Source organism: Protopterus annectens, chromosome 5.part0, assembly GCF_019279795.1.
Source record: "Protopterus annectens isolate FY-2018-M chromosome 5.part0, PAN1.0, whole genome shotgun sequence".
Lineage (NCBI taxonomy): Eukaryota > Metazoa > Chordata > Ceratodontiformes > Protopteridae > Protopterus > Protopterus annectens.
In genome coordinates, this window is record NC_056735.1 from 851,802,722 (window position 1) to 851,874,810 (window position 72,089).

Below are 72,089 nucleotides of genomic sequence, written 5' to 3' on the forward strand. Positions count from 1 at the left end.
GCGAAGCCAAGCAGCATGAAAACTAGCAAAATCTTGGTTTTAGCGAGGCTTAGCATCACGTATACATTGGTAGCCATTAGCATGTTTATGCACTGCTTAACATGATTCAGCAGTGCTTAACAGAGTGCAGCAGTGTCAAAATTCACAACACTGTAATGAAATTAAAGAAAAATAGTACATTCATTTACAGCCATATTCTGCCTGTTATGGACTCTAACCCAGGACCTAGAACACATAAGACCATAACTCTGGCCACGTAGCTAGTTGGATGTTATAAAAACTAGTATACCTTCACATATACTGCTAGACTACCTGTTAGCACTGTTGAGCACCACACAGCGCAAACATGCTTAAACACACCTATAAATAAATAAATAATTATATCTGGTTTCTATTTTTAGATGTCCGGCAGGTGTCTGCCATGCATGTATGAGCTCCACTTGGATCTGCTGTGCACCACGCTACACAAACATCAATGAAAAAATATATTTAATTATGATAATTAATTACATCCCATTGCTGTTTTTAGATGTCTGCCAGGTGTCAGCTGTCTATATGCAAGCACAGCTTGGCATTGCTTTACTCTGTGCCATGCAAACATGCAGTTAAACAAAAAAATATATAAAAACAGTAAAAAAAATAAAAAAATAACACATCATACACTTATTAGACAGTTGACACACTTCACAACATTACAACAGTGGCAGGGAGCATTACAGGGAGCCTCACACTCATCTACAGCCACAAGTAGCAGCTACACCTCTCCCTACACTGATTCAATATCCATGTTCTTTGGCTCTCCCTCAGCAGTGCACCATCGCTAATATGCATGACGAGCTGCCGAGGGGGAACCGTGGCAGTGTACATGGATACATTCCATGTAGACTCTACACTGTGCCTACACAGAGTTTATTAAATCCTGGGGAATGCTTTTAATTTGATACAGTGCCATCTCTGTCAGATCAGGCCAGGCATGTCTGTATGCTTATAGAAGATCAGAAGGGGTCTGAATGTTGAGATGAAAAGTCAGCAAGCAAAGGAGAGTAGTAGTGCTGAAATTGAATTCATTCTTAAGTCTTGGTGAGTACCTTCATGAGGTGGACCCTGTTTTTCACAAAATCTCACCAAGGCAACACTGACATATAGACTATATTTTTATAGCATATATCATGGACAGAAGTAAGTCAAAAACAAAAAAAAGATAGCTGGGTGCACAAGATCCAGGATAAATAAGTGCCCAATCTTGGTAGGTGTACTGGTGCCAGGAATGGAAAAAATTACAGTGTAGAATCCCAATATATGTAAACATTCCTAAAATGGTCCAGGCCAGGTCCTGGCGGGGGTGGCCCCCTGTTGTAGAAGGAAGTAACATACCACAAAAATCACAGCTGATAGGCCAAAGAAGAGCCATAAAGATGATAGAGTGGACTATTGAGGATAAGATAGAAATTATTTATTCTTACTATTATGCAAAAAGTCCAGAATTCCCCAGGCAGAGGCTATACAAAAAGATTAACAGATAAATTAGAGGAAAGAAAAATAATTCCACAGGAAAAACTGTCTGAAGCTTCAAATGAGAATTTGCATTCATTAATGCAACAGACTTTTAAAAACCAGTATATAGAGCAAGAGACTTTGATGTGCTTGGAAAAAGAAGCATCTGAGGAAGTAAGAAAATGTAAACAACAAAACCTAGATATTTTTGAAAAGTATACAAAATAAATATGGACATGGGAAAGAAAGAGAGATTTCATATGGTGCAATATTTATGCAAAGGAGCAAACCAAATTATTCAATATAAAGAAGGCAGCCCCAAAGATATTTGAAGAGAAATACAGGCAAAGGCATCCAGATATGGAAAATTTCAAAATAAAAAAAATAATATCACAAAGATAGAATGTAGAAAAGAAGACTAGTAAAGTAGAAGTTAAAAAAAAAGGTTGAAGTTATGGAATGCCTGCAAAGTGAAGGATTTAATGTAGAAGGTCTAACACAGATTACATCACAGCATGATGGAGTGAGTCCCCAAAGTAAGGAGAAATAGGAAGATCAGGAGACATCTGAAGAAGAAATACAGACATGGGAAAGAAAAAGAGATTTAATATGGTGTAATATTTATGCAAAGGAAAAAGCAAAACTAATCAATACAAAAAGAGCAGCACCATAGATATTTGAAGAGAAATACAGGCAAAGGAATTCGGATATGGTAAACTTTACAATACAAAAGATAAGAAGACAAAGAGGAAAAGTGGAAAAGAAGATTAGTAATGGAGAAGTTAAAGAAATAGAAATTGAGGTTATGAAGCACCTGCAAAGTGAAGGATTCAGTGTAGAAAATCTGATGCCGAAAGTGCCACAATAGGATAGAGCAATGTTTATCCAAATTAAGGGGAAACCAGTGGATCAGGAAGCAATTGGTCAGGTACTATATCAAGATATTTTGGAGCCTTCCACAGGAAACCAGAATAAACATCCACTTGAAGCTAGACAGCAAGTGAAGGAACAGGAAACTGTGGAAACTCTGTTGCAGTCAATGTTGAGAAGTGATAGGCCAGAGAATTCCCATATGGCATAGCAATGGATGGCACAGTGTGAAACTGAAGAGAAGGTGCCACAGGAGGATGCTATAGAACTTTCTATAGAATGCTCACAGGAAATTGAAAACAAGGGGTGTGCCCTCAGTTTGGAAGAAAACGAGCTAAGAGAAGAGTTGCTTGCTTTAATAGGCATAGATAGATATATTAAGATCAACAAAAGAAATAGACTGCAGAAGGTCAATAAAACCCCAAAAATCAGAAGTCTGATAAAATAAATGAACACAGTAGTTAGGAGTGTCCATAGAGTTCCATGCAATATAACAGAAGAAAACAGGATATATTACTGTGCAGCTAAATTAATAACTGATAATGTTTTACCACAAGATCACAGGGTAGTGAGGGAAAGGAAGGGGATAAATCAAACTCCGTCATAGAAGTATCAGATTGAGAAAACTATAAAGCAATTAAGACAAGAAGTGTCACTGTTGGAAGACTATAGAAGAGGGACTAGATAAACAAAAATACTAAGATAGATGTGATAAAAGCGATGTGCAGTATTAGAACAGACCAGGATCTATCATGCACTATAGCAAAAAAACAAACTAAAAATTTCAGCACAGGCAGAGGAACTTAGAAGATACACAGATAAATATAAAGGAAAAGTACAAAATAAGCAATTTATTGATGACCCAAAACATTTTTAGAGAGAATTGGGAAGTAAGGTAAAAGGCATTGAAAGACCACCAAAAAAAGAAGAAATAGATGCATTTTGGAGAAGTATCTATGAAGCTCCTGTGGAACACAACAAAGATGCTAAATGGATAAAAGAAGTAACAGAAAGAATAAAAAGTTTAAGGGTACAGGATATGAAATGGGATGAAGTAACAGCCAGAGTGATTGAAACAAAGTTAAGAAAAGCCTCTAACTGGAAAACCCAAGGCCCAGATACAGTACCTAAATTTTGGTTAAAAGTATTAACATCTTTGCACAAAGATTTAGCCATGAGTAAGAACTATTTATATGCACACCCCAAACAGACACCAACCTGTCTAACAACAGGTAAAACAATACTCCTACTTAAGAATGAACTTGCAAGCTACTCCAAAAATTATAGACCAATAACTTGCCTTCTGACAATGTATAAACTATACATGGGAATTGATGCCGACAGAGTTTATAGTTATTTAGATGAATACTCAATTATGGCAGTAGAACAAAAGGGCAATAAAAGAAAGTCATATGGAACAAAGATCATTTGTTGTTAAATAAAGTGATAGTGGAGAACTGTAAAAAGGGAAAGAATCTAAGTATGGCATGGCTTGACTACAAAATAGCATTTGATAGTATCCCACATTCATGGATAAAAGAGTGCTTAAAAATGTATAAGATATGCCCTGCACTGATTGACTACAGTACAGTGACCATGAAACAGTGACAGACCCGTTTGCAATTAAGCCATGATAAAGGACAAATTATTATCCCAGGGATAAAAATTCAAAGGGGATATTCCAGGGTGACTCTCTGTCACCATTGCCATTCTCCCTTGCCCTCAACCCATTAACCCATTAACAGCTTAGGCCATGGGTATAATATGGCTCCTAGAAAACAGGAAAGTATAAAGACTTCTCATCTTCTCTTTGTTGATGATTTAAAACTGTATAGCCTATCAGACGAGGAACTGAAAGCACAGCTGCAGGTTGTCAAAACTTTTTCAGATGATATTAGAATGTCATTTGGTCTTGATAAATGTGTAAAAGCAACCTTTAAAGCACGAAAACTGCAGTACCAGGAAAAAATCAGTTTGGGACAAAGAATGTGATATAAAAGAACTTGAGCAAGAGGGAGTGTATAAACACTTGGGAACTGATGAAGGATCAGCAATAAAGCATGAACAAATGCAAATAAAACTTAGTAAGGAATACTTTAGAAGACTTAAATCAGTCCTGAAAACAACGTTGACATCTAGAAACAAAATTCAAGCTATAATCCAATTTGCTCTTTTGTCCTAACTTACAGTTCTGGAGTGACTGATTGTCTCCAAAACATGTTGGATGGATTAGATATTAAAACAAGAAGGATGCTTCATGCTCACCAAATGATCTATAAAAATAAGTGCATACCAAGATTATATATTCCCCATTCTGAAGGAGGAATGGGCCTCCTTGAAAGTGATTGCATGTATAGATCTGCAATCATGAGACTCCACACTAACTGCTGACCTCAAGACCCAAACATAGTGAAAGTGCTGAAACATCAGAAGAATAAATTTAAGATGACTTCTCTGCTTAAACTAGCAGAAGCATACCAGTGTCAAGCAGGAATGGAAATCAAACCAGAAGTAGATAAAAATCAAGCAGCAACTGAATGTGCCAAAAACAAAAGAAAGAATATAAGGTGAAGGACCAGAAGAAAGGCAAGAAATGTGGAAAATGCATAAATATAGTTGCAAGTATAGAAAACTTCTGGAAGAACCTCATGTTGATCAGGAATGAATGCAGGAATGGTTAAGGGGAGAAACAGACAAATGTAGGTCTGTGAAACCAAAATGCTTTTTGTAACATACTAATGGCAGAAAGACTGTATACTGAAAGGCGTAATAATGTGGCAAGACTGTTGTCCCTGGAGATTGTGTAAACATTATGATACTGAGGTGGCTGAAAAACACTGGAAACGTGAGTCACAAAGCATCATAGAAAATGATGAAGTCTACATCACATGGAATCATCCATTATCAACAGTTCAAAAGATAGGTGCTAGAAAAAGGGATATAGTGGTCTAAGAAAAGAAGACAAAAATAGCATTGATCATTGAAATCACCACACCCAGTAACTACAGTGTCCTGCTTACAGAGAGACACAAAGTTATAACACATCAGGATTTGCAAGCAGAAATGACAGCAATGTGGAAGAAGGATACCTAGATAGTTACAATAGTAGTAGGAGCAACAGGTCTTATAAAAAAGAGTCTACAATCATATTTAGAATTGTTACCAATACATGAAACTCCATACGAACTTCAGAAGGAGTCATTACTGGGCAAGTTCTGGGTGCTGGGAAGAGCACTTTTGGCTGACATCAAAGAGTGAAACAATACTAATTTCATTAACTTTAATTGTACTTTGACTTAGGAATGGCGTCCATTCCCATCATGGTATTAGAAACCCAAAAGATTTGGAGAAATTAAAAAGGAAGATCACATACAATTTTTCACATCAACTATCCATCTATAGCTTAGCAGATTCAAGACTGATTTTTTTTGTATCTCTCTATCTATATCTGTAGCTATCTTCTGTCTATAGACAGAAAAATAGATACATAAGTAGTTTGATAAATAGATAGATATATAGATAGATAGATAGGTCGATAGATAGATAGATAGATAGATAGATAGATAGATAGATAGATAGATAGATAGAACCAAACAATCAAATCACCAAAACTTCCTTACTCTAAGAAAATCCACATATTTTTATGTACTAATTCAGTTAAAACCAACTACTGTAGAAAAATCAGAAATGCACAGCCTAAAACAAATTTGGAGCACAGTTAAACAATTATTTGTCACCAGTATGTTTAATGTCAAAAATATTCCTTACACCACTTCCTTTCAAGCCAGATAGGGTATAAAACATAATATAAGATGCCCAGTGCAGCACATCCTGTTATCATTCTACCAGATTACTATGATCACAACTATGGAATCACTGTATAGATACCATAGACGTCCCTTCTAATTTAACATCACACTTTTAAAATATTCACCATCTACTACTTCAGTTAGGAAGGCAGCATTTGGCAAGGACCACTAACTCATATACTTAACCCCTCTCTTTGCAACAGGATGGTTTCTGCCTATTCAAAAAATTAATCATAACAATATTGGCAAAACCGGTTACCACAAAAACAGCACATGATTATAGGCAATAGCCAACACAGATCCTTTAGCTAAACTCTTTGAAAAGATATTATACATTCAAATTCTGTACTACATTTCCCAGTATGACATTCTTACTGGCAAGCAATATGGTTATGGCATTACACCTGCTTACCAACACTATTTAACAACATTGAACAAGGTCACTGGAGCAATGTTCATAGAACTCAAAGGAACATTTTATTTTTTTGATCATAGAGTTCCGTCTCAATGTATTTTGACACTAGTGATATCAAGTCTTTGCCTTCTTCTGCTAGTATTCCTCAGTGATCAGTTCTTGCACTACTCCTGTTGTTATCATTCATTAACAATCTCCAGTGGGATATAACAGATCTAAATATCATCCATCACAGGTGATACTTTCACTTCTAGGGCATCACTTTGTCAAACTGAAATTAACCCTGAAACTGGATGTGCTCTAATAAGATAACCTTAAATACAAAAAAAAATCAATGTACATGATATTTCTAACCAGCAGGCACCTCATCATAGTAAGCTACTTCACATTTATGACCGTTACACAAGTACTTTGGCTACCTATTAGACCAATCACTTTCCTTTCTCCTTCATGTACATACTCAATCACAAAATCTAATCACACAGTTCTCATAGACTAGAAAATCTCCAACTTGCTGACAAAATAAGTTAGGCATGTCGTTGCCATTAACATTAATGTGTTACTCCCTGGGCTGAAATATTTCCTACCTCTTATACTATTACACTCCCCTTAGAACACACAGTTCTCCAGAAGACTGGAAATAAGATATTAGAATTTATTCACCTAAGCTCCCCACATGTATTATCCTCAACAAATCTGGCTCCTATTATTAGACAAAGCCTCCTTCCTACTTAATATGGTAACCATTAAACTATTGTATGAAGGTTACAGTCCTCCACTTAGACAGTGGCTCCAATTCATGAGCAGCTCCTACTCCCTCAGAAAAACTGATGCCAGTCTTCCCATTAGGTCACCCTATACTTTGGTATCCACTGAAAGGTCATGCTCAAAACGTAGACCTAAATATTGGAAGAGAATACCTCAGGACATCAGATGCATATTGTCACAATTAGACTTCATAAAATACTTTAAAAAACATTAAAAATCAGCCTAATGCCACTGCTTTGAGAATGTCAGTTAATTTCCCATTGTATAACATTGCCTCCACCGTCTCGGTAAAAAACACACTTCTATCCCAACCAACAGAAAATCCAGCAAAATAATCCAAAAATGACAACAGATTCAGTTCCACAATAAAATTTATTACTTGTCTTGTCTTAGTGCCTTGGCCACTACAGCCTTCAAAAAGTACAAAATTACAAAAAACACATTCCCCTATTTATACACCACCAACAGTCATTTGATTAATTAATCAATCAATTAAATAAACATTTTAAAATTTTAAAGCAAACTTCTCCAGTTAACTTCTCTATTCAAACCTCTTGGTGTTAGTGTATCAAACTTCAATATAAATTCAGTTTCTTTATACAATAAAACATTTTTAATTAATCTTTCATCCCCTTTTCTAATAAATACTTTTCCAGAATTGTCCCCAAAACGAGATGCTATAGGGCTATATATATATATATATATATATATATATATATGTGTGTGTGTGTGTGTGTGTGTGTGTGTGTGTGTGTGTGTGTGTGTGTGTGTGTGTGCATGTGTGTTTTATCTGACAGTATGTGAATATAACTTTGTTTATTTATATTTGTTTATTTACTTCAGCAGTGTCTGTTGAGGAGTATATGGTAATAACAATGTCCCACATGCTGGTGTAAAGGGATCTCTGTAATGTCAAGAAAAAGCACAAACACACATGTACATATTTGACTGCAATGAGAATAGGGTTTATAGTATAAGTTCAAAGTTTGAAAACTTTGAATCTCATATGATCAACATCGAACGTTTCAAAGGAAATTGCCATAGGGAATATTTCCCTTCACTTCACTGTAGTGCGATCTCGGAGTTGGTATATTTAAGTAGTGGGGGGTGTAGGGAGTGCAGGGGTGCTTCCCTCCCTGCATAGGGCATTCAGGTAGGTTTTTTTTTGTTTTTAGTTTGTTTATATTTTAAGTTCATTGTTTGAAAACTTTGCTCATATGGAGGCAATCATATGAGATTCGAAGTTTTCAGACTTTGACCTGATAATATAGACCCTGAGAATAGAACCCCTACCTATCAAAGTACACAGATTACAGAACTCAGTACTTTACGCAAGCACCATGGCATAAATCTGACTTTTACATGACTACAGGTCAACTTATAGTAGATAACATCAGCAGGACCTGTTGGAGATAAGATGATGGGAGGCCTGAATAGGTTCATAGCTTCGTAGTTTCATAGGAGGTTACTAGCCTAATGGCCTTAGTGCATTTACAAGCCTAGCCATGTAAACACAGAAGTACTCTTATTGAGCATAGTTAGCTGGTCATTGTTAGCATAGTAATTTTGTGATCAGCACTGACTGGCCCTGTCCATGAGGCACATAGGTGCCACCCCAGAGGTAAATTTACAATCGCCCATTCAGTTGTCAAGGTTGCACTTGAAATGGGTCATTGAGGAGCACTGCTTCATATGCAGTGGGAGCCTATTATAGAGGAGTGATAATCACTGGGAGATATATATGTCTCCCCAGCATGTTCTGTTTATGTCACAGGCTAGGTTGAGATCCCTGGATCAAGTTATTCTTATCCCATTTAATTTGTAGATGTCCAGCATTTCCAGTAGGGCAGGGTCTGAGACTGCTCTATAGGCCAGGCATAGTTCACTTCGCAGCAGCCTGCATGATACTGACTACAGTGACAGGTCTTTCACTCTTTCCATGTATATCATGTTTTGGAGGCACTGAATTTTCCCTATTGCAAACCTCTGTGTTTTCTCCAGTTGCTGCAGGTGCCTGGTGAGGTACAGACAGAATGGAGCATTGTACTCAATTACTGATCTGATAAGGGTAGAGTACACCAGAGCTATGACCTCCCTGGTCTTGGATGTGATGGCCTAATTTATGAAGTGTGCAATGTAGAATGTGGCTCCGCCAAGTCTGCTCTTCAATTTTTCCCTTAGAAGCTCTACTCGGTCTATTTAGCTGTATATATTAGCACTTGTTTTCGGAACTTCTATCCTTAGCAAGCACTCATAATAAAACAAGCACTCTTACCCTAAAGTAAGCACTACAGGCATCCACTACCCCCTGTGAATACCCACTTCCCTTAAAGGCACAACACTCCTTATAATATTCTAGTATGTCGAGTGGTGGACCACTAGCATCCTCTCTTGTTCAGCTGGTTAATCTGGGAATCTTAAGACAATGTTACAATTGTCTCATGTACACAGACAACCCTCTCCTCCTTCCTACTAACACATATACTTGTGAGAGATGCAACTATATAGCCAGACTGGAGGCTGAACTCTCTCAACTCAGGACTGGCAAGACCAGACAGGAGGAGATGGTACCCACACCCAAAGCAAAACCAGTCACACATAAAACCACCACTACTGCAAACCAAACACATAAGAACTCAAAGACATACTCGGAGGCTCTTATAAAAAACTTACCAAAACAACAGAGGCCTCCAAAGCAGACACCCAGAAATACACCCCACAAAGCAACACCTACAACACATACCTCAAGCAACAGGTGTGTCACACAATCACAGCCCCTAAGGCAAAACACTATGCCAGAGACATTAGTAATAGGTGACTCTATAGTCAGACACACCGACGTTCCACTTACCAGGCTGAATAAGGAGAGGGTAACGATGAGCTGCCTATCGGGAGCTAGGATCCGCCACATTACACACGCACTCAGGTCACTCCAAAGCAAGTACAAGTATGATTCAGTCATTGTCCATGCGGGTGTGAATGACCTAAGACGTACCTCCCTGGACTACATGAAAAGAGACATTGAGGAGCTCTCCGATTATGTAGCCCAGACTGGTATGACCCTGACCCTGAGCAGCATCCTGCCCTCACCAAGAATGATGCCACAGTACAAAGACAAAATGATCAGTTTTAACAATTGGCTTAATCACTGGTGTCATTCTAGGGGGATCCAATGTCTGTCAGCCTGGGATGACATGCTGGACAAGCCACGTTGCTTCATAAGGGATGGCTTGCACCTGTCACCACTGGGCTTCCGGATACTGGCCAAGGCTCTTGCCACCCCCATAGTGCCTTTTTTAGGCAATGCTCAAAGGACAAATCAACCTCCATAAAAAACAAAAATGGAAAAAAATTAAGGGTAATGCTGCTCAACGCCAGAAGTCTAAATCTCAAGATGCAGGCACTCGAAGCACTTCTCAGTATGGAGAACATCGATGTCTGTGCAGTAACTGAAACCTGGTTCAAGGCTCCTAAGAGCACTCCAGCGCTACCAGGCTATACCTCATATCATGCGTTTCGGCCTCAAGTTTCAGGCCGAACCACAAAGGGAGGAGGAGTGTCCATTTTCATAAAGGACACCTACACCTCTCGATTGGTGGCTACCCATGAAGCATCAGAAACCATACAAGTTTTACTCACCATAGGCAAAACTGCCATACAACTGGTCGCATGTTATAGAACACCCTCCCAATCCCAGGAATCCCATCAAGCATTCCTGAAAACACTGGAGGATATGAATGTCACACCAAACACCATCATATTGGGTGACTTCAACTACCCCAACATAGACTGGGCCCACTGTTCTAGCCCTAACACCCTAGCCCAAAGATTCCTGGAATTCATAAACTCAAATGCTATGGAGCAACTGGTCACTTCTCCTACGAGGAGAGATAATATACTTGACCTGATTATCACAAACATGGGGTCCAAATGCTCCGCACCGGATATAAACCCCTCACTAGTAAGATCTGATCATAAACTGATCACGTTGGATGTACATATCCCACCCCTACCCCCAGAACAAAAGACTACAGTGAAAAACTTTTCAAAAGCTGACTTTGCGCTCCTAAAGTCAGAAATGATATCCTTTAAGCCTACTGGGTTAATGGAAACCACATCCCAAAATGCTGAATCCCTCACAAAAGCCTTCTACGGACATCTCCAAGAATGCATGGATCAAGCAATCCCAACTAAAACCAAGACCCTCTCCACCAAGGGAAAACGCCCGGTTTGGTGGAACCCGGCTATAAACAAACTGTACAACAAAAGAAGGAAGCTACTGCAGGACAAAGCCAAATCCCACAAGGGAAAGGCTTCCCTGATCAGCACAAGTAAAAAACTACGTTCTCTCATAAAAACATCTAAAGCAAACTTTGAGAAAAAGATTGCCAAGGATACCAAAGACAATCACAAGGCCTTCTTCAATTATGTCAGAACCTTGGGAGGAAATTCTCAGATATGCTCTGAGTTAGTACACAATGACAAAAAATTCACTGACCCTACCGACATTGCCAATATTCTGGCAGATAGGTTCAGTGCAAATTTCTCCCCTCCCTCACCCCCTAAAGATGAAGTAATTATCCCTGCTGAATGTAACCTACCTGTCATCACAGACATACAGGTGAAATCAGCACTCAACAAGGCAAACAACACAGCATCTATGGGACCCGATGGTATCCCCGGTTGCGTGTTACGTGAACTTCAAGATGAACTAAACCCGCCCCTAAGAACGCTATTCAATCTTAGCCTCACTACAGGATATGTACCTGAACACTGGCGCACAGCAACAGTGGTCCCACTCCACAAAGGGGGAAATTCTACTGACCCTGGTAACTACCGCCCCATAAGTTTGACCAGCCTGGTCTGTAAGGCTATGGAAAGAATCATCATGAAACTCATAAATGGCGACATTGGGGATCTGCAGACCCTTGATCCCACCCAGTTCGGTTTTGTAAAAGGCAGATCCTGCCTCTTAAACCTGGTTGACTTCTTCGAGACAGTCACTAGTGCTATCGACGAGGGCAAGTCTGTCCACACTGCCTACTTGGACTTGGCTAAGGCCTTTGACATGATACCACACTCTGGCATCATTGACAAGCTCAGCAGCCTAAATGTAAATCCATATGTCACAAGATGGGTAGCAAACTGGCTAAAAAACAGAACCCATAAGGTTAAAATTGCTGGAGCCATGTCAGACTCAAAACCAGTCACGAGTGGTGTCCCACAGGGCTCAGTCTTGGGTCCACTCTTATTCGGCATTTACTTCTCAGATGTGAAAGCAAATATGGGAGGATTATGGCTGACAAAGTTTGCAGATGACTGCAAACTGGGTGCCATAGTTGATTCACCTGCTGACACACACATCCTACAGAAAGGTCTCACTGAAACGGACAACTGGTGCGGAATCATGGTCTCAAACTTAACGCCAAAAATGTATAGTCATCCCCTTTGGGAAAAACAAAGTACCCACAAATTATCACGTAGACAATAACCCACTGAATACGGAAGAAGTAATCAGAGACCTGGGGACTCAAGTCGATAGTGACCTCTCCTTTGACAACCATGTTGCCAAAGTGGTCAGAAAGACATTCTACCTTGCCCATCTCATCATGAAGGGATTCTCATCCAGATCAAAGGAGGTCATTGTACCTCTATATTCCTCCCTTGTCAGGCCCATGATTGAATATAATGCTCCATTTGGGATGTATCTCACCCGGCACATGCAACAACTGGAAAGACCCCAGAAGTACCTCACCAAGAGGATCATAGGTCTCAAACATGTGCCTTATCCAGCTAGATTAAAGAAACTCCAGCTCTATTCAGTAGCATACCGCCTGCTCAGAGGTGATTTGTGCCTAACATATAGGGCCATGTCCAACCAGGAATTGATGGACATGCTCCATCTCAAAAAATCCAAATCCACCAGAACCACGCGAGCTAAAGATTTCAACCTCTGCACAAATATGAATAGGACATGCTGGAGGGATAGATTCATAACACAGAGGTTACCCATACTCTGGAACAAAATCCCAGTTCATGTGAGACAGAGCCCTTCATTGGCACTGTTCAAGAAAAATCTCAATGCATGGATGGGAGATCGTAAGTTTACCCCAGGAGTCACCTCAGTGTCACTACTAGACAGAGGTATAGTTTACTAAATAATGGGGTCCCACATGTGTCACTACTAGAGAGGCGCAACTATATAGTATGGGGTGGCGTAAGCCACATCACTGTTGGCTAGGCTTATAAATGCCCCCGGGCAGATAGCCTAGTACACTACTATGAAACTATGAAAGTGTAGATTGCTATCAACATGGGTTTCCAACTCTCACAACACTATGTTTGAGCTAGAGGGATGCTATGTATAGCATAATTAGTAGGAATACTTAATTTTCAAAGGGGTCAGTGAGGCATCTTTTTGCCTTAAGGTTCAGTCCGTGATTTTGGCACCAGTCATTTGTCTTTGTAAGCCCCTTCTCTAATGTAACACTGCTGGGGGACTGTATATGACCACATCCAGTTGATAGTCATCTGCAAATTTTATAAGCCACAGGCATCTACCTAGGCATGAACTTCAGAGTAATAGTTTCCAATCAGTTAAGGGCCCAAGTGGTGTAGTGGTGGAGGTGCCATCCCTTACTTTGACAGTGTTTGTTCTGTCTGTGAACCAGTTGGCTATCCATCTAGTAATGTATGAGTTAACTCACAGATGGGAGATATTCTATATGATACCTGAGTGGGAGACAGTGCCAAAGGTCTTGGATAACTTATCATAGGCAGTATGTCCTGTTATCCCTCATCTAGATCTTTCGGGTATCAAAGAAGTCCACTATGACTAAGCAAGACCTACCCTTGACAAAACCAAAATAGGTTGGGTTAATTGTTAATTGGGTTAACCCATATCTCTCTGGATAAGGTCCATGCTGATTCCTTCCCTAGCCTTGCAAAGAAGTCTTTTTAGGCTTATGGGTCAATAGTTCTAGTTCTGCATATTACCATATTGATATGCATAGTACATCACACAATATTTGATATTACTTTCTGTAGTGTAGCTGATATATGTGTGGAAAAAGTACTGAGACACCAGAGTTGCAGTGCTTGGGGGATGGCTGTATTTTAAATATGTGACATATTGTTAGATCAGGCCTTCAGTTTGTTATTTTTCCACATGTAATGTCATGTCATAGACAGGAAATAGACAGTAAACAGCAGTAATACATAATAATAATAATTACTTTTCCATAGCATAGTGAGTAGTGTGTTTGCATAATGGTTGACAAAGTGTTTGCACATGCGAGATACAAATTTTCAATACTTTCCATGTTTGTGTGTAGTTAAGCAGTGCATAAATGTGAGCTACATTGCAAAAAGTCTAAGAGTTAGAATTGAATCTATAGAATACACCTGCTGCTTAACTGACTCTGTCACACCAGGTGTAAGTGCATTGACACATTCCTTTTTGAGCCCAGAGGATACTGAGTTCATATCCAGGTGTAGCCAGTACTTTTAAAGACTTTTCCATAAAGATTGATAATGCAATGACATGAATTCTTTATAGTACATGTGTTGCTATGTGTTGACATAGTACAGCGGGGTTAAGCAGCATTGCACTGAGGCAATTGCAGCATTGTGTCACCTCTCACCGTCACTGCACATTAGTGCATGATGCACATCTCCAAGCAAACACAGGGCCCAAATAGAGAAGGGATCAACTGCGTTTTCTGATATTTCTGTGTTGTGTGTGATTCTATTTTTTGATCAGATTAACAGTGTTAAAATGGAGAAGATAAGAAAGTGGTGAAATGGGGATCAATCATGGGAAGAACAAAGGGAAAACAGTACAGGAATGGGCAGGAGAGGGGTAAGAAAGAACCATAGCTATCCATTTCTTTAACAGTCTTTGCAACAGAAGAAGTGCTTCTCAGACATAGTCAGGAATCATGCATAAATACAGCTGACAGTATGAGCTATTACACATGTATGTGTGTGACCTGACAAGGCTATTGGATGTAGATCTTGTTGTCCACGTGTCTTACAAAATTGTGAAGGCCATACAAATCCAGATAGAATTAAACTTACAGAACTATAGTACACAGTATACCCTCAGTCATACATCTGAAAACACAATAATGGTGTCTCATTCCTCATACATATGATTCATATCAGCTCCACTATCTAAAATATCATAGGTGAGAGTGAATATAATGGGAAGTGGAGCAACAGTGAAAGTGTATGGAATATCCTGTATTAGAACCCAGGACCATGTGTACGACTGTGCTACACTTACACCTGTTGCCACAAGAATGTTTAAATAATACTTTTCTATTTTTCAGTTCATTACTGTAAACTGCACTGACACAACAGTAACACAAAAGGTTTCACACCCTGTTCTAGTGCCGAGGACCATCTGTACTCCAGCCCTACACTTACACCTGCTGCCACAGTACTAGTTGCATGACATTCCCTAATTTACTAATCATTCTTAAGGTCTCTGTGTTAACAGCTGAGCAATACTGGTTAGTGGTTTTGTGCAGTGCCCAACAAAATTAATTGAATGTATCTGGTTTCAGTTATTGGCTGGCTGAGCCCTATCTGCAGGTGCTCTGTCTGCTTCCTGAGTGGGCCAGTTGTCCAGTTTGCGCACTTTCACACTTCGAGATAAGCACAGTCAGACATGACATTCATTTTCCTTTGTTTCCTGAGATTGCACAAAGCAGCGCATCACACAAACACTGCCCCCCCAAAAAGGGACAAGTAGTTGAAATGAGGAAAAGCATCTATGACATACACACTACAAAATGTCGGTTCAGATGAGATATTTCTACATAGGTCTGGATTTGAACTCTCACGCCAATGAACTTTCAGAACACAGGAAGGGTGCCTTATCCCTCTTTGCCACACAAACAGCTTTGCAAATAGGAACTGAAATTATTCTGCATACAACCAACTGCAACATCGTCTACTGTAATATGATTCCATACAACTGTTATTTATACATTTATTATTTTTGGATGTAGTGCACTAAATTATTATACAAGCAGTTATGACTATTGCTTGCAAATAAACAGCTTTGTCTTACCTCTCTGTATTGTTGGTCATTCTTCTCTTATCTGACTAGTAATCTGAGACATGCAGTCTGTAAGCCATTGCATATCATTGGCTTTAAAATGTGTGAGGATATTAAATGGCAATAATATCATATGCAGTTGCCAACAAATAAAGGAAGGAGGCTGGATGTTAATGAACAGAACCTGTGAATTGTGTGCTTACTTATGTTTCCAACCTTACATCCAATACTTTGTAAATCTAACCAGACACACCCACTGGATATAGGGCAGCCTGCATTGTTGTTGTGTTTTCCTTCTTCCAATAAGTAATAATTTGCAGTTGCAATGCATTAAAAACAAACACTGAGGGAGTGCCTGCGCTATGTTTACATCTGTTCTACAGAGCCAGATATTTGGGATTCAACAATTCTAATGAGTTCACACTTGATTTGCATCTTCACTGTGCTAACAACCTTGAATTTACAAAATAAAAATGTGATCGTGTAGCTAGGAAAACTGAAGGTAAGGAGACTTGTTTATGTGGAGAACGCAGAAAAGAGAGGCTATTACTTTGGGAAATATCTGCACAATTACTGAACTTGATAAGGTATGCTTACATTTTATCAGCTACATACTGCATATGCTGGAATGAAATTAAGAAAAATCTGAAGGAAATGCTTTTACACTTTTATATTTATGCATTAGTTGGAAGTGTACTGACGCCATGGGCATGTTTGTCAAGGCATTTCACAGGTATACATGACTGGCAATACCGTATAATGGAAAGTTCTGTTTTAAATTTGTAGTCATGTTTCAGTGACAGTTCATTTGATAGCACTTTTAGCATTTCAAAGATGGTTTGTTAGCAAAATGTGGCATCTGCCTATTCTTTTGTGGGGGACCAAGGCTGCATTTCTGTTATGGCACAAACAAAGATATGTTGTTATTGTTATTCTCCTTTTTTGCATCCAGCCTGTTGTTCATATTTCAGATCTCTAGACTGTTTTATGTTTCTCCAGTGGGTAATACTAAAATGCTACCTTTTCTGTTTTATCTGGGAACAGTTATTTTGCAGTTATGTGATACTTACGTGTATTATCCTTCTGTTGTCTTTTAAGACACCTAGGACTATGGCAACCAGGCATCTCAATCCCGGAAGACTACCCTCCACTGACACTGAAAATCAGGTTATCTGTGATGCTTTTAAGCAACATGGTGCCTTCCTGCTTGACAGGAGATGGGGAGATATGTCATATATGGCTGCAGATTGTCAAAGATGTTAATGCCATGGGTGGCCACAGCAGGACTTATGAGCAGGTGCTTCATGGGGTCACTGACATGACCTCTTCTGCATGGAGAAGAGCAGCTGCAGTGGGCCATGATTGGATGGGTACTGGGGGGGGTCTGCTACAAAGACACCACTAACACCAAATGAAGAGATCCTGTCCACTGTCATGGATCCAGACAGCTCCCAGGAAAGTGCAGGACAGCATATCCTTGACATTAGTGCTACTGTCTCAGGGACAGCAAGCATGTCCCAGGAAGAGCTTCCAGGTAGGCTTTTGTATCTCAGTTGTTGAATGCTGCTGTATATGATCAGTTTAGGTTGGAGTTGTCATCCAAGTTCTTGTTGAAAGTATCATTAATTAAGATATAAAGGGGGAAAAGTATTACTCACTGTGTTACTGTTAATTGTGATGATGTTGTCTGTACATTTTTTCTTAACTTCTTCCAGGACCATTTGTCATGCAAAGGATACCTTTATCTGCAGATGGTAAGCCAAACATTTTTATGTCAGTACTGATGAGCAATTCAAATAAATATTTTAGCGTGTGATGTTAAAGTCAAGACTGTTGTGTGTATTGCTATGCTGTCTAATAGTAGCAGCACTGTTACTTTGTTAGCATATATTGGAGTATAGTAGTTTAGGTATTAAACTTTCCTGTGTTTTTTTGCTTATTATCACAGATGATCCTGATCTTCTACCACCTGATGTCAGAATATCAGCAGACTCTGATGATGATGGTCTGCAAACAGAGGCACAGTCAGGGGGTGCAGAAGTTGAATCTGACACTAAGGTTGACATACAGCCATCCCATATAATTCCAGCAGACATAGCCAGTAGGCCTACGCCTACCCATTACAGTGACCCCACAGATATTGGACAGGTGGAGAGTGAGACAATTGATCAGGGAAGTGTGGTTACTGCAGCTCAGTGCCTGTTCACTCTTTCTATATCCAAAAGGTGGGTGAGGTGTCACACAGGAGAGCTGTTAGGGGTGGTCAGCAGGAGGCCTGTTGTCTAACCTCCATCTGATCCAGGTGCTCTTCCCATGCCACTCAATATATGTTTAGTGCCATCATGGAGACACAGGCACATTCCCATAGGTTCTCCAGAGAAATGCTTAGGGTTCTAGATGTGGCACAGGCTGACATGCATGACTGCCTCCACCATGTTGCTGATTCAATGGATCAGATGAATGACCTGTTGGAAAGAGTGGTGTTTGTGATGGAACATGTGCTGGGGGGGTGGCATCTTTGTGGTTGTAGGTCAGTCACATCATCTTCTGTTAGCCAATGTGGCCATGCCTGATCATGTTCCCATAGTGGCAGTACTTCCACTGCTCTGTCTATGGGTGAGCTGTCCACACCCAGACATGGCAGGCCAGTGGATCATGGTCCTGGGTATCCACATGAGGGGTGCTCATCCAGCAGACATCAGTCTTGCTCAGGTAGCAGCAGTGTATTTGACAGTGGTCATGGACGTGCCAGTGCAACTCTTGGCAGAGTCAGTTCTCGAGGTTGACGACTACCATGCATGACTCACACATGTCCAACATACCAAGACGTAGAGCTAGCACAGAGCTTGGCTGTGTTCATGCAGACACTCACACACCAATTTTACCTGGAGGACTCCTACAGACACACACATAACAGTTACATGGTTCAGCCATGCAGCTTAAAACTCATTTTGTCCCACTGGCCATTTGCTTGTTTATCCAAATGTCTGCCTGCTTCTCTTTCGTACACACACACCACACACACACACACACACACACACACACACACACACACACACACACACACACACACACACACACACACACACACACACACTCACCAACCTTTTGTATCAGCCCTGGCTTCCTGAACCCCCACAACACCATGTGCAAGTGATGATAACTATGCTGTATCTGTTTAGTATCTTTTGGATTCAGGGATACATAAGCTTGTATCCGATGCTCAGGGAGCATAGCTGTTTTAGTGCTTATTATACTTGCATTTGTGATGCTGAACTGGTAACTGTACCTTTGACATATTGGCCTTAGAAAGTTAGACAGTTAATAGCATCAACATTTTCCAACTTTATTGTGAATAATCTTGTGAAGTTTGTGAAGTCTAAAACTGAAATGTCTATCATTACTTTCTAACTTCTCTCTTTAATGGTTTTCCAGTATAAATGTATGGTGCTAAACTGAAGGCATGCAGTAACCGTCACTACTGTTGAGAAGTATGGCTGTGTGAATCTTTGATGCCTGAGGCCTACTACTTAATAATGGACACATATAAGTTAAGTACGTCTCTGCTGTCACATGTTAAGGTAATTTCTGTATGAATCTCCCACCTTTTATTTACTTACACTATCAAGTAACAAAATGCAAGGATATGCCAAGCATTCAATTTATTACACAATATACTCCAGGTTCAGCACTTACCCTATAAATCCATCAGTTGCAGCAGTTTTAGTTCAAGGCTGACTCTAATACAAGCAGTAAACAGGGGTAGGTAAAGGCTGTGAGAGTTGTGTGGCATCAATATTACTATATGTATGTGTGTAGGAGAAAGGTTTTAGGCCCCTAGGTTGTGAGTGAATGTGCTATGCATTGTCTCTTAGCTAATGCAAGGGCATATTGAGCACACCTATGTCTGTCTACACCCCCAGCAGCTGTTGGTTTCTCCTCTGACTCCACATCTGTGTGTGGTTGTGGTGACTTAGGCATTGGTGGTGGGACGTGTGCTCCTTCCCCTTGCTGATCCCGATGAAACGGTTTTCTCAGGATGATGTTGTGTAGCTAGCATGGCACATACTGTGAATATTTCAGTACATGTACATGGATTGTACTGCAGGGCTCCACCAGAACTGTGACTACAACAGCCCAAAAACACACTCTATAATATTTCTGGATTGAGCATGTGACATTATGGCATTTTTCAGTGGGTGTGTGTGCATTTCTGATGGGTGTCATCAGCCATGGTTCCAATGCATAACTTGCATCCCCCAGTAAATGACCCTGTGGGATATCCCTCTAGTGAACATCTGATACAGTTGGGAAGTGTGCCAGATATGTGAGCCATGGTAACTGCCAGGGTTGCCAGAACACACATTCAAGATAATTCCCTTGGCATTACACACGACTTGGTAGTTAATAGAGTGGAAACCTCTCTATTAATGTAGAGCCTTCTTTGTTCCCCAGGTGGTGCCTTAATTTCTATATGTCTGCAATCTATGGCACCAAGTACTTCAGAGTAGTGTTCCATAGGGTAGAACCCCTGCATATTTTTGGCCCTATCCTCAGGAGTATGGGGAAAATATATGTGGTCACTGGCATGTTGGAGCATAGCATTTAAGAATTAATGGAGGATTATGGATGCTGATGCCTGTGACACCCACAGGATGCCCTCTGTTGATCTCTGAAAGGAACCTGTAGCTGAGACTCTAAGTGCTACACATACCTTTGTCTCCAATGGGATGGGTTCACCTCGCTTTGCACTGGCTCTGAGTTGAAGACAACAGAAGTTGTAGAGTTCCTGTAGTGTGTCTCTATCTGTCCTGTAACTCTCTACAATTTCTACATCATGTAGGTTGTGATAAGTTAACTGGCATCTGAAAACTCTTCTCCTGTTTGCCCTTGGTTAACTTTTATTTTAAATGATTTGCATGCACCGAGATTGATGCTCGGCGCATGTGTACTGTTGTGTCATTGTACATAATGTCAGTCATGTGGTGTTGACATTATGCACATTGACATTAGTACCGATCAACAAAGGTAAGTAAATCCATATATACATACATACATATGTGTGTGTCTGTGATAAATGTTGATCAGGACTGTGAAACCTGGCCCTCTTTTAACAATTATTTTTACCTGTTTCCCCAAAGATTTGAAATTTTATTTCCTCAGTATTGTGGAATTCTTTGTCCAGCAACCACCTCCCCCAGTAGAGCCAACTCTGAGGTCTTAACAATATGGAGATGAGAAGAAAGTAGCAGTTATAAAAGCGTCAGGGTTTACTCCGAGTCATCTCTGTGACGTATATCAGCAGAGTGCACAATAAATTATAGACCAGTTAAATGTTGACTCAAGACTCCAAAACTATAGATTGTGAAATTTTTGGCAAATATCCACAACCAAATAATGAAACATTTATTTGTAAAAAATAATGTTGGCTGTACCATTCCCAGCAAAGCTATCAAAATATTAAATAATTATAGAGTGATGAATTTGCACAAAGTAAAAAGTTTAGCCCATATTTCACTGTTGCAACAATAATTAAAATATATACTCAGAGATTCATTTAAGAGCTGACAGTGTTTTATGAATCACAGACCTTTTAGAAATAACAACCCTTTTGTGTTAAACAGTCACTTTCCCCAGAAATATTTACCACAGCCAAAGGAAAACAATTATTAGTTGCTCCAACAACAGTTTTAAAATCTCTCTCTCACATGAAGACATCCCTTAGCACATTAGAAACATTTTTACTAAACCCCCTCTGGTCTGACACAGAAAAATTTCTACTAGCAAATGCAGACGTCTCTCAGACTCCTGTATCTCAAGACAATTGCCCCAGCCATGGACATTCTGTCATTAACAATGAACTCCAGATACATGTGATCCAGACTCCTCTGTACTTGCCAATGACTTCTACCATCTTGAAAGATCCTAGAATTACATACGTCTAGGATAATCTTTCATCACTCACCTATGAGCTGAGACTTACTGGCTTAAAGGGGTCAGTCCTCACAATGCTGCTGTCATATTTTCTCATTCAATAATCTTTCCAAACATTCTAGGGTAATCCAAATACTCCCCTTTTAGCAAGAATTACTGGTTCAACTCATTATCCTCCGATTTGTGCTTTGATTGCCTTACCTGCTATGTTTCTATAGTAAGTCATAGGAGAGGCAGGACTTCATAAAACAAAAGTTGACCAGTTAAATGTTTGGCTGCAGACTCAGGATTGCAAAATCAGACTTTTCTTCATATCTATTTAACATTTGTTAACCGGGAAAGTCCAACTTAGAACAAAGCCAATTTTCAGCAGAGGCCCAGGAAGAAAGGCTCCAGATGTATGTCTTAGTAATGTGGGAGGAAACTGGAGCACCCAGAGAAAACCCACATGAATGCAGGGAGGCCATGCAGACTCCACACAGAAGGCCCCAGCCGAGAATTGAACCGGAGAACTTCTTGCTGTGAGGCGACAATGCTACCGCTGCACCACTGCATCTATCTATGTATAAATGCACGCACACACACACACACACACACACACACACACACACACACACACACACACACACACACACACACACACACACACACACACACACACACACACGTACATATATACATATATATATATATATATATATATATATATATATATGCACACATATATATTTATATATATATATATATATATATACATACACACACACACACACACACACACACACACACACACACACACACACACACACACACACACACACACACACATACATGGGTCTAGTTTTTTCATTGAATCTCATTTGACTGAATTTCATTTCACCCTGACCACATCGCTGAAAACTCAAATTACTGAAAACTCATTTCGCTGAATCTCATTTCACTGAATTGAACTTAGTATATATGACACTGTGTAGAGTACTGTAAGGTAAGTAAAAGGTCTATGCCCTTTTCCTGACTGTAGTGCAATCCTGGAGTTAGTATATATATATATATATATAGTTAGGGGGGTGGGGGATACAGCCCCCCACATTGGGGGGTGTGGGGGGGTGTAGCCCCCAACCTTGTTTGTTTTATATTGTATTTTACCAAAAACTTCAAAACAATACATTTTAAACAATAGACATGCATAGTTACAACACCAATGACTAACTCTCTCCAGAAGACAATATGTACTCAAAATAACTGGGGGACTATGTCCCCCACACCCCCGCAACTATATATACTAACTCCGAGATCGCACTACAGTGGGGAAAGGGGCATGTACCTTTTACTTGCCTTACAGTACTCTACACAGTGCCATATATGCTAGCTGCAGTTCAGTGAAATGAGATTCATTGAAATGAGTTTTCGGCTATGTGATCGGGGTGAAATAAAATTCAGTGAAATGCGATTCAACAAAACAAAGTTCCATCCCATTAGAGTTAAAGCTTACAGAAAACAGCAAATGCTTTAAAAGCCTGTGAAAATAGCATCTGCAATGCACCTGGCTCTGCTCTTGCTCTACACCTGGATAATTTCTGACCCTGAAGAAAATACAAACTGCAATGCCTCTGACAAAACAATAGCCAATAGCTGCTCTGTACTAAATTCCCATATGGTGATTATTACATGTTCCTGTCTATCTAGTACTGTAAAACATTTAACTGATTATATTTCTTAATTATCTACTCCTACTTAAGCCTCATTCTCAATCATTGTACAAATAACAGCACTATTAACACATTAAAGTAAAGTGTATTGAGTGCAATGTACATTACAACATTTATTTGCAGAATGAAATAACAAAGGGGGCAGTAAGGGCAAATACAATGAAACATACACTAGGCAGGGAAAGTGTACTGATGAAAATGGGCCCAGACATGAAGGATAGGAATGAAAAAAGAGGAATAGGGCATTTTAAATATCGTAATGTCCCCAAAACAGGATATGTCAATGTATATACACCTCCAAGACAAGTCAGTAGCATAACATTAAATACATATGTAGATAGCACAATACATACTGCTGTTTATACCTCCTATAATAGTATATTGTATCATCACACATGATAGTATATATGTGACGGTCACACAAGATTACATGTCAATGGAGGTGAATGGTTGTGATCTAACATCACTGACATGCTCACTGGAGAGGACATTTAGCAAGGGCAGTATCTACAACAGGGGAGGGAATATGTGCATAGTGTGAAGATCTGCAAAATGAATTGTTTGAATAAGACTAACATGTCAGCATATATCTGAACCAATTATAGACACATAGCAAGAGATTAATGGACAAATGTAGACAGAAACAGGCCTGATCAGGGACACTTTCAAAATATTACAACCATTGATTTGACAGAATATCTGAGTGTAACTTATTATATTTGTTCTGCAGGAACAAACATGTACAACTATAATAAATGTTGGTATGCTATATGGGGAATTCACTGCCCCTTCCTCAAAAATTGTCACTTTTTGGAGCAGTTGTGAGGGGAAGTGTTAAACCTGGAGTTGAAATCTGGGGAAACTCTGGCTAGTTGAGAGGTTTGCATGACACATAAGCCACAACCCACACCTGCAAGAATCAAACCCTTGCCATCAATATTGTCACTGAACTGTGCATTTACTGAGTGCAACACAGAAATACATATCACATATGCATTTAGTAAAACTCCTTAAGGGGAAGTCTGCACTGTTAATCATAAAGAGTATGCATTCCAAAGAATAGTTCTGTATGGCTAACAAGGTGTGTGGGAAGTCACTGTGACAAATGTGATACACTTAAATAAAGCATCCTTGGCTGACATAGGTATCTGCCATACTGATATCTGCATTTATAAACAACACACTATTATGAGTGCATTCCCTACACACAGCAGTGTATTTTATACATTTGTCACATTTAATTGCAATGGATAGATTATCTGAAGAATCTGCAATTGATGTTTAAATTAAACACCGAAGTGTTATAATGAATGGTACAGCAGTATCTGAGATTGATGGCAATGCATCAACTATGCCCACGTGCACAGAAAGTAGAGCAGTACAAACTCTAGTGTCAATGATCAAGGAAGCTATTACTGTGATATTGTACACATACCAAACAGTAATACTTGGAGCACCCTCTGTAAGTACATATCAACACTCAGCACACATGGCACATAATCACTGTCCCCCTGACATTGTCAGTGAAAATGTTATACTGCCATGAAATCCTGACGTACATCCTTATGTGTTCATCCAAACTGTGAAGTGGTAATACTGATGTGGTGTAGTGGTACATCTGTGATGCAGTACAGTTACACAACAGCTGTACCTATGCTACAGCTGGACTTCTGGCTGTACATCACCTCCAAATATAATGTTTGGTCTGAATCACATGTGACACAGTGAAACTGTTAGCATAGTCATACAACTACAAATTGCACATCATTATATCAGTTGTATATCATATGCCTATATTTAAATCAGTGGAACTCGGTGGGTGAGGGCCCTGACACCAGAGATGGACACATTATTACTGAGGTGGATGCGATTCATACAAAATAATTAATGACACCAATGCTGACAGTCACACAGTGCTGCTGGGGAACACCTCTATAATCCTTGTGCATAGCAGCACAATAGTGCATACAATGCGTTCACCATCCCAACATGTCATATGTTTTTTTTTTCCAAACATCTTTATTGAATTATCACTTGTGACATAGGCAATTTACATTTATATAAAAGTAATCAAACTATAATTAACATAACAAATATTATACTTCACATATATGGCTATATCTCATATAACCTAAGCAACATTACATAAATTATTCAATTCCTGCCTTTTTTTAAACAAGAAACATCTTTATTAAACCATCATTTACTACACAGGCAATCACCACACCAACACAACCCTAGTTGCAAGCATTTTACATCACAAACTGTACTGACATACTCCCAGTTGCAAACATTATATATCACTTATAATCTACCCAGTCTTTTTCAGTCAGACATTACATAGTTCATTTAAGTCCTGCCTCTTTTTAAACCTCATTCCTCCCTTGTATTTATTGTTCCTACAGTCCCCATGTTTTCTTATGGAGTTTGCTCCTACCCGTTTCTAAAGATCTCAATTCCAGTTGTTTTATTTCTGTTACTATATTCACTACTTCTAGTATAGTTGGTTTAGATTTTGATTTCCATTTTCTAGTAACTGCTTTTTACGCAGCCACCATTATTAGACATACTAAGGCCTTATCATGTCTAGGCAATTCTGATTCTGTATCACAGCTCAGAAAAATCGTCTCCCTTGCCAGACCAATCTTCCCACCCAGCATCTCTGACAGTGCATCCCGCAGGGAATCCTTAAAGTCCACCAATTCACAATACTCCCAGAAAATATGTTCCCAATTACCTCTTTCCTCCACATCACACCATCATTTGCTGTTATATTTTATTTATTTATTTTACATTTGTTGACCGAGCTAGTCTAACTGGATATATGTCCATTTTCAGAAGAGGCCCGGGGAGAAAAGCCATCCAAGACATAAACAAAGAGATACAACTATAATAACAATAACAAATAGGACAAAAATATTTATACAACAGTAACATATGTAGTACAGCATACAGGTTAGCATAGAATATTCAATGTGGGCAAGAATGATAACCATGTATTTCACAGGTTCAATGCATTATACAGGTAACGTCAATAGTAAAAAGAAGTTAATTTTGTAGTGGTATTGATGAAGTATTTACTTAAAAACCAGTATCCACAGAGCATAGAAGTAATGTAATATAGAGAGAGATGATAAAAAAATAGTAATAGGAAGGTATAACAGTAGGTGAGAAGTAATGGATAGGGAAAGGCCAGTTTGAAAAGATAGATGACAGGTCAGGTTTGGTACAAGGGCATAGCCAGTGTGTTTTAAGGTAAAGTTTAAGTCTATTTTTGAAGAGTGGTAAAGAGGAGAGTGAGGAGAGGTCACTGGGAAGAAGATTCCAGGATTTTCCAACAGCATTAGAGAAGAGAGAATCCCCAGCTCTATTGTTAGGTTTAGAGGTATGTACAAGCAGTTTGTCTGCTGATCTTAAGGACCTCAGATATTTATAGGGGGTGATGAGGGTAGATACAATTGGAGTATTGGAAGGGTTATAAAGAATGTTATAGGCAATGGTTAGTTGGTGGAATTTAATCAGGTTTTGTAGTTCCAGCCATCCTAGATGCTTTAAGTTTATGCAATGGTGGGTTCTATATGGGTTACCTGTGGCAAATCTGGCAAGGTTATTGTATGACACTTCCAATTTACTGAAGTTATTCTTGGATAGATTGGTGAAAATGGGTGAGGTATAGAGGAGTGTAGAGATTAGATGAGTGTGAGCTATTGTAGTTTTAGCTGTAGGGGAAAGGAAGGGTTTAATCCTATAGAGAGTACCAAGTTTTTTGTTGGCAGCCTTTATAGCATTGTTGATATGGATGTCATAGTTGAGATTATTGTCGATGGTGATACCAAGTAATTTTGTTGTAAGATCAGGGGATATTATAGTCCCATTGGTAGATGTCACAGATAAATTAAGAGGAGATGACTTTTGAGTAGGATTGAAGAGGAGGAGTTTTTTTTTTTTTTTTGGGTTCAATAGAAGACAGCGTTGTGTGAACCATTGCTCAACTATGTTAAAAACCTTCTGAGTAAAAGCGTGAAGGAAATAGCTGAGCATATCAGTGTGGAGTCATCAGCATACTGTATGCATGTGGCTTGGAGGATGGCATGATGAAGGTCGTTAATAAATATGGAGAAGAGGAGAGGTCCTAGTATTGACCCCTGAGGAACACCTAAGGTAATGGGTAGGTGGGTGGATAGAGTGTTACGCCATAATACTGCCTGCTGTCGTTTAGCAAGGTAGGACTGGAACCATTTGATGGAAAGAAGGTCTAATGATAGAGATTGTAGTATGTTTATGAGAATCTGGTGATTTACCATGTCAAATGCTTTAGACAGGTCGATAAATAGAGCAGAAGAAAGATAATTATGGTTGCGGTTACTGTTAATGCAATCAGTAAAGAAAGGAGGGCAGTGGTAGTGCTGTGTGATGGTCTGAAGCCATGTTGACAGTTGGAAAGTAAGTTATTGTCAATTAAGTGGTTGAATAATTGCCTGTGGATACATTTCTCCATGATCTTAGCTAAAGGAGAAAGTAAGGCAATGGGGCGGTAGTTTGAGTGCTCAGTGGAGTGTCCACCTTTATGGAGGGGGATTATGTGGGAGACTTTCCATAAGGTAGGGATGTGACTTTCAGTGATGGTTCTATTGATCAGTATGGAAATGGGGTAGGCAATAGCTCTAGATGATAACTGTAGGTATTCAGAAGGCAGTTGGTCTGCTGAGGGAGAGCATGGTTTCAGTTTATTTAAAAGGTTTAGAATAAATGTGGTTGGGTCAGATTTGAATTGAAAAGGAGGAGGAGGGGTTGAAGTAAAGGAAGGTAGAGTGAATGTATTAGGTGATATTTGACTAGCTAGGGTCTGGATAGCATCTGTAAAGAAGGTATTGAAGGTATTTGCTGTTTGGATGGGATTTTCCCGGTCAGTATTCTGAGGGTTGGGAGTACTAGATTTCCCTGGGTGGAGTAGCTGGTTAATCCTTGCCCAGAATTTTTGTGGGTTGTTATGATTAGGTTGTTGGAATTGTAGGTAGTAGTTCTGTTTATCAGATAGTATAGCTTTCTTAGTGTCATTTCTTATCATTCTAAAGGTTTGTTGGTCTACTGGGTTTTTAGTCATTGTCCATTTGTTCCAATATTTATTTCTGAGATGAATTTTGTGTTTGGTTTCAATAGAAAGCAATGGGGCAGAATTGATTTTAATTCTAATTGATCTGGTTGGAGTGTGGTGGTTAAGAATGGCAAGGAAGGTAGAATTGAAGTAATTAACAACATCATCTAAAGGGAGGTGTCTTAATGGAACCCAATTGCATGCTCTTAGTTCCATTTGGAATAGATCAGGGTTAAATTTTATTTTTGATCTGATATTTCTAATAGAGGGTGGGATGTGAGCATAGGTTTTATGTCTGATGATGTAGGTAAGTGAGTGGTCATTTATATCATCAGGGAGGGTTCCAGAATTATAGATGTGAGCATGATTGTTTGTAAGAATCCAGTCTAATATGCTTTCTTTCTTGTTAGTGTTATTTATTCTGGTAGGGGAGGTAATAGTTTGAGAAAAAACATATAGGTTAATGTGAGTGGTAGGGAAGCTGCTACAATAGGAGTTCCAATCTATATTTACATCATCTAGGATTATGGTTTCTTGGGGTAGGTGTTGGGCTAGCCAGCAAAGGATCATTTCTAAGGTGTCTTTGTTGTTTCCAGGAGGTAGGTACATACAGATAATATAGATCGATTTGGCATTGTTAAGTTCAAGTTTAGATATGAGAATCTCAGCATTGGAAGCTAGAGGTAGATTACAGTTGTATGTGATTATCTTTAAGCCAGACTTAAATAGAATAGCAACCCCACCACCCTTCTTGGCTATTTGATAAATTCTTAGGATATTATATCCAGGTCAGATAATTTCATTGTCTTTGATAACAGGTTTTAGCCATGTCTCTGTTAGGCAGATAATGTCGGAGTAGACTTCTAATAGAGCTTGGAGTTGGGTTACTTTGTTGTTAATGCTACGTATATTAAGATGAGCTAGTAGGAGAGAGTTAGATGGTTTAGTAAGGGGATAATTAGTAGACTGATTGTGGTTATGTAGAGTGATAGGAGTTGTTGTTGGGCCAGGATTAGGGTGAATATCCCCATCCTTTAATGAAAGGAGTAGTCCTAGATAGTTTGGGTTAGGGAACCTGCTGTATAGAACTAGCAGTCTTCTGAGATATAGTGTGTTATATTTAATGTGTAGTATTCTATGATATTTGGCAAGTAGGTAGCTGGGTGAGCATGTTATGTTTGCATAGTTAAGCAGGACTGGTACAGCTGGAGAGCTGGTTTGTTGAATGGGGTAATGAATGTGAGGATGGAGTGTGTGCTCATAGGAGGAGAGTAAATAGACAAAGGTAAGAAGTGGAAGTGGTAAAAGAGTGAAATAGAGTAAGACATGAAATGGTGTGGGTGGCTTAGACATTGGGAAGGATAGGTTATTGGATTTATGTATGTGGATATGGAGTATATAGGGTGAGAGTGTGTGAAGGTAGGAGGGTGTGGTGAGATTGGAGGGGAGTGGTAAGAGATGAGAGATAATTGAGTAGAAGTCCAATGGGAATTGTGTAGAGAATTATGGGAAAATGAGGAGGTGTGGCTAATAAGTATAAGAGTAGGACCCCTGGGGGTGAAACAGAGACTAGATCAGTAGAAGACAATCAGCAGGACTGATCTGTTAAGGTAAGTTGGAAAAGTCAGATGTGGTAAAGGCTAGTGAGAAGTGAGCCTAGAAAAGGTATTAGTCATAGACAGAAGTAGTAAAGGGGTAAGGTGGGGGAACTGGATATCAATGCAGGTACAACAGGGGAAATAAGGTATGTAGCTATGTAATAGAGGAAAAGAAGGGGATGTGGCTCAGTAAAGGGTGCCACCTAGTGGACAGTTCTAATATAGCAGGCTGATTAGAGAGGGAGTCAGTTGGAGTACAACAAGGGAAAGGTGGGTGCTAGTCAAAAGGAGGTATCTATAGAGGATGGGGTAGAGAGCCAGATTAATGTCTAGAAGAAGAGGGGGTGGAGGCTGCTGGCTGCCCTAGCTCAAGACGTATTGTACCACCTGTAGCAGTGGTACACTAGTAGAAAGACAATCAGGCAATAATTATTCAATACACATACATTTAGTATCCTTGATAGAGGAATTGTAGGACAGATAGGCTGTGAGGTGTGTCGCTGATAAATGGTGGGGGTCCTTTAGCGTCTTACAGAATAGTGCTGGAAGCACAAGAAGAGCAGGATAAATTTAGTATCCTTGATAGAGGAATTGTAGGACAGATAGGCTGTGAGGTGTGTCGCTGATAAATGGTGGGGGTCCTTTAGCATCTTACAGACTAGTGCTGGAAGCACAAGAAGAGCAGGATAAATTTAGTATCCTTGATAGAGGAATTGTAGGACAGATAGGCTGTGAGGTGTGCCGCTGATAAATGGTGGGGGTCCTTTAGCGTCTTACAGAATAGTGCTGGAAGCAGAAGAAGAGCAGGATAAATTTAGTATCCTTGATAGAGAAATTGTAGGGCAGATAGGCTGTGAGGTGTGACACTGATAAATGGCGGGGGTCCTTTAGCATCTTACAGAATAGTGCTGGAAGCACAAGAAGAACAGGATAAATTTAGTATCCTTGATAGAGGAATTGTAGGACAGATAGGCTGTGAGGTGTGTTGCTGATAAATGGTGGGGGTCCTTTAGCATCTTACAGAATAGTGCTGGAAGCACAAGAAGAGCAGGATAAATTCGTACCACAGGGGATAGATGCCAGGAGAGGGAGCAGACAGCAACCAGGGCAAATCCTGTTTGTCTATATAACAGCATTGCAACATGTGGATGAACCCAGGTGTATGTGCCCATGTAATCAGTATAATATAATAGTATGTCAGATAACATTTCTAGATGTTAGGTGTACACATGCCATACTGCACCTGTCACTGTGATAGTTGCATGGCAACTGTGTAGAATGTTGATATACTGCAGTATAAGAACACATGCCTTAGTAAGGCAACAATATACATAGCATCATCCGATGTAAACAGCCCTCAGAAGACATATTACTACAGCTGTTATGGAAGCAACATTTAACCAAGTGGCAGTAGTGACCATCAATACGGGATCTCAAATCACAGATTGGAATACACTGTTGTAGGGATACAGTACATCCACACCTCAACATAGCACATGTGGATGACAACAACGTTAACATGTGCAATGTTCAGAGGGTCATAGGACATTACTAGGCAATTGGCCAAGAGCAAATAAAATCCTAGCCATTATTATACCATTTAAACTCAAATCACTATAGCTATGTGATAGAAGATAGTAGGGGAATGTGTGTATGTGTGTATGTATTTGATTTATTATAGACCATATGTGACATGTGCATGAAACCATGACAGAATTACCAATCACACATCCAGTGATCTGGAGATGTCTTGCAGAGGGTCACAGAAGTGCTCTGCTTCACGATGTATATATGCAGCTTTGAAATGATGATATCCTTAGTATTCCACAGAATGGATGTTATGTGGACAGTAAAAAGGGATAGTGGATTCACGGGGGCCATGTAAAAGATCTCCTGAGTGGGAGTCAAATGAAAAAAGATTCAAAACATCATATAATGACCATAAATAATATCCACCACACACAAAAAACAGTTAACTGAGGTCAGATTTTAAACACCCCTCCTGTGTAGGTATAGAAGATGTATTTCATACAACATATGACTAGCAGCACCTCCACAGATGTCTGACTTCAACAGTGTCAGACTGCACTTTATAAGGGATAGCGTCATCAGTGTATGCTGAAAAGATGTTTGAGTAGGAATGTCTGACATACCTGTGGACTCACATCCTGGTATAAAATTATCTCCAAACTGATAGTTAAATGAACATGCACACATGCTCAAGTTGACTGCTATGAGAGTAGAACCCCTACCTAATTACACAAGCTTGAGAACACAGTATTTAATGCTCACACCACTGCAAAAGTCTGACTTTAACAGTATCACAGTGCACTATATAGAGGATGACATCATCCATGTATTATGAAAAGAGGATGTTTGGTGGGCTGTATGAAATTGCTGTGGAGTGATGTAGCAGTTTAAAAGTATCTTCTAAATGCTACTTGAGTGAGGTAGGACCTGGGCTCATGCTCTTCTTATCACACATACACACAAGTTGATTGCTGTGAGATTAGAGCACCTACCTCCCAAATTACACAAGCTAGAAACTACAGTACATAACACCCACACCACTGCAGATGTCTGATTTTATCAGTGTCAGAGTGCACTTTATAGGGGATGACATCATCAATGTATGTTGAGAGGGCTGTATGAAATTGTTATAGAGTCACATAGCAGTGTAAATATGCCCAGAAAGCTACTTGAGTTGGGTGCCAGGACCTGGACTTGTGCTCTTCACCCAAGTTGACTGCTGTGAGATTAGAACCCCTACCCATGTAATTACACAAGCTAGAGAACACAGTACTTAGCATTCATGCCACCACACAAATGCGAGTTTAAGATTGTCACAGTGCACTTTACAGAGGAAGGAATCATCTTAGTATCACAGGTACCATATGCTGTTATGAGACTTGTTTGCAAAGGACTTGTGACATGATTGTGTGAATGCAATTTGGAAATGGGCATATAAATACATCCTGGCAACCAAAGTGAAAGAAGCTGTCATGAATACATATTGCAGAAATGAGACAGACATGTTCCTGTTTCTCTGGATGTTGTGTAGATCACGCACACACACACACACACACACACACACACACACACACACACACACACACACACACACACACACACACACACACACACACACACTTTGTAAACAGCAGTAGTGCAATGATGGAGTTATGTGTCATATTCAGATGAAGGTATGTCCACATTAATACAAGTTGCTGACAATATCAGTAAGATATGATCTTGGATAACCAATGTCCAGTGTCACTATAAACCCATACCAAATGTAACAATGCAGTTATGTTCTGTAATTCTGGAGTCTGTTTGACAATGTTCTAACTCCTGCTGTATTAATTGCAAGTGCATTGCTGCAGGGCATACCTGAATGCCATAAAGTATCTGTTCAGTGAAGCACAAGTCACTGCCCTTCTCTCGTGTTTATGAATGCAGTTCCATGCATTGGAGGATTACATACCAGTAACCAGAGTTAGACATGCTATACACTGCTTCACAAAGCTCATCACCAAGAAGCTAATTTATGGGGATAATTGCAAAGTATTACAGCATGCCTGATTCGAATTTCAGGAATTCAACTTGGACTTGTGAATTAGCAGTGTCCACTGGTGCTTATTACCAAACTGTGTGCAAATAGGGACATATAGTAACTGACCTGATTTGAGTTAACTGCAAAATACATTTGTTTGTTGTTAATGTCTTATGTGTCAGGCTTGCAAGATATGTTATCTGAGAAATTGCTGGCAGATATTATGATGTGCATGCTGTAGTCTATCTTTGAAATGTTGGGGCCAAAGTTTTATGACATAAATAACTTTTGGCCATGCCTTCTCAGTTTGTATGATGTTAAGCACCGAGCAAACATAGTTCCCTGCTTAAGGAAAACTATGAAAATTTGTATTTGGTTTTGCTTCCATTGCACAGCCATCAGCACTCTGGACAGTAATGAATATGGAAAACACACCTGCTGCGTAGCTTTCTATGTGGCACTGGGTGTAAGAGCAGTAAGTTCTTGATTAAAGTACAGGTGAGTCAGGGTTCAAATCTAGATGATTCTTTTTTTCTACAAATGAAGTCAGTATGCCATTTGCTAAGTAAATGTGATCAGGACTGCAAATGTTACAATCAATGACTACACTAAAGTATGTGTCTTCCCCAGATTGTATCAGTAATGCCTACCTCAATACACTTGAACAACTAGTAGCTGTTTTGCAGGTCTCAATGAAAATCACAAGTTAATTGTATGTACAGCTTTTCTACAAATGGCAAGGGGTGGTGCATCTTTTGAAATTATTAGTATGACTCAGCAGATATGCTAACTATTTGTGAAAAGTAGAATAGCCTGAAAAGTGTGTTTAGTATGCTGCTTCACATTGAGAGTTTTCACACCATATTAGATGAACATTTTATCCATCATCACCTGAACACGACAGAAAGGGAATCCTACAGCAGATACTGAAACCTTGCACACTAAAGGAGCGCTGATCACCTATTGAATCAAGGTAACATGTTTATATTACCTATCAGCAGATTCATGTCACTATGCAAAAACCATGGGATGACTTGTACATCCATCAGCCCAATAGGTACGCACCCATAAAAAGGGGTGGGAGTGAAAGGGTGCATATAAGGAGAGATAGACATACATATAACAATGTTCCGTGTCATATAACATTCATGGACATGTTTTTGGTCTGTTCTAATTATTATGCTGCTATGCTCTGCAGCATGAAGTGAATGACATAGGGGTATGGAAGGGTTTAGGACTGGGACAACAGGCTTATAACAAGCAGAACAAGGTTGGATAAATATGTCATAGCTGCGGGGATGGATGTTAATGCAAATAATTTGTTTTGGCCAGTATCCAATATATCTCCATGAAAACTCATAATGGTGCAAATGTTAAGATGTGGGTGATTACATATATCATAGACATATTACATCACAGTAAAAAAATGACGAGAGAGGCATCTGCAATTGAACCCTTGTTGCTATGGGCAATAAAAACCTTCTCTTAAGTGATTTATATCAACACTCCACATAAGAAACTACACTTGGTTTTAACCAGAATTGTACAGAACTGTAAAACTAACTACTTAAAAGTAGTGCCTTTACTCTGCCTTAACTCTGTATTCTTATAGCACAGCATGTTTAAGCACCATTGCATGGATATAACAGGACTAGTGTAGCCGATGGCAAAAAAATCATCATGTTTTGTCATAGGACATGAACAGCCATTCACCACCACTCGACAGTGGTGCACGATACCAAACTGCCCGCAAATGCAGAGGACAAAAGGCTTTTTATGGGCCATTTCTGGCCATGAGTGTGGTATGTGATTCTATTTTTGACTGAATTAAAGATGTGAAAATGGGGTAGATGAGAAAGTGGTGAAATTGGGGAAAAGAAGGTGGAGAGCAAAGGTGAAGCAATGAAGGAATTTGCAGGAGAGAATTAGGAAAGAACTATAGATCTCTACTTTTTCAATACAGTAATCTGCACATGTAGAGAAAATTTGATGAATTTGCACTGTCACCACAACACAAATGGGTGTTAACAATGCAATGGTGTTATATAGCCAATTGAACCAAATCAGGTGTATAAAGAAGGCACAAATGCAAAGAGGAGAGTTGTGTATGGGACACTTTTTTTGTGGGACAGGTGCCCATTTTTTTTTGGATTTCAAAAAGAGAGAAATGTTGGTGAAGGGACATAGGAATATGAGGGTCAGATAGGTAGGGTAGGTAAGGAAGCAGATGCAGACAAACAAGACAAATGAGACAGATACAGGGATGATGATAGACACAAACAGTTGGGGGACTTCATGACTGGGGATAGGTAGGGGACATTGGAAGCACATGCCCATCAAGCTTGGGATCACTGAAAATGCAGTCTTCACCCTCAAATCTATCATCACTGTCCCCTTCCTCGGTTCCCTGTGAGACTGCTTGACATGGGATTCTCTTTTCTGTTTTAATAAGCAAATTTGTCAGGCAGCTGATGTGTGCACCAAGGCCAGTCTCTGTTAGATCATGCACCAGATCCTGGCAGGTGACACAATCACTGCCTCCACCAATACTCCCAGAGGGTATCACTCCACCAGCAGTTGGAGCAATGCTACATGATGTGAATGGGCTAAGTAGTACAGGGACTGTGGAGGCAGTACTACCAGGGTGCTTCCCAGAGGTGCTGGGTGTTGGTGTGGCAGCTAGTGGTGGGATGGCAGACCAAGCCACAGGGGGTGGTCTACCTCCCTGTGCTGAATAGTATTTTATTTATTGTCAGAAAGGTATGTCATCAGGAATGTGTGATTCCAGGTAGCTCCACCCCCCCCCCAAAAAAAAAGAAAGATAGTGGTCGGGTGAGACAAAAAACAAAAGAGGTGATTAAAACAATGATACCTCACATTCATGCTTTATTACAAAAAAAATATCCTTTTATTTTTATACCAGCTCTAGAGCTCTCACAATTCAAGAAATGACTGTGAATTATTACCAGTAATCTTTGGAATATGTACATATTCTGTATATGCTTTTAAAGATACTACAGATTAACTTAACAACATGGGATTAAAGCCAGTATTGCTGCATTTTAAATGTAACATGTCAATCTATAGAATACTTGTAACAATTGAATCCACTAATCTGGCTACAGTATTATATTTGCTTAATACAGTTACCAAGAGCTAAAGAAGAAATCATGCATGCTTGCTGTTACAGTTAAGATATGCATGCTGAACTTGATACTGATCTATGGAATCATAACACATTTATTACAGTCAGGATCAGTTGTGCTGCATACAGGGGGTCACATCTGTGTCACTGCTAGACAGGGGCACAGTAAACTAATTCTATTATATAAGGGGACCTTCATTGTGTCACTACTAGACAGAGGCACAGTATTCTAAATTTATTCTGTACATTTTTGTACCATTTCATGGGGTGGCAAAAGCCACATCACTATGGCTAGGCTTACAAATGCCCCAGGGCAGATAGCCTAGTACTATACTATGAAACTATGAAACTATGAAACATACCCTTGCCTGTCTGAGTTGCTTAAATCTCTCAGCATGTACTCTCTGTTTGCCAAGATTTCCTCTGCAGCTGTAAAATAGAAAATATAAGAAGAGACATGAAAGCATTATGCATATCAGTCTTGGCTATTTACAGCATTCCCTATCATTTGAAGTTGCTTGATCTGTACACTTACACAGCTGGGGCATGTCAGCAGTTCGAAACTCATCCAGCCAAAGGTTGAATTGTGCCTGCTAGCACCTCTTTAGGTCACTGTAGTGATGCCTACATTACTGCCCAGTGTGTGGTATGCCAGTTGCACTAGAGACAGCCTTGGCCTTGTACTAAGACCCAGTGTAGTCACCCTGCAGCAATCTATGGTTGTAACACACCACAAAGAGTGCAGCAAATATTTTTGACTCCTCCACACCCTACCTCTGTGGCCTGAATTTGGCACCATCCTTCCCAACACCTGCCATGTCTGCAAAGGTTCTCCAACAAAAGTTGAAATGTTTTCCTGCCAATTTGTAACATTACATTTTACAAGCAGAGTGCAAGCACACAAATTCATGCCAACCACATTTGCTGGATGGAAACCAAAGAAAAACATTGCTAAACAAAGAGGTAAGGAATTTATGAAACAGCAATGATAACGTGAGATTTGGCATTAATTTATGGCATGTGTGCTGCTACACCTGGTTGCACTTTGTCCACTGGTCAACACTGAAATACTAAATGACTTGGCTTTTAAGCCATGACTTTGGAGGGATCAATGGGATGACTTGGCACAATATATTTGGGGGGACTTGCATACTTTTAAAAGTAATTTGTACAATGTGGGATTCAAACCTATGTAAAACGGAAGGCATACATTGTCACACAGGTGATTACTTCCCATTGCCATAAAAGACATGTTTACCAGCCATGGTCATTACAGATTTACAGCTTAAATAGTGACTAGTGCTATATTTCAATTAGGCCTGTATGTGTGTAACACTGAAAGATCCTGGCTCATGCATTCTCAGCTGTGATGCAGGTCTACTGCCTGACAATATATTGGAAATAGACTTATATGACTTTAGTAATAGAGTATGGAGCTATGATACTTACCTCAGAATACATTCTGTTTTACAATTAAACCTGGGTTATGGGAGGAGTGTAGATGATTGTTAGCAATCCATTGTGTGTATCAGAGATATGCTACTGCATTTTTTATTACATACTCATTTTTGTCATGCTAAATCAGTTACACACATAATGCATATGATACTTACAAAAGTATGTGTATGCAAGCAGTAATGATACCTTTCTGCCAATCAACCTGCTATACATAGCTATTACTATGTACTATTACCTTTATAATTACATTGTTCTGAAAAATGAGAGATGGACACTCTTACTACAGAGCCGTGTGCTTGATTTGAACCCTGGCTCACCCATGATCGGATAGCTGTCCATGAAATCAATGTACTTACACCCTGTACCAGAGAAAACTAGGTGCCTTGAATATTTTCTGCATGCAGTGCTGTCCAGAGTGCTGATGGCTGCATATTGCCACTGAGCCTGTTTGCAAATGGATGAGAACCAAATTAAAATGTTCACTTTTTTCCTTAAGTAGTGAACCTTGTTTGCACATGTTTAGGCAAAACACAAATCTAAAAGTTAATAGTGAGCAAATACTATTTGTGTAAATACTCAATCATGACCCTTCCTCAGTAAAAATAACTACCCTGGGGCCCCAGACCCACTTTATCTATAATCTATCTTGTTTAGCTCAACATATTTACACCTTGTGCCACAGAGACAGTTGAGTAACAGGTGAAATTTTGCAGTCATTACCATCCATGTTGCTAACCACAGCACAATGCTTCTAAGCATGTTTGCACTCCAGAAGGAGATTGACATTAAATTTCAATTTTAAGCAGCTAGCCATCTTTGCATTATGCCATGAGCCACACACACGGATAAAAGAAAAAAAAAAGAAAAAAAGGATGAAAAAGGGAAACAAAGGCTAAACAATTATGCAGCTATGGATCTGCAGCATGTGAGTACTGCACTTAGACAACATAGTTGTGTTGGATTATCTCATTTTGCCACTGACACATCTTTGTAATAGCAGTCACATAATGTGCATTCAAGCAATTAACATTTTATACCCAGTACTAAACAATTCATACAGTTGGACATTCTCAATTGCTTGTATATGTGTACATAACATATTTAGTGGAATGAGTGATTGTACATTGTTTCCGAATATGTTTGCAAAACTGCAGCTTTGCCTTCTGTTTGTATTCTGGAAACCATTCCCTTTGCACTGCTTTCTATCACATATGCAATCTACAGTGCATAGTTTCTTATATTTCTTTCAAGGTGTGATACAAATATGTGATAGTCAACAACAGTTTTAAGCAAAGGCAGGAAACTGTGTTATTATGCCAAGGAGGCATACATTTGAGCTGCTTGTTTTTGCTTTAAACCTCAATGCATTAGTTCTACACTTTGTATATGTATCCTCACTGACAAACTTACTTCCGTGCAGGGTGTCTGGGCATTAGAGTGTTTTGTTTCAGTCAGACTAATCATTCACAGTTGCAAGCTATATTATGTTTACATCTACTACACAAAGTCGAAAGTTTGGCATTCAGCAATTCTAAGGAGTTCACACCTCATTTGCATCTTCAGACTGCTCAGAGGTCTGAATCTACTCTGAAAGGCAATGGTGATGGTAGAGAGCTTGAAAAGAAAGAGACTGTTTTCAATTGTGCTTATTGCTCCACTTGTGGGAGTATAGGGATAAGTACACTTTTTGAAATGCTTTTTCTATAGTGGATATGTCAGTTGTATGGGCCAAGTTATTTGTTAAACTGCATAAGTTTATATTACAGATGTCAGTCATGTCAGAAATAGAAAGCATTGCTGTACAACTCACATTCTACTTAGCTACATTTACAAGTATCAGGTAGGTATCAGCTATTCATTCATGTTCTTACACATTTATTTTTCTATTACAGTTTCAGTACTTCCCTTGATAGTCATGCAGTTACAACTGTTGTCATTTGGGGATGACTCTATCTGAGCAGTACACAGACATTACAATGAGCAATAAAGGTGGGGAGTATTGCCTGGCATCAATTTTACTCTATGTATGTGCATAGGATATAAGGTGTACCCCTTAAGTGATCAGCATGTGGGTTTCCATTGTCTGTTGGCCTGGGCGGGAGCACATTCTGCAAGCTTACATCTAACTACACCCACAGTGGCTGGGTTTCCCCCTCTGACTCCTCACCTATATGTGGATGTGGTGACCTTGCCAGTGGTGGTGGAACGTTTGCTCATAACTCTTGGCGTTCATGCTGCACCTGTTTTTGCAGGATGATATTGTGTAGGACAGCACAGTATGTGATAATTTCAGCACAAGTACTGTGTTATTACTGCAGGGCCCCCACTGATGCATCTAGGCACTAAAACAGTAAGTTGAACAGCCCAATCATGCGTTCTTTGATATTTCTTGTTTCAGCATGTGCCTTATTATTGCATTTCCTGTGTGGGTGGGTGTGCAGTTCTGATGGTTTTATCAGCCATGGCCTGAGTGCATACCCTGCATCCTCCAAGTAGTAAATGGCCTTGTGGCACATCACCCCTGGAAAACCTCTGGCAGTGCTGTGAGGTGTGCTGGATATGGGAGTCGTGGTGACTGCCAGGGTTGACAGCACATACATTTGGGATGATTCACCCTAGCATTACACATGACCTGACAGTTAATGGACTGGAACCTCTTTCTGTTAATGTTGACCCTTCCCTCTTCCCTTGGTAGTCCTTTGATCTCAATGTGTGTGCAGTCTATGACATCCAAGACTTCATGGAAATCTACTATGGGGTAGAAGTCCTGCATAGTTCTAACTCTGCACTCAGGTGTAGGGGGCATAGTTCTAACTCTGCCCTCAGGGGTAGGTAGAAATTATATATAGTCACTGGCATGCTAAAACATAGGATTCAGGAAATGGTGCAAGATCCTGGATGCTGATGCCTGTGACACCCCCAGCATGTACCCTGTGGGTCATTGAAAGGTTTCTATAGCAAATATTCTAAGTTCTACACATTGCTTGTTCTCCACAGGTATTGGTTCCCTTCAGTTTGCTCTTGATCTCAGGTGAGGATGAGAGAGGTTGTAGAGTTTCTGGAGTGTGTGTCTATCAGACCTGTAGTGTTCTATTATTTCCACCTCATGCAGGCCATGAAAAGTTAATTGGGGTCTAAATATCCTTCTCCTTGATCAAGGTTTATCATCATCAGCAGCAACATAGACTTGAGCCTGTTGTGCATACACATTCTGAAGAACAGCAGCAGCAGCCCTTAACGTTCATTCTCTCCAATGTAGTTTCCCTCCCTATAGTCCAATAGGTTCTGGAATACAAGGCAGAAGGCTGCAGTAAGTATACACAATTGCTTTATAACTTGTTAAGTAGCTCTGCCATCTTATATTTATTGATTAGCATACAGTTCAGCTGCTTATGCAGTCATTGGCATGCCGCACTGTTTACTGTGTCTGCAGGGCACTACACATCATGTAGAGCTGCTTCTGAATTCAAATAGGTGCGACTTGCATACAGTTTCATCAAGCCATGAAGAGTTTATTGAATCCTGCACACCATTTTTTGGCATTTTAAGTTTGATCTTTTAGGACTGATGTTTTGCCATTTGATGTATTTATGATACATATATATATATACATATATATATATATATATATATATATATATATATATATATATATATATATATATATATATATATATATATATATATATATATATACACACACACAAACACACACACAGACACACACAGGTATGTGCTGCTTAATGCCTGGGATAGGTATTATCCCATAGGGTGGAAGGATAGCATAATGGTTAAGGTGTTTACCTTAAAGACACAAGGTGCGAGGTTTGACTCTCACATGGGGCAACTGGCTAGGCTTCAAATTGCCCAAAAGGGCAGCTAGCCTAGTACTAACCTATAAACTTTAACTGGCATGGATATTAAGTGAGCACCATATACTTTTTATTGTGCTTTGCTTAACATCCATCTGCACAATGGCCAATTGCATTTACATCCACTTAGTACAATATGGATTTACATGTGGTTGGACATTGTGTGGAAAGATGTTAAGCAGTGCACACCTCAATATATATGTATGTGTATATATATATATATATATATATATATATATATATATATATATATATATATATATATACACATATACATTATAAAGTACTAGGAGAAACTGAACGTAGGACCTCCATAAAACACAAGTTTAATTTTTTTATTCATTTATCTTTTTTGTAGAGTCACATGAGGAAAAAAATAAACAATTCAATTGGCTTGAAATATAAACAAAACAGTAACATTTGTTATTTTCCATTAAACAGCATTATGATTTCCTTCACATATAATTCCATAACATAGCCCTAACTGGGGTCTAACATTCCATACTTGCAGGGTCTTTCAGGTAAGCTCCAATTCACTGTCTCTGGATTATCAGTTGAAGAATGAACTTCCTAATTCTACTCTTCTGGGCTACTTCCTTTTATATCAGCATAATTAGTAATCATTGCCTCATTACATTGAATAATAAGTACTGTTGTCGGAATAATTATTGTGAAAATATTCTCACATGTCACACTGTGACACGTTTAAAGACACAGTTCCTCTACACTTAAACTAACACATTTGTAAAGAGATATTTAGATAGACAGACAGACAGATATACAGGTGAAAAATAAATATGTAATGTACTTCACAGCTCCAGAGTCTGGGTTTCAGTCCTGACCTCTGGTCACTGTTTTGTGGATTTTTGCATGTTCTCCTCTGTCTATATGAGTTTATTCCAGTGGCTACACTTTCATCCCACCTGAAAATATGCTGATCAATTGGCTACAATAAAATTTCTCAATATATGTTATTTTTACCCTTGCCTTTGAAAAGGGTTTGAGAATGACCAGCAGATGTACCAAGTCAATAGATAAATATTAGATAATTATACAGATAATTGAATCAGAACAACATAAAACTGCCTTGATTTAAATGTCACCACTCAGTTATAAAATTATTAAGAACACATATCCCATTAGAAATGTGTTACTTTCCTCATTAGTGATAGATATCCAGACTGAAAAAAATGTATACACACTCCCTAAATTTAATTCTGGCTATAGCACCATAAACCACATTACCTCTGTTATTATGCATGGGACCACTTATATTATTATGTCTGAATGTGTTTATGAATGACCTTCTACTCTACTAACACAAGAAATGCTTTCAAAGCATATAATTTCAGATTGTTTGGAAAAGCAGGTAATAATTCATCCCAGAGTGGTCTGTGCATCATGTTCCATTAAATCGTTAAAATTCATTACAGATGAAAATGCATCAGCAAGGATGAAGGCTGTGCAACAAACTTTTCTCATAAATCAAATTATGGTATATATATTTAAATATCCATTAATTATGAAGAAAAAATGTCCTAAAACATGAATTTATTTATATGGATGAGATTAAGCCATTTATGACTAAAATTGTTGATGTAATGTAAATTCCTAGATTCATTGGTATTAACTAATAGTTGTTACTGCTCAGATTTAACCCTAGTATATTTCATTTTTTTTACAGTTAAGCCATGTTCCATGACAGCTTTATATAGTTAAATACTGAAAATATCCTATTTCACGATAAACACTTTTACTGTAACTGTCTATAGCTACTGTTACTACCTTAAACTAAACACCAAATTATGTTGTTACTAAAATACTGAGTATCACTGCTGGCTCACAGTTCTTAGTTTTCTGGTTCAGTTCCTGCCTAAGGATCCTTCTTCCTGTAATCTGCATGTCCTCCCTGTGTTAATTTGGGTTTTTACTTGTTATTGCCTCTTACTACCACAATTTAGACACGTTGGTAAATGAATATCTGATCCTGAAGATTACAAAAACGTTAAAGCCACCAAAGGACAATGCTGATAAATAATACAAATCATTTATTTAATTCAAATTTGTATTGAATAAAGGATTTGTACCAGGAAAAAGCCGAAAGAAGAAGAAGAAGAAGATCAGCGTTCTCCTCTGGTGGCTTTAACATTTTTGTAGTTTTATCAGTCTGCCTTCTGTTTGCTGACTGTGATCCTGAAGATTGCTGATAGGCATGTATGAAATGACTGAATGAGTGTGCATGCATGTGTGTTTGTTTGCTGTCATTCCACATCTTGTCCAGAACCGGTTCCCTGGATTATGCCAACCGGTTGTTGGGATAGATCACAGCACCTCAGGCAGCCTTTATAGCATAAAAAACGTACTGAGAAATTAACTGACCCAATGAACAAATGAATGAATGAATGAAAGCTTGTGTAACCTTCTTTATAGTCTTAAATATAATTATCTGTTTACCAACTTTTGGACACAGTGATCTGCTTATATAGCCCCAATTTTGTAAACCTCTAATTTTAGTGTAACTGTTTCTCTCGCATTCTTGTTCATAAATTTGGTTCTTATCATGGCTTAACCAGTGGAAATCATAGTAGACCCATTGAATATTTAAGGGAAAAATGGCATGATAGAATAGAATTTAAAATGTGCCAGTTCTGGTAAACTTGTGTTTCACACTTTATTAAACAATTATCTAATTTAATAAAAGTATTTGTATGTGCAATCAAGTTACTTGCTATTTTTTATTTAATAAATTATTAGTGGTGACCTACCACTTTTTGTCATGGTTGATTATTTAACAGACTGTTGGCTTGGCATTAATCCTACTTCTGTGTGAGATTTTTTTTTCTGTATTATCATGGTTTAACTTTGAAGTATGTTTTCTAATTAAGTAACATTATATATGGTTCTAAATTTGTGTTACATAACTAAAACCACCCCTACAACCTCTGTAACCTCTCCCAATTAACTCCCTCACTCACTCCAGACCCATCAAACCAAACTGCATTGTACCGACCACTCCTTCTAAATTTTTGTACCCAAATTTTGGTAATCTCACTCTCTCACCAAAAAGAAATCTCCTCTTTCCCAACTTTCAGAGCACAACTCAAAATATATCACCATCTGACTACAAATGTTTTTCTACTGGACACATCCCCCAACTCTGCCTTACCTACATCACTTCTACTTTGATCCCCTGTCTCACCTGCTCTTCCCTCATATATTTGCTAATAAAATGCATCAATGCATATTTTTCTACCCTGTTAATAATATTTACTCATTGTTTCAATTATCTGTGGGATTCTCAACCTACTGAGATAAATCCATTTATAAATTTGTTCTGTTTTTATTTATTTATTTATTTTTTGAGTGAATTTCTTCATGCTGGCTCTGCCTACAACTGGTTTGTTGTGATCAGTGTACTACCTCAGCAAACAAAATAAATAAATATTAGATAAAAAAATTACAGTTGAGGCTTGTTACTAAATTTACACTTACATTTACCTGATGTGGCAGTTGTGGTCCCAGTCTCCCCTCACACACACACACACACACACACACACACACACACACACACACACACACACACACACACACACACACACACACACAAGATCCTGGTTTTAGTGTTGTTTGCACCACATTATGTTGATTGTTATAACCTTGCAGCTCTTTCAGTGGATTGAGGTGACTACCACAAAGGGACCCACCCATGTAGATCAGAGTATTTAACTAGGTAATAACTAAATAGAAGAAATAAATACATGCATAAATAAAAATCTGAAACCAATTATGAGGTACACGTATAATATTATGTAACTGCTTTACTCATTTCTCTTTAACTGAACTTATTCTGTGTAGATTTGCACACATTCATGCTGACACAGAACTTAATCAGTAATCACATTAGCACATTTTATAAATTAGATATACTGGAGTACAATACTGTAGCTTGAACTTCTAAAACTAAATATGTAGTTTCATAATTATTTTTTTACATTGCTTTCATTATTGCTTAATAATGACTCTGTTAATTTGGAGACTTTTATAATACAGCATATCAAATGCTTACCTTGAAATATGCCTAGTACTCCTTCAACCACAATGAAGGCAATTATGTTATACCCTGGAAAAAGAGTTTGTAGGCTTTACACATCCTAAACAATGATTGTAGAATGTTATGATCAAAAACACTGAAAATAAAAACACTGGAAACAGAGCTCATTTTCAAGAATTGATGGCAAAGCCAGTGGGAAACAATCCATGAACCCCTGACTTGGATGATAGCAACATCCACTTCACTGGTATATTTTTATTATTTCATTTCTGAGATCACATGAGTTATAACATGGTTATAATACGTGTATGAAAGGGTTTTCAGTTCTGTAGTCATCTCTGTGAGAATAATTAAGTGGCAGGATATGTGGAACTTATAGCTCACCCCATGTCAAGGGTAGGGTGCAGTTACATCTACACCCTTTGCAAACAGTCACTGTATATATGTTCTGCTCTGTTGTCATTTTACTGAAATTTTGGGAAGCTGCACATGTAAAGTTTGTGTTGTGGTTTCATTCAGGAGCAACGTGACCCCTGTGTATCTTTAGACATTTGTGAGGATACTGCTTCCTGTTTGGGTTTGTATTCATAAATGTGTCTTACACTTTATTGAACTCTACAGTAGGTATGGGTATGGGAATTTCTGATTCATACAACAAAATTCAGTTGTTATATAATACAGCAAGTAGTAAGATGATTACTCCTTACTATACTAGAAAATACTGCCTACTACTACAGAAAGCTAATGAGACGGCTGCATTTAAACCATGTAAAACTGCTATTCTCAGCATCTTCGCTTAGTTCCCATTCCTTAGCAGTCTACAGCTAATATGTAGCCATGACTGGTCTGTAGCGTACTTATGGGCCCTTTGTCCTCTACCCAGTTGGTCTACTGATGCATGCACATGTTAGAATTCAACGACTAGAAAAATAAGGTACACATGAAGTTCATGAAATGCTCAGCTGTGCTATAATAAGTAAAATGAAGGATGGAGTAAAGCACTGACAGCATTATTCTGTATGCAGAAAAAATATATATGTGAAACAACTGCAATTATGCGCCAGAGAAGGTTCTCTACCTTCAACATGATATTACTATTTGGCTCATTATATGGGACATGTGGTCAGAGTACTTAGCCAGTTAATAAGTAAATGGATAGATAGGTAGATAGATAGGATGATAGGTAGCTGGATAGCAAATCTGAAATAAAATACATAGCTTTCACTGTGAGGTGTATTTGGTGTGCCTCCCATTATTTCCATCTGACTGAATGTATTACTTTATGTAGATTTACACATATATTCAAAAAAGCAAAGGCTCATTAGCTATCATATTAGCGCATTTTATAAATTAGATGCACCGCATAGTGCAGTACTGCATCTTGAACTTCCAAAAATGTCCCAAATTAATTTTCATATTTTTTACATTTTTTTCATTATTACTAAATAACATCACTACTGCGGTGGTGGTGCTGCAGTAGCGTTGTCGCCTCACAGTTAGACGTTGCCCATTCGATTCTCAGTTTGAGTGTCTTCTGTGTGGCAATATGCATAAATGGGCATTCCTTTGCTGAAGGTTGTGCATTAGGCCCGGCAAGCCAGCACGTAAAAATCTACTGCCAATCATTAGCGGACTGGAGTTCTGCTGTGGCGACCCCTAACCGGGGAAAAGCCGAAAGACTAAATAACATCACTATGATATTAAAGGGGATGATGTGGACAGAAACATGACTTGTAGTTAAACTGGGAATTGGACAGAGGTTCATATGTGATTCTTACAGCCCTAGGAGGCTATTTTAAGCCCAGCCATATTTTCCCATTTTAAATGACAGGATAAATTACCCAGGGCCACATAGTTGTGTTTAGGTTGCAAAACATTTACAAGCTGCTTCAGTAAATAGGGCATCGGTGGTAGTCCAGGGGAACATTTTCAACATTTGGTCCAGATTACTTTTCAATAAGATGAGGAATGAACACTCTTCACGTGGATGGGAAGACAGTTCCAGAGTAGGGGTAGTCTCTGAGATACATACCATTCCCCCAAACATGTTGAAGCTGAAGTCCTTAGTATTGGATATTTCTAATGTTAGTAGACTTTTTAATGTGCATCAAGACTCTCAATCCTGGTTCAGATGATGCCTTGTAAGGCAGGCATAAATCACATCTCAGTAGAATGTAGGATACTTAGTATAAAGAGAAAACTAATGTGGAGTGTGTATTCCATGAGGTTTATGCCTTTCCAAGAGGTTTATGGCTTGTATTATTTTTGGAAGGAACCTCTGTGGCCATTCCAGTTTCACATATGTTTGGTAAGGTACATACTAAAGGGAGCATTGTAGCCAGTGACTGGTCTAATGAGGACTGAATTTAGAGATGACATGTTTACATTACAAACAAGACTGGAATATTGAAAGGCCAATAACTGACATGAGCATTTACTTCTGTAGAGATGCATGTGTGAGGAGGTATCTCTGTCTACAAAAGTTTGCTTTTATTTTCATAATGAAAGAAGACTGTGAAAAACCTAAGTGTTTACTTCCATTAGTGCAAGTAGAATTGTGGGAGAGTGATTCCCAGAGATATTAACCTTTATCTCTACAGATACAATAAGTAAGTAAGGACACCCCTATGTGCAAGCATTTACATGATTATTAATGCATTCATTCATTCATTCATTCATTCATTTGTTAAAAGATGGAATTAAATTGTCAAAGGGCACTTTTCACTTATGGCTTGGGGCAGGAGCCGAAGCAGTATGAAAAAGTTTATATCATAACAAAGCATACATAGAGAGAACAACTACAAACTAATTTCAAAATGGACACCCACCAAAAAAAATTTTAAGAGCCACGTATTGGCTTACACTGCAGTTGTACTGCATCATGAGTGGTTATGACATAATCAAAAGTAATTGCAGATAAGCAACATACAGTAAGTCTAAATAAAAAAAAATGCATTGCTTTCACATAAGCTGTTAGAAGTACTAGCAAACAACCAAAATTGATAAAACTCAAGTTGAGCTGAAACATTCTTCAAGAGGAAACAACATTAACCATTTTAAAATGATTTCGGGGAAGTAATAAACATGATTTTGCTCTTCTTAAAGAAAAATATATTTATTCACAGATCTGTGCTATTGAGGGGTAAAACCCTAAAATTAATACCTATCTCTATGGCATATAAAGATAAATCCCTGAATATAAACCAGATGACCTAAGTTCAAATAGCAGCTTGAGTGCTGGAAGATCTGGACAAAGAAGTGTCACAGTGTGCAACCAATGCCAGCTCACCCATTCTGGTTAATAGGCAGAGGCAGTATGTCCTGCTGAACCACTGACTCTAATAGGAGTGTTAGGGATTGAATGTAATAACTTTTGTATCAAAATGTACAGCATTGCATATTAACCAGCAAAGGAGTTCCAGGGGTATAAAAAGACACACTTTAAAGGCTACAGATAAGCAGATTCAATGAGGCCTCTGATTATCAGAATGAGGGATCAGGGTAGAGGTGGGAAGTCACATGAATGGCAGGCTTGCTTGCTCTTCCATACTTGACTGTCACCTCCACAAAAAACAAATGGGCTACTCAGGCTGTCATCTTGGATGAGGAAAGAAAAGACCACAAGGCTGTAGCCCTGTCCAAATAATAAATGGAAATGGCTATCACTTCTCCATAAGAGGAATCAGTATGATAATAGGATGGTAGAAGGGGAATCATCAGGTAGATGACATGGAGGATAAAAAGATTACCTTCCATTGATAAGCATGTGTAAAGATGTGTAGTCAAAAATGATTGCAGATTGCCAGAAAACCACATACAGCATTATTTTCTTGATAAAATATTAAAAAAGAAAACTAAATCAATTGATTTCACAATGGTGCATTGGTGTTGTTGAATTAATATAGCCATCAAAATTGTGGCTTCACTGGTGCATACTGCTGCACTTTGCACAGCTGAATAAATGCAGAAAACAGATGCCTTTCTTTCATTTGTAGGAAAGGCTAGGAACACACAATAGCCACAGTGAACTACAAAAGTGGAACAGTACTTGTCAAGAATGTGTGGTTATAGATGACCGCGGATAAGCAATATACAGCACTATATTACTGATTAAATAAATGTTTTGATTTCATAATTTCACTTCTTTGATACTGAAATAATACAGCATCCAGATGCTGTACATTATTGACCTACATTGTTGTCTTTGTGCAGTTGAATGAATATATTCAATCATTCAAAGACAAGAGTCATAGGTTAGGGCACTCAAGATGAACTGGTAGAGCAAAAAAAATGATTAAGAGAAGGAACATACAGTACTTTGCTCTTGTTGTAGCATTAGTGGAAAAACATTATTTGCCCATAGTGCTGCATTTTGCTCAGTTAAATAAATATTGTGGTCAGCTACACAAAGATAAGTACTATGGGCAGTTAAGATGAAAATGTTCTTCAAAGGCAAAATATCACCAGGAAATAAAACAATTCATTTTGCATTTGATATAAAAAATATAGTACTTTCATAAACATGCAATTATACAGTTGACATGTCACATATTCTAGGTGCTCTGTGGGAATGGTTCAATGAATTCAGCTTTAGATTACAGAAAGTCTGACATCATAGAATAGTCAAGATGTTCCTCAGTGCTATACTTTTTTGTTATCAAGAGAGCTGCATCATCTTTTTACTTAAAACATCTTTTGAATTTACTAAAACTTTGGAATGGTAACATAAAAGAGTGCAGCAGTTCAGTTTGTTAGTGAGTTAGAAAATAGTTATGATTTTTGCCTCCACTTTCTCAGAAATCCACACACCTTTGAGTCATTACTATTCACAAAATGTCACATACATAAAGTGATTGATATTACAGAACTATGCAGCTCAGATTACAAACACATTGAATAGAGAAAACAGAATATGAAAATGAAGATGTTACCAGACCTTTTTCAAGTAAAGCAGTAACAAGGACAGTAGAATAAGGGATAGAGTATATGGAAGGTTAAATAACAGATTAAATGAGCAATAAAAAATAGGTTAAAAAATATGCGTACTGGAAGTGGAGATTGCTGCAGGATTCTAATAATACTAATGGGAGGAAATTATCAAAGTACTGTTACAGCAAGAATGTTTATTGTATTGTAATGGTTGTCTACAGAAAATGTGATGGGCCAAAAAGGACATACTCAAGCTTCACTTTCAGAATTGCCTTGGCCTAAGTATTGGCAATCATTGGTCATAAGCAGTTTAATCTGTCTACATGATAGTTTTAGTTTTGAGGGTACTTTCTTAACCAAGGTGTCAAAATGAAAAAGAAGGAATAGTGAAGAATGTAAGACAACCTCAAGATATTTAAATGCTACAAAATACATGGTCTGAGAACTCTTCAGGGACATCAAACAGGTCATAGTTAGTTTTAGAGAATAACAGTATCCTGTTTGTCTAAAAACAATAAGAAGTTATTTTTATAGTATTCTTATAGAGATTTGCAAATGCTTTGTGTGTTTACTCCTGGATGTTTATGAACTACAAAACATTCTTTTCAAATACTACCTGTAGAGAGATTTCCAGGTGATATGTGTATTTACTATTTTCAGTATAAGGTAGATGGACACCTATATCATGAACATGAGCACAAAGAGGACAACAGTAAGATTATTAATAAATAATGAAACAAATGGCTGGTCAAATAATGGAACCCTGAGGACCTCCAGTGTTTAGAATGATTGAGCTTATGATGGCATTGCCATTGTTTATTTGCAAGAGCTTATCTGTGATACAGTTATTAAACCATTTAAGAGGTTCATCAAACAAGCCTTGTTTGGTGAGTGAGCAGGTTAGCTTGGGTGTTTATGCTATTCGAGGCATGTCTTCATGTCTACAAAGAGCATGGATGTCAAAGCCGTTGCCTATACATAAGAACATTTTATCCATAGCTTGGAGTGTTATAGCTGTGGTGCTGTAGCCATGTCAAAAGCTATACTTATCATGCCAGAACACTTGTCTTTCCTAAATGGTATTCTGAATTTGATTGTAAAGGCTTCCTGTATAATAGCCAATTATGTGAGTCCTGATAATACAAAAATAAATAATGAGTGAAACAGAAAACAAATAATTCCAAAACCCATTGTTAAACATTGTAAGCATTTTGTTGTACTTCCATCATGGATGTCTGCATCCATACATCTCTGTTACTGTAATGCTAACCAAAAGTTCATTGTACTTTAGAGTAGGAAAAATAGTATGAGGCCTCATAATTGAGGGCTAAAAATTTATTAGTTCACCATTATTTCAAGGACCACAATTATCATCCTCAGAATTCCAAAGATTACAACTATGGTCCTCAGAAATTCATCAGGAATTAATTTGCAAATAGTCAGGACTTTAGCCAACGTCAGCCTCCACACAGGCTTTGTGCTGAAAGAATGGAGGACAATGACAGTCATACCTCTGCACAAGGGACAGCCTTCCACTGACCATAAGTCTGACCAGCCTTATATGTAAAGCCATGAAAAAAGCTAATCATTGAATTAATCAGTAAGGACATTGGAAACCTCCAAACACTGGACCTATTCCAATTTAGCATCGTCAAAGGCAGGTCATGCTCACTCAACCTGGTGGACTTCTTCAAAAAAGTCACCACATCAATGGATGAAGATAAGACATTACATACTGCCTATTTAAATATGGATAAAGCTTTTGACACAATTCTCCATGCAGATATAGTGGAGAATCTTAACAGGCTGGGAATAACCCTTATACTACCTGATGGGTTCCCAAATGGCTCATAGTTAGGACACAGGAATTCAAGTTAGGGGATGCTACTTCCACAAAAAGAGCAATCACCAGTGGAGTCCAGCAGGGCTCTGTGCTGGGACATGTCTTGTTTGACATTTACTTCTCAGAAGTAAAGCTCAACACCAAGGGTCTCTGGTTGACCATATTTGTGAATGATTGCAAGTTAGGAACAGTTGTTGAATACAGAAATGATGCAGTCAACCTGTAGGAAGACCTGTCCCAAACAAATATCTGGTGCCAAAGCCATTGACTAAAACTAAATGCCAAGACATTTAATATTGTATCCTTTGATAAATTAACTACCCTGGGAAACTGCCACATTGATAATGCACCTTTAAGAGTTGACTCGGTAGTTTTGAACTTAAGAGCACAGGTAGACCTATAATTTGATCAACATGTGTCCACTGTGGTAATGAAATCCTTTTATATTGTATAGCTTATAAGCAAAGGGATAGCTTCTAGATCCAAAGATATCACAGCACCCCCCCCCCGATTATCTCAGCCCACATCAGGCCAGTCATCAAGTATATTGCTGTCATTGACATGTATCTGGCAAAGCATATGCAGCAACTTAAACACCTTCAGAGATTTCTCCCAAAGAGAATACAGACCCTAAAACACCTGCCCAACAAACACTGTTGCTGCACTCAATCTCTCACCAGCTGTTGAGAGGAGATCTGTGCTTAGCATAGAAGGCATCCTCTGACCTCTTACTCATGGACCAACTACACATCCTCAAGTCATACGGTACCGAAAAATACTCAATCCAGGGACCTGTACCTTTTTTGCAATATAAATAGAATGGTATGGAGGAACAGGTACATTTCTCAGAGAATAACACTTCTCTGGAACAGACTTCCACTCTACATTAAACAAAGCTCATACCAGTTCCTTTTCATTCACTGCTTGGATCTATGGATGGGCAATAGGAAATTTAATCCAGGACTTCCCCCTGTACCACTAATGGACATGGGGAACACTTAAATCTTTCAGTTCTGCAGTAAGATCCCCCTATAAATCTCTGTGTCATGATTCCAGAAATACTCACTACCTTATAGGTAGTATGTAAATAAAGATCTGGGAGACACGAGAGGACAATTTTTAATACCAAATGAAGTAAATGCCTAGGCTTAAATGGCCCTCAAGGGCAGATCGAGTAGTACTGATCTATCAACCTTTGAACATATGAAGAATTTGAGATTATGATCATCTTTAGAGTGTAGTAAAGAGGGATTGATCATTGGAAGACATTTTTAAACTTACTAGGATGGGACAAGAAGCAAACATTGGCTGTGCTGAGAAATGTCAAGATATTTAGATGAAGTATGGAAGAGATGGGTCCCATGTAGTTTTGGGCTAGGACTAGAGTTGGGGTATTTATCAGTTATAGGCATAACGTTAGAAGCACTATTGAATAATGGTTTCAGAGTAGGTATTTGGTCTATAAAAATAATAAAAAATGTCCAGATAAACAATGATGCTTTTATTGGCAGCTCAATCTCAGAGTAAGCACTTTTGTTTTAATAGACCTAAGCAGATTGTGAGTCTACATTGACCACATAGCTTAAATAAGTCATACAAAAATTGTATGACATTTCAACGGATAATTAATAAATTATTGATCTCCCTTTTACAATAGGCTTAAAATGTAAATCAACATTCAAGAAAAAAAGCTGTTAGATACTGTACAAGGAGAAAAGGAATATTGGTCCCCAGGATACTTCTATTCTATGTCAAAGTATGTGGTTTATACAGCATATTGCAATCATTGTCCTGCTTTTTATATGGGGTGTAGAACCAGAAAGTGAAATGAGAGAATGCATGAGCATGATAGTGCAATCAGAACAAGTAGATTCAGTAATGTATTGTATAGATGCTCATCAGTGTGCTGACATTTTAAAATATTTTATTTATTTATTTTTGTGATTAACTAGGCTAATGCTGATATAAGAGGAAGTGAGTTTGTAAATATTTTGCATGTCAAATAATTTTCTTGTCAGATACATATGTTCCTCCAGGTATAAATGATACTTTAATTGTGTTCCCCAAAATAATATAGGCAATTATGTACATTTCCCCTTGAAGGTAATGAAACTTATATAGCTATGATACTCTCCCCATAAAACTGAAGTCACATTAGAATGAGCAGATCTGAACACACACATTTTTAAAGACAAACTTACAGAATATATTGGTGCTCACTGCAACCAGTGAATGAGAGTGCTATTTTCTTTGAAATACCATTTCTGTAGGCTTTGGTCAGATGCGTTCACAAAAACAAAACTTGATAAAGTATTGTGCATTAGCCAAACTGCACCTGGGTGTGTAACGTTATTTGCTCGTACAGTGTAATTATGGCCCTCATAATGTCCCATAATCGTTGCAAGACTATTTAGAGTCATTTACCTTCATAATTGCTATCCTCCTAGATTTTGCAGGAACCTTATACTAATTTTAGCTCTAAATGTTAAATGTTACATGTTTAGATACAGAAACATGATCGCTGCTTTTGGATTTTCTGTCGAGCTGGAAAAAATTATCACTGCGTTAAGATGTTGTTCATTTTTCTGTATGAAATTATAATATGGGTACATAAGCTTTATAGAGTGTGTAAAGTAATCCTATGTTAGAATTAATTAAAAACATTTTATGTAAGCAGTGTATCCACAGAGCTCTACAGTTCATAAACAAGGAAGATAGACTAATGTACTACTAACCAGAAGACTACACACAGCACAAGTTGGCCCAGCATTATTTTTTTTAGAAATCAGCACTAAAAGAATTGAAGAGAGAGAAAAAATGTAGCACCAGTACTTTCATATACTGAATAATCCATATCATCCATACACTGTGAACTCATTTTTACTCAAGTCAATACTTTTCTTATTCCTGCCAGAATTGTACTATAAATACTTCCTGCTGTACATAAATGTAGAACATTTGAAGATGAATAGAAGAACATGCGTCAAATGAATCATCAACAGGAATGGGCCAGAATCGCGGGTATGCATGAGTTGTTTAGAGTACTTAGCATCTTACATTAATGTCAGTCAGTCAGTCTGGCATTCACCTGGAAACTGAAATGTAGAATGACAGTACTGTTCAGATATGCATGTCATGCTCCTCTGTACTTACTCTGATACTGCATCCTGGTTGTCATTCACTTTAAGATGGGGAACAGACTCAAAGATCCGAGTAAAAAAAATTGGTATGAAAATTGCATCTCAAAACTACAAAATAGATTTTGTACATGATAGTGAGACCACTTTGAGAAAGCACCACACATACATTTTAGCAATGTGTTGTATTAGGTTTGGCTACCAGTAGTAAGGGGGCATTTTGGGCTGTGCAATATAGCAAAAATGTTAATTTTACAAAAAAAAGGGTTACAGCAATGTTTAATATACTATTCAGACATCTACTTTCAGTTATGTATCTCTTAATGATGCATAACATTCCAATTCACTCTTATTGATTTACTGGGTGCAATTAGCACTAATTTAGTTTTGCAGGCCTTTGTCTTCAAATTAAATCTCAAGTGTGCACCTACCCTTGCTTTGTTCAGAAATGTTTCAGTACAATACATTAATGACTGAAGAAGCACTTTGTCCTTAACTGGTGTCATTACAACTTTCTTTTACTTGCCAGATGTCTCCATCACTATTCCTAATAGACTGTAACATAAGTTTTTAGTTCTGTGCAGCATTAAGCTGCTAAATGTATATTGTTGTCTAATAGCTTAAGCATGTCCTACTCTTGGATTATTTATATAATTTAAATCTTTATATGTGGCGGTCAGTGTGCTTAAGTGACAAAATATTACTGTATGTTGCAACTACAAAAAAAGTAAATAAGAACATTTAATATTCAGACAGATAAGTGTTTGTAATAATTAGCAATGCAAGTGCCTCCCATCTATTGTAGTCCATGCCATAGGAAACACTCCAAAAATACATTGACTAGGGTAGAAATGAGCCCACTTGTAATGAAGTCATGTACTGTTTTACTTCTAAAACAATAACTGAATAAAAATCATGCTGCTAAAATATGCATCATCTTTTATTTCTCGTAACTTAATTATTATATAACGCATGAAGTGCCATTATTACACTGAAATTTCAATTAAATGTCATCCTTGTTCAGCATTACAGTAGCTCAAGACCCAACTTTAATAAAGCTTAGAAGGGTGTTTAACAATTGTTAGCATCCCTATGATGTTAACATTGGGCAGGATTCACGAAGCCTCCGTGTAAGAGTTACAAGGCTTACACGGAGGCTGCAGTTAAACGGTGTGACGTCAGCATGTCATGCATATACATGAGGGCATGCTGAATCACACCTAAGGCTTACACGGTCCATGGAACAGAGTAGGGGGCGTGTCCGTAGGCCAAGCCCTGCAAGTGGACACGCCCCCAGAAGAGTAAAAGTGCCTAAAGTAAACCCCCACGACAGAGTACATGGAAATGTGAATAAACACAACACAACACATGCCCCCACAGACTATGAGCATAAAATTATATAAATGAACATGTTATATTTTTTTTAAATTGTAAAGATGTTTGCCCGTGAGTGCGCTCATTTGCCGGGCGTGCCCGTAGCTCAGCCACAGTTAGCAGTAAGTGGAAAAGCATATAAGAACTAACTATGCAAAGTAAGCCAAAAAGCAGTAGTGTAGCGGTAGATACGTTGGCTGAAGAGCAGGCAGTCATGGTTCGAGCCCTCACAACATCAATTAGCACGAAACAAGTCCCTGACATATATGTACACGTATAAAATTATATTTTATGTAAAATGTAATGAAATGGGCCATTTATTTTGAAGAAATGTGAGATAACAAAATAATAAAAGATGCCAGATGTGCCTATAGCTGAGCTACAGTTTTACAAGTTGAGTGCATCTTCCCGTAGGTGAGCAGTGGTTTAACAGGTGTAAAATGAGTGCCCGAAGGTGAGCAGTGGTTCAACAGGTGCAAAATGAGTGCCCGTAGGTGAGCAGTGGTTTAACACGCTGAAACTGTGTGCCCCTAGCTGAGCTGAGTGTAATATGCGTGCTGACAGTGAAATGAAGCGTAAACCAGCGTAACCCGTTTGCGTGGAGCTGCGCACCGCGCCAACAAGCTAACCAACGGGCAACATTGAGCAAGCTGTAACAAAACTGCCTTTACACAGACACACCTCCTAGCCTGTCTAGACAGTCATAAATTATAAAAAGCAGTGGCCAGGTTCGAACTCAGGATACCATGCACCATAGTCAAGGTACTGAACCACTAAAACATGACAGCTGTACTTAGAAATGCAGTAATAGCAAATATATAGGAATGAATAGAAAGAGGAGCATGACAAAGCAGGTTTTGTGAAGCTGATACAATTCTAAAATGGCCAATCACAGATAAGTGCGGGAAAAACGGCATATATAAGCCCCATAGGCAGGAATACACATCATAACCGATTGTAGAACTAACTTGCAGCCAGAATGTCAGGAGTAGGTGAGGGTAGTTGCTTTCAAGCACAGAGGTGAGGCGTTGAGGAGTCCAAATATATGGTTTGGCTCCTTGTCCACAATCATGAGGCCCAACTCATGCAGGGCCAGGTCCTGTGGGGAGCATATAGGGCTGAGGCGTGGGACCGGTTGGCTCATGATCTTACCAGTGCCACAGGGATTCCAAGGACTGGTGAGCAGGTCCGTCCCCACCATGCGGACCTGAAGAGACGCAAGCAGGACCAACTGAGCCTTTGGATCCAGGAGGCCCGGCAAATGCCCAGCGCCCCACTACTGAGTAAGTTACATCTAATTATGTGTGTAAGAAATTAACCTAGCTGATATTATGGAGATGTGTATTCCAATATTACTTTATTTATATTACAGCTGCAGGTGTCCGTTCTGCGAACCGCAGAGCCTATGGCGATAGGCTGGTGCAGTTGCGCCACCAGGCAGGTCAGTAATCCTCTCCCTGTAACTGTAAATAAATATAAAAGTATGACAGTTAGCAAAAGAGTGCAGTGTAGTCACTAAGTAATAAAATGTGCAAGTAACAGTGTAAGTGTGTTTGCAAGTATTGCTTGATTACAAAAGTGTGTTGCAGTCTGTAATCCAAACAGAAAAATGAAAATGTCTGAAATAAAGTCTGAAATAAAGATGCCCCACCTGTAATATAATAGTACACAACCTGCAGCAGGCTGAAAAGTACAGCTGCAGAAGATGAGAAAAACACATGTGTGAAATATATCCCTGTTGAAATACTGAAACATGACAGAAATGAGACTGTTGGAAAGGATTGTAATAACTACAGGTAAAACATGTCAATAAAGCCTAGAAGTAAGTACCATCCTGAATTGTAAAAATAAAACAAGTGGGAGAGTGTGAGAAAGAGTTATGAATCCACCAATAAAGTAGTAATAACTCCTGAATAAAGTATACTGCAGTCAGTACAGAATGAAATGAATGTGACAAGCAGAACCAAACTGCGAAATGTGTTCAAAATGTTCCTGCAGCTGGAATGTGTATCCCAAAATCTGGATATGTTGCTCGCAGTCTGCAATATGCAGATAGTATGATTGTCTGAAATACCAACCATCCACAGTTGTCTATAGCTATATAAAGCAAATGTAGCAGGATGATGTAGCTGAACAGAGCCAGATATGAACGTGTATGAATAAAAATGAAAATGTATATTGATGTAGCAGTAACATTCCTATCACCAACTTGAAGTAGTTATCACATAGGAAACTGTAGGTAGAACTGTAGTGTGTATATATCTGCAGCTATTAGAAATGTACAGCATATGTATTGGTATTTGAAGGTGTTAATTATAGTTTCTTCACCCTACCCTATAACCACATATAATCCATTCCACGTGAAATTGGTATGTGCAATCACAATTAACACCCCTGGACATTTGTCCTGTTGGGTCATACATATTTGCATGTACGTTGATGCATCTGCCCTGTTCATACATCCAAACCTGATGGCCTGTTGCCATCAATCAACCCTGCATGTTGTTGGACTGTGTATTGCTGTTCAAATTATGCATGTGTTATGCTCGCTGTTCAATGGTGTGAATATCTGGGTGTTTGGTTAATGGGAATACTAATGCATGCTGTTACAACTAATTGCGAATGGTATTGTATGTTACTAACCCAAACTGTCATGACATAATGCAAAACATAGGACAACAGGGAAGGCGGGTTCCAGCGGACCCACCTCTCCCACCTCAGCTGGCGAGTGCACCTGGCAGTAGTGCCCAGTCCGGACCCTCCTCTGGTGGCCCTGTGCCACCTGCAGGTGGAAGCACTGCAGGGGATGGGGCTTGTCCCCCCTCTGCAAGTGTGGCCGGAGGAGAACCACCACTCACCCTCCATAGCGTCCGGACTGTGGTGCGTAGGGAGATCCAGGAAGCTGTTCTTGGGCCCCTATGCCAGCTTGAGGCACAGGTGGCACAACTAACAGGCATGCCTGCTGCCCGGCCTACACAGCCCCCAGTACAGCCCCGTCCTGGGCAGTGAAGGCACAGTGGCAACTGCCCATGGGTGGGGATATCAGTTCCACTGTTGCCATCTGTGGGCTCATGGGCTCTGGATATCCAAACATCCGTTCCCGTCAATTGTGTAACCCCCCCACACGTGTCATACACCGCCCCTGTATGCCTCTTGTTTGTCTTGTCTGTTGACCTACCCAACCTACCTCCCCAGCTATACCGACTTCCTTTACCTGACATAGCACTCTCACCTGAAAAAAAAAAAAAAGGGCACTCTGTACCCACAAAAAAATTACGCCCCATACATAGCTGCCCATTTCGCACACATGTCTGCTGGACATGGAAAATGTCAATTACAATTGGCTGTACAACAAGTATTATTGTTGTCCTTACACCTCTCTCAGGGGTGGAAGGTTTCAAATCTCACACCAAATTACAAACATATGCACAGCTGTTGCTGATGAAGAAATGGGCAGCTATGGGCCTTACCTACATCCCTCCTGCAAAACCCAAGCTTGTTTCCCTACTGTCTTACCCTCTTTGTGACCCCTTTTTCACCACATTCCTGTCTCCCCATTTTCATTTCTTTCAAAGAAAATAGCGCGGGTGTGCACACGTGAAAGCACTTTTAAGCGGTTGTAAGCGGGTGTGCACGGAGCTGAACGCCAGTGCGCATGCGGGAGCTCCGCGCAAACCAGCGCTAACCCTGTTACAACTGCTTAAAAGTGCCTTAGTCACTCTGAATGACAGGTCCTGTAGTCTGCTCAAAAGCAAAATAATATCCCACTGTCAGTCCCGAACCCAGGACCTTGGAAACAGTAGTCTGCATGACTTACCACTAAGCCATGACTGTTATATAAGAACATTGTGCTACAATAAATATATCATGTAATAGTAGGAATGGATGTAAAAGGAATATAGGATGTGTAGTACACAAAGCATGTCATGTATATTTACTGTCAAATCTAGTGGATTTCTATAATAGAAGTGTGTGAACAGAAACAGCCATGCTAGTTGGTAGCTAGTAGGTAATAATGTCACTGTAGCACCTTGCAAGCCACACACATACTCACAGCAGGATAATCACTGCCCATACCCCACAACCTGTTACAGGAACACATCTGGACCAAGTAATAAAATATGTGGAGCAAAGGGCCAAAACCAGGGACACATTCCCAATAATGTTACAACAAACTTAGTTCAGAGAGTAACAGGTTCTGCATTTTGTTGGATGTTTGGAAGGGTATGAAGTCTGAAACTTAAATGTTTGTCACTATATTCTGACTTGAGCCCAGAGTGATTTGCCAGAAAGAGCTGTGCATGAGATATTGACCAAAATATGAGGCAGAAATGTGGACAAACTGCAAATATCTGTACACTTGAGAGGTCTGACACTGCCATATTTGAATAGTTAAGAGCCTAGACATAGCAACAGTGACTGAGTTACAGGGATGCCCCACAGACTCCTTGTGAAATGTACAAACAGTAGGCAGAAAGGTGTTACAACACATGCAATGGTAACTATGAAGTCCTGAAAGTATGCACCACTTGCACGGCAGAAATAGTGTAGTAATACATATGCTCATGCTATCCCACAGTCACAACTGCAGAATACAAGACAATTTAATGGGTGTACCCCACTGATATGTACCATTCCATGAGGCAGATAACAGATGCACCTGAGAGTCTCTGGGGCCTGCTCAGCAGCATACTCAAATACCCTAATAGATGTCAAGGCCCAAACCATGGCCAGACCACACTGCATGCTGTAACACCCTAGCAGATATAGCAAGCATTCCAAGGTGTGAATGTACATGGAAAATAGGAAAGCCACAGCAGCACACTACAGTCAAGACACCTAGCAGGCATACAAGTAGTGACTGTAAAGGGCAAATATTGAAGCCATAGCAACAAAGTGCAAGAGCCACTGCTATACACCAGTTACACCACATGTCCCACAGGAAAGCACACACACCCACATTAACAGTAGTAGTAGTCTTAGGTGTCAGTGTACATACACACTTAGTAGAGGAAACTGGAGAAATGAATGGAGAAATGTTAATCTACAACACAGCCGGAAATATGAGAGAGATACTAACCTTTACACTCACAGAACAGTGTCCACAGCATACCAGCATGGTCCTTGCCCTTAAAATCTGAAAGGGCTACGCCTATCTCACATACTTTTTTATAGCACTGTTCTGAAATCACAGTGAGAACTGCAATCAGTACACAACTGGCTGCATGCAATTAGCAAATGCTGGCTAACAATTGGTGCAGAGGCCATCACATGGACATATGCAGATACCTACAAAAGCATGCTGTACTCCCAGTCCACACATGCAATACTTTCATTGCACCCTGTGGAGGTAGGGAGAGACAGAGAGAGAGAGAGAGAGAGAGACAGAGAAAAACAACATTAAAAATACACAAACAAAACTGGTCAGCAACAGCCACCTGAAAGCTGACAACTGGCAAGTGGAGCAGCAGGACACAAAACCAGATGGCAACACAAGCAGCTGTGACAAACACAGGTAATGTAAAGTAATACTATAAAAGTCTACATACTGTGAACCCTCCATATGTGTCATTGGTCTGTATCCATATGTATATGAAGATGTGCAAAGGGCAGGGGACATACAGCAACTATCAGTGAAGGCTGTACATACATTTGTATGTGAGGGCATCTATGTGCACATATCAATGTAGGTTGAATGTAGGTTGTAGTGCAATGTACAAAGTAGGTTTCACACTTATGTATGTTTAGCAGTATGTTAGTGTGTGTATACAGTATGGTAAACAAACATGTTGATATACCTATCTATCATATGGATACGTATGTATGTCAATATATGTATGTATGTATATATATATATATATATATATATATATATATATATATGTATATATACATAGAGAGAGATGTAGGAATACATAGACAGATGTAGATAGATAGAAAATGTACAAACATATATATGTAATATACACATACAGATATAGATATATGTATATGCATATATGTATACATACATAGAGAGAGATGTAGGAATACATAGACAGATGTAGATAGATAGAATATGTACAAACATATATATGTAATACACACATACAGATATAGATATATGTAGATACATATACATAGACAGACAGATCTGACTATCTACAGGTATGACTGTATATGATGATCTCACACTCCCCCTGTCCCACCCCCTCTGTCACTCTCACCCCCTCTCTGTCACACCTCCCCCCCTCCCTCCATATCTATAGCAATATATGTACATCAATCTCTATATATATGTGTGTGTGTATATGTATACAGACATATATATATATATATATATATATATATATATATATATATATATATACATATAGATATATCTATATACATATATATATATATATATAGAGAGAGAGAGAGAGAGATGTATATATATTCTGAGTGAGGCACATGTGTACAGATGTATTGCAACAGGTGCCTAGTGACAAAGGCATGGAGTGAACACCAGTGTCAAAACTGGAGTACCATACCCCATTTCAAATCACCTACACCAGTAACCACCAGATATGTGATTGGCTGCACACCACTGCATGTGTCAGGGGTGAACAGGGTCATAAATGTGTACAATAGTCCCCCCAATGATATTCACAGTGGCACACTATTCCTGGAATACCTGCACATGGTGTGTCAGCTACGGACATGTAGGTCAGTGTACCCCTCCACACCACATAATGGCTGCCATGGTATGTACCTCACATGACAGCTACAGATATGATGAAGGACACAGTGACATGTACAACACTGTGACAATGCACTCAAACACATTACCAATGCACAGTGACTGACAACACCACAGAGTACACACATACTACCCACATAGAGGTTACCACTCCTGGATTTACATACTTAAGTCACACCCATGACAGATGTCCAACAACCATAGTAACACCTCACACCATCCACAACCTAAATGACTGCTGTGTGTCATCCGTGCCACTGCAATAGAGAGCACATGGTGGAGGTACAGGTTCCTACCCACAGATAAGCCATACCCTGCAATAAACCACACAGTGTTAAGAAGCAAGACTCCCCATGAGTACATGTCACACATACCCCTGCTGAATGTTATTCAGATAGGTAATATTTCATATGAGTCTCCCTGTGTAACTGTTTGACAGCAGCAGGTACCATCACACCACATGTGTCACAATGGTCAGGGTAGCAGAACAGTATGCTGCTGTAGTTCCAGGGGCAATAGCATATTGTATAGTATTGTATTGTAATGTATTGTATTGTGTTGTATTGTTTTGGTATGTAGAGGTGCCTCCTTCGTGGAGTGGAACCACTGCTGCTGTGCGCCAGTGTACAGGTACATATCCTGTAGTCAGGCTAGTGTTACATAGCACTTCTATATGTGTGTTTAGCTCCTCTTGGAGTTCATGTAGCATGCAACCGGGGATACCATCAGGTCCCATTCATGTTGTGTATTCTGCTTTCCTGAGGGCGGCTCTCACCTGGACATCTGTGATGACAGGGAGGTTACAGTCAGCTGGGATAACTATATCTTATTTTGGGGGAGAGGGAATGGGGAAACCTGCACTGAACCTGTCTGCCACAATGTTGCCAATATATGTGGGTTCAGTGAATTATTTGTTGTCGTGTACTAACTATGAGCATAGTGGAGGGTTTCTGACCAGGTTGCTAACATAACTGAAGAAGGCCTTGTGGTTATCTGTAGTGTCCCTGTTGATTTCCCTCTCAAAGTTGCCCATGGATGTTTGTATGAGAGAAAATAGCTCCTTACTAGTGCTGATCAGACATGCCTTCCCTTTATGGAATTATGCTCTGTCTTGCAGTAGCTTCCATCTTTTGTAATACAATCTGTCTATGGCTGGGGTCCACCAGACAGGATGCTGTCCCTTTGTGGAGAGTGTCTTGGTCTTATATGGGATTGCATGATCCATGCATTCTCGGAGATGTCCGTAGAAATCATTTGTGAAGGGGTCAGCATTGTGGGTTGTGTCTTCCACTGGCCCAGTGGGCTGAAAGGATACCATGTCACTGTTACAAAGTGTAAAGTTTGCATTTGCAATGTTATTCACTATAGACATTTGTGCTGGTGGTGGAGGTGGGATATGTATATCCAGGGCAATTAGTTTGTGGTCAGCTCACAGTAGTTGATGATGTACCCCATACAGTACCTAGATACAAACCCCCAGAGTGAGGAGGTGCTCTGGACCTGAATCAATGTTCTGACTGCTGGGGTTTGGTAGTATGTCGTATGGAGTGTGCCAGGTACTGTTGCACAGTTGCTGGCTGAGCACTGATACCTGGCCATTTACATGTGTATCCACCAATAGACAGACAGATGCTATATATGTGAGATATGTTGTATCACAACAGTCGAGTAGCATGTGTAGTATGTGTACCAAATTCTGCTGACATATATTGCTGATATCATGTTATTTCCTTTTTCAGAAACATGGCTCACCCGCGAAATCCAGCTTACTCTGCAGCTGAGGATGAGGAGATACACCAGAGCCTGGTGCGGGATTATGCAATACTCTTTTCCCGCACCAGCCAGAATCAGCAGGAGAGGGCTGCACTGTGGCAAGACCTGGTCCATCGGGTAAATGACATAGGCACACATAATAGGACATATGAGCAGGTATGACATCACTGCAGTGATTTAATCAGAAATGTCCGTCAGCGTGCGTCGGATATCCACAGGCAACAGGTCGCTACAGGTGGTGGGGTGGCTACACATCCCCCACTCACCAGACTGGAGGGACTACTCATGAGTGTAGTGGCTCCAGCCCGCCAACAACAACAACAGCAGCAGACATGCATTATGATGGAGGCTGGAGCCACGCAGCAGCAAGACTATGAGCGTGCAGGTAATATGCCATATGTATAGTTGACTGTTGTGTACACTGGTAGTTAATGCATGTGCGAGGTGTGTCCTTGGTTTGTAGCTGTCATCATAGTATTTAATGTGCAAGTGTGATATCCTCAATATCAGAAGCTGACCTGTGAAAGGCGACTGTTGTACTTCTGACCTGTATCATACTCAGTAACAATGGCACAGTTGTGCCCACTGACATTAGTTTCCTCACTTCTGCGGGTCCCTCCGGTGTAACAGCAATGCAGCCTATCCATGCTGGTGAGTGTGTATTAACAATACCTTTAATAGTCTTGATAGTAATAGTAATATTAGGCTCACTGAGTAGTGCTCTGTGTATGCATGCAGGTGTGTCTGTGTCTGTGTGTTGATATCTCGCTTACTGAGTAGTCTACAACTGTGTGCAACTGTGCATGTGTGCATGTGTGCACCTGTGCATGTGTGCATGTGTGCATGTGTGCATGTGTGCATGTGTGGACCTGTGCATGTGTGGATGTGTGCATCACTGGTAATATTGTGTAGACATTGTAAACTGTGTTTCCTTTTTCCCTCCCACAGGTTCTGGTGCTGCTCTGGTGTCATGCAGCAGGGAACGTGAATCAGGTGCCATGGGTACTGATAATGATGACATCTGTGTAATGGCACAGGAAGGTGTGCCAGGGTCCGTCATTGGTCAGCCAATTGACAATACACAGCTATCAACCCCATCAATGCGCACAGTTATCCTGCCAATACACCCTTTGTCACCAATGTCCCTAGGTGATGGACAGCATACAGTGGGAATTGACCAGGGTAATGTGGTATCTGTGGCACATGCATCCCCACACAGCAGCCATGGGCATGGCCCTGAGATGGTACCACACAGACAGATGTCCAGGGGTTCTCGTGGGAGCATCCGTGGGCGTACTGCCCCTGTCAGACGTGCCCATAGAGGTCTTACAACCTCAGCTATGTTTTGGGCTGTCATGCAGGCACAGTCACGTATGGAACAGTACACCAGACAGGGTCTGAGGGAGCTGACAGCATGTCGCACAGCCATGACTGACAGTATGCGTGACATTGCGGCTGCCATCCGTAATTTCACCAATGTCATAGACAGACATTGTGGGGACATATTAGACCGGTTCCACAACTACATGTCCATGAGATGGTGGACGGTTGAGGCATTGACGTGGGCGTATGCCAGCAACAGCAGCAGCTGGCAGTCGTCGCGGATGACAACAGGGCCGCGGCCGCCCCCATAGTCCCAGCAGCAGCCCCAGCAATGCTGGGTCTGTGCTGTCATCAGACCACCCCAGGAGACTATGTGCACGTGGCTCTGGCCAGGCCCGACAGGGATCTGTGTCCAGTCAATGAACACCTGCTTCTGATGACAGTACCCAGTCTGGGTTGGTACCGGATATGGTCAATAGCACCCCTGCAAGGCACAGGTACCGTGTCCGTGGCCAGAGACACTGATCTGTATGACCTGGCAGGTACAGTCTGTGGCTGTCCACAAACACCAGTATATGGCAGCCATGAGGTGGAACTGTGTGCATCCATACACACATGCAAATTGACAACACCTAGGGCTACCGCATACACGCACACACTGCATCAACATTGCCCCACCTTGTACTGCTGTCCCTCACCAACACACATACACATACATGTCAATTGGTGGTATCGGTGGCTGACTCAGGCATACCAAGTTCACACCCTGTACATATGATGAAACTGTGCCACCTCCTGCAATCTGTAACATCAGTGCAGGTACAAGTTAACATGTTGCTGATGCACAGGGTGACTACATAGACGTGTAGTAATAGTATCATGTTGTTAACAGTACTGTGTGCTGATATAATTGTGGGTATATCACAGCATGCCTGATGCAGTAAGAGTATGATTGTCATGTACTGTTGTCTACACCCATGGTAAGTACCATAGTGTATCATCTGCACATGTTGGCATACTGGTGGTAAAGATGTCAACAGAAGGCCACATACATAGGTAGCACAGGGGATAAGGTAATGAAAGTATTAATACGCAGTGATGGATATGTAAACTGCAAGTGGCATGTTGCCCACACTGGACTCTGCAATGCGAATGTTTGAGGATGTTGATATGTGTGCAGTACTACACGACTGGTACAGGAAACACAGGAGCACCCTAGCACTGCAAGCTCACATCTCATACCATGCTAGACAGCCCCAACACACAAAACTAACTGTCACAGGAGGGAGAGTCCCCATACATGTCAGGGATACTGTGGTGGCAGGCCAGGTAGCATACATCCTACTAAGTATGGAACCACTGAGTGAAGGCTCAGTGTCTGTTATTTGACATGTGTATTACTGCAGGTATGAGCACATGGGTTTCCATCCAGTTATTGTACATCCTGAGGGTACATGGTCTGTACACTTGTGTGTGCTGAGACTGGACCCTAGCCATCTGACCTGTGTATTTCCATGTACATGTGCATAGTGCCTGCATATTTGCAGTGTTACCTACTGGAAGTGGTACAGCTTGTTTGTTGTACAATGGACTACATGCAGCCCTGCTTACTGTAGCTTTGTTTGCATGCATGTTTGCTTGCAGTTACCCTGGAATACTGATCCCACCTGCAATGCAGAGTTACAGAGCTTCTGTGGACTCCTAGTGACATCTGCATAGCTTACTATATGTATGTCCATGTCTCACTTGACAGAACGTCACTGTTTGTCCTGTTCACATGTACGTTGCCTGTGACACATTGCATATGACTTACCTGGCATTTGTCCACGTGAGCAGTCATATATGCCACTGCTAACTAATCACAGGCACTACACCCTCACATACTCACCTACTATTGAACCACCTGCTTCGCTAGGGACGGCTTGTACCTGTCACCCCTGGGCTTTCGGATATTGGCAAAGGCTCTTGCTACCCCCATAGTGCCTTTGTTAGGCAAGGCTCAAAAGACAAACCCACCTCCATAGGTATCACAAGGGATAAGAAACTAAGAGTAATGCTACTCAACACCAGAAGTCTAAACCTCAAGATGCACGCACTCAAAACTCTCCTTAGCATGGAGAACATCGATATCTGTGCAGTAACAGATACCTAGTTCAGGGCTACCGAGAGCACCCCAGCACTACCAGGTTATACCTCATACCATGCTTTTCAGCCCCAAAACTTGGACCGAACCACAAAAGGAGGGGGGGTATCGATATTCATCAAAGATACCCACACCTCCAGGTTGGTGGCAAAGCACCAAGCATCACAGACTATCCATGTGCAACTAACAGTGGGTAAAACTACCTTCCAGGTTATAGCCTGCTACAGACCACCCTCCCAAACCCAAGAACCGCACTCAGCCTTCCTGAGAACACTGGAAAATATGAAGATCTCTCCAAACACCATTATATTGGGCGACTTCAACTACCCAAACATAGACTGGGAGCATGACTCTAGCTCCAACACCCTAGCCCAAAGATTCCTAGAATTTATGAACTCAAATGCTATGGAACAACTTGTTACCACTCCCACAAGAGGGGAAAACATACTGGACCTGATCATCACCAACATGGGGACTCTATGCTCCGGACCAGAAGTGTATCCCTCACTGGTAAGATCAGACCATAAACTAATCTCACTGGATATTCACATCCCGACCCCACTCCCTGCCCAGAAAACCACAGTGAACAACTTCTCTAAAGCAAATTCACACTCCTCAAAACCGAAGTGGAAACCTTCAAAGCCCCTGGGCCTGTGGAAAATACGGGCCAGACCGCAGATTCCTCTATAAATGCATTCTATGGACACCTTCAGGAATGCATGGATCATGCGATCCCAAATAAAACCAAGACCCAATCCTCCAAAGGCAGACGTCCTGTCTGGTGGACCCCAGCCATAAACAAACTATACAATAGAAGGAGGAAGCTACTAAATGATACAGCAAAATCCCAAAAAGGGAAGGCATCACTGATCAGTATTAGCAAAAACTACGGGCACTCATAAAATTGTCTAAGGCCAGCTTTGAGAGAAAATTGCACAGGACACTAAGGATAATCACAAGGCTTTCTTTAGTTATGTTAGGAACCTGGGTGGTAATTCCCAGATATGCTCAGAGGTAGTCCAAAATGTCAAAAGAAACACCGAACCCACAGACATTGCCAACATCCTAGCTGACAGGTTCAGCGCAAACTTCTCCCCCCCTCCACACCGAAAGGGCAAATATTTATCCCAGCACAGTGCTGCCCCCCTGACATCTCAGATGCTCAGGTAAGAGCCACCCTCTCCAAAGCAGAAAACACAGCATCAATGGGACCAGACAGTGTCCCGGGCTGTGTCCTACATGAACTCCAAGAAGAGCTACACCCAAACATAAAACTACTGTTCAATCCCAGCCTTACTACAGGATATGTGGCCAAAGAGTGGCGTACAGCAATAGTGGTCCCTCTCCATAAAGGTGGTGCCTCAACGGATCCTGGACACTATCGCCCCATAAGCCTGACTAGCTTGGTCTGTAAAGCTATGGAAAGGATCATCATGGACCTCATAAATAAAGATATTGGGGACCTACAGACACTGGATCATACCCAGTTTGGCTTTGTTAAGGGTAGATCCTGCCTCTTAAACCTGGTTGATTTCTTTGAAACAGTCACCAAGGCCATTGACGAGGGGAAGGTGGTCCACACAGCCTACCTGGACCTCGCAAAAGCCTTCGATACAATACCCCACTCGGACATTCTAGAGAAGCTCACCAGCTTAAATATAAACCCCCTATGTCACTAGATGGATTGCACACTGGCTCAAGGACAGAACCCACATGGTTAGAATTGCTGGAGCCATGTCAGACTCCAAACCAATTACAAGTATTGTCCCACAAGGCTCAGTCCTGGGACCTCTCTTGTTTGGTATATATTTCTCGGAGGTACAGGCCAACACGGAAGGAATGTGGCTGACCAAATTCGCAGATGACTGCAAACTGGCCGCCATAATCGACTCTCCAGCCAACACAAGCATCCTCCAAAAGGGCCTCATAGAAACAGACAACTTGTGCCAGAGCCATGGCCTCAAGCTGAATGCCAAAAAGTGTATAGTCATCCCCTTTGGCAAAAACA